Source organism: Agelaius tricolor, unplaced genomic scaffold (assembly GCF_023055355.1).
Source record: "Agelaius tricolor isolate 1412-34295 unplaced genomic scaffold, bAgeTri1.0.p SCAF_2, whole genome shotgun sequence".
Classification (NCBI taxonomy): Eukaryota; Metazoa; Chordata; class Aves; order Passeriformes; family Icteridae; genus Agelaius; species Agelaius tricolor.
The window spans coordinates 25,184,885-25,244,845 of record NW_027269262.1 but is presented as its reverse complement, the minus strand read 5'-3'; the positions used below and the strand labels follow the sequence as shown (position 1 = coordinate 25,244,845).

The 59,961-nt window shown below is 42.1% G+C and overlaps 2 protein-coding genes across 4 annotated transcripts in view; one reads left to right on the top strand and one right to left on the bottom strand.

Moving 5' to 3' along the window:
• Window positions 1–32,741: 32,741 nt before the first annotated feature.
• MED10 (mediator complex subunit 10) lies at window positions 32,742–36,541 on the bottom strand. Of its 3 annotated transcripts, XR_011683791.1 has the most exons (5): window positions 36,343–36,539; window positions 36,076–36,159; window positions 34,632–34,734; window positions 33,866–33,945; window positions 32,742–33,552 (listed from the first exon to the last, which is right to left on the bottom strand). XR_011683791.1 is itself a non-coding variant. In XM_071454625.1 (4 exons), exons 1-4 carry the CDS (start codon window positions 36,462–36,464, stop codon window positions 33,457–33,459), a joined length of 405 nt encoding a protein of 134 aa, XP_071310726.1. In that variant the 5' UTR covers window positions 36,465–36,536; the 3' UTR covers window positions 32,742–33,456. The 3 variants fall into 3 exon arrangements, 2 of the variants coding, with proteins under 2 accessions (XP_071310726.1, XP_071310734.1); XM_071454625.1 differs by lacking the exon at window positions 33,866–33,945 and having other exon boundaries at window positions 36,343–36,536; XM_071454633.1 differs by lacking the exons at window positions 32,742–33,552; window positions 33,866–33,945 and adding an exon at window positions 33,961–34,161 and having other exon boundaries at window positions 36,343–36,541.
• Window positions 36,542–53,592: 17,051 nt separating this feature from the next.
• UBE2QL1 (ubiquitin conjugating enzyme E2 QL1) overlaps window positions 53,593–59,961 on the top strand; it is an 18,054-nt gene continuing 11,685 nt past the window's right edge. The window contains exon 1 of the mRNA XM_071454616.1: window positions 53,593–54,717. Coding sequence (XP_071310717.1) covers window positions 53,929–54,717 — 789 coding nt within the window. The 5' untranslated portion in view covers window positions 53,593–53,928. The remainder of the gene's footprint in view (window positions 54,718–59,961) is intronic.

Genomic DNA, 59,961 nt, shown 5'->3' with positions numbered 1-59,961 from the left:
TGTTTCAGAGCCTTAAGCTGAGTTGAAGATTAGGGCTCTGGGCATCCTGAATTCTGAAAGCATTCCCTGAGATATCACAATCCAGACTTAATGCAATAACATAAAAAATTATATTCAAAAGCAGATTAAACACGACTTTGTAAATATATTTAAACTATATTTAAAACTATATTTAAATATATTGTAAATGTATTGGTTGGCCAAAAAATCCCCACAGGATTTAAAATATCTAGGATTTAAACACTGTGTCTAAATAAGGAACTGTGTCATGTCATACTGTCCTGGACAGATACTCTTCCAATGTTTTAAAATTGATGTTTGGTTTATATAGAAATCAGGAGCATTCAAAGCAATTCCATTCTTTGATACAGCCATATGACTGGTGAATTTAACCTACTGTTTAAAAATTATATATTTCTAAAGAATCTGGCTCTGTTGAGATGAGAAAGGATTTTTTTTTTCTGCAGGCATCAGCAGGATCATAGGATTATAGAACTTTATATGTTGGAAGGGACCCATTAGGATCATTTTGGCTCAATCTCTACTCCTTAACAGACACAACTTAGATCCCATTATTCAGGGCATTGAGCAATTACATTTTAAATAATCCTGAAGCGTGACATTTAATGAAGTCTCTCAGCAATCTCATTTATTTTTTTCCCCTAACAATTAATTAGAATTTCACACTTTGCAACGTCTGTCCATTTCCTCTCACCCTATCATTTTTATCCCTAAAAGGCATCTCTCTCTATCTTTTCTAAACCTTCTCTTTTAGTAGTCAAAGAAAGCAACAGGATCCTTCTCTTATCCTTCCCATAAGTAGTAATGGAGTGGCAAAACTGGGTACAGTTGTCTTGATACAATTTCACCAGTGCTGATCAGAGAGGGGAAAATACTTCTCTACCTTCTGGCTTCACTCCTGCTTACGCAGTTTCAGTATTCTCTGTGCTTTATCACAGGGCTGCAGGGTTGACTCACCATGTTGTGTTCCTGAAAATCCCCAGGTCCTTTCTGACAGCAAATGACATCAATGAAAGGGAACTGTTTAAGGCTGGCATTATCCTGGCCTTATTTCTTTAAAGAAAAGATTTAATAAACAGGAAGAATATGAGATGGGTCCGCATGCTGACAATTCAGTTCGAGTTTATCAAAAACCGTTGCTACACCTTCAGTGTGTCACAACCTATTAATACCTCAGAGCTTCCTCTACCTCCATAATAGGGCTTTTTATGAAATTAACCATAATTTTCTTCTCACTTTTGATACTAATAACCTATAATTGTTGAAGAACATGAAATGTAGTCTGTACCTACTCTGCAAATGAAAACTACCTTTGCTGGCTGCCTTCAGTGACTCTCTCTGGTCAGCCACTGGAAGCTGTCAGGCTGCTCTAGTATTCTGGTGTATGAGCCCCTTCCCTTCACATTTCCTGATGTGAGTGTAGGTTACTTGCCTGTGTGCTGCAATTAGACACAGGAAGTTTGTGGACAAAAATTCCTGCTGGTTTCCCTAACTTCTGGTAGGATTCCATATCTCACATGCTCTTTGCTGGTTGTGATAAGAAGCCATAAGCTGGAATGAAAACACATGTTTTGCATCTTGATTCACAAATGACTGACAGAAACCTGGAAAACGCTTGAAATCTCTAACAATTGGCAAATGGGAACAGCAGTGATTGGACCACAAGGAAGGACATAAGTGAGAAACAGTGGTCCATGCTTTGGAGGTGATATATATACACATATATTTGGTATATAACCTCCATATAGACAGCATCTGGATTTCAGTAGCTTGTAAGAATGCTCCTACTCATTTCAGCACACTGAACCTTTTGGTTCCCAGGAATACTTCAAGGATCTCAGACTTCTGCGAAGAGTGAAAAGTTACTCAGGACTATGAACTTGTGTGGGGTTAACAGGGTAGGAATACAGGGTAGGAATACAGGGTAGGTTAACAGCTTGGAATGATTATGTCCTTAATTTAGTGCTGCAGGTACAGCAAATGCCTTGTTATTCATTCAGTAAATGAAAACTAAACTGGGTAAAGCATATCCACCACAAAACCATCTACTTGGGTACCACCTTCCAAACTCATTTTCTTCTCCCTTACATAGTTTTGCTGATGGAGACATAATGCTTAGACAAAAAAATAGGAAGTTCAGATAACTATAGGTATCCAGAATTATTTTATCAGCATATTAATGGAATACAGTTGTTTACCATAATTGTTATCATCAAGGATGGCATCTACCAGTCTTACTTTTCTATCTTGCTAAGCTTTTCTATTTCTTCCTTTTTTAACATGGAAAGCCAAGCAATTTATCCACCTTTCTATTGCTTTGATCTATTGCAGTAATCATTGCTTTTCTTTTACAATGGATAAATAATGGGTATTTTCCCCTTTTTTCCTGGCCTAACTTATATTCTCAGTCCCTCTCTGCATGACATTCTTTCCAAAACGCTCATATCCTTCCTCTTAGAACTCATTCACCAGCCCCTGGATGCAGATCTAGTCTGGTTTTCTCTGCATGCCCTGAAGTCTCTGAGCTCCTGTTACAAAAAAATTTCCTGTAGTGATGGGGTACCATAACTTGGGGTAGATCTGTTGCACCTTTTTTAAAATAAACCCTACCAAAAATATCCAAAGATCTTTTTAACTCTAAAGTTAGGTCTCATGAGAACACAAACTGGACTGCAAGTATTTTGCTGACAATGAAAATTCATGTATTTGGGGAGAAATAATTCATAACCATATACATAAACAACCATAAACATACCATAAACATAAGGATAACCATAAACAACTTTTGTAAACAACTTTACCTGTCCTGATTGTCCAGGCAAAATTATGTCAGATATTTAGCTATAACAAATACCTCACTGGAAATGTGTGCAAAGCCTAGTGCAGTACTCACTGCTTCTTTCTTCAGGAAAACAACCGAGGGGGAAAAAAAGAGAAAACCACACCAAAACCAACACAAAACTAAACAAACCCAAACCAATCTTCTAAAAGTAGTTTTCTGATTCTAAGCAAAAATAGTCCAAAGTCCTGAGAAAGAGAAATTACTCTGAGCAAGTTTCAGACACGTTTTGGAACCCATGAAATGAGCTGTGTGCATATAAGGATTGTCCTTTTGGAGAAGATATGACAACAATATCTAGATTTTTAGCGTGACCTTGGTTTTTGACTATCATCTTATAGTGCAAGGATCTCCTTGTAGGAACTGGAGATTGTTCCTTCCCTGGGGAAGAACTGGGTGTGCTTATGGTGTGGTATGCAGGAGAAATAAGTGACAGCATGGAGACAGAAGTCTACAGCCAAAGAAAAATCTGAACAGCTTTAGACTTAGTTTGTGCTTTTCTTAATAGATCTGAGGGAGCCTATACTTGACTTGCAGGGCATAGTCTGAGGTTTTCTTCCACATTTTGTATAAAAAGTGGCTGACTTCTTACATGCATTTAAATATTCACTTTGCTGCTTCTCTCTATACATCAGCCATTGAAAGACTGTCAGAAATGACAACTTCTGACATTGGCAAATGTGCTACCCATTGCTCAAAAACTCTGTGCTAAATAGATTTGCTCTATCAGCAAAATTATCAACCACTTTCATGGTGTTTCAGGAATTTCTTTTATTCCTGAATCCAAATCTCTGATCCAGCATATGTCAAATTATGACTCTAGATAATCAAAAATATTATCTGGGTACATCTGTCCTATCAAGTAATTTAAGTTACATGTTCATGCTACATGCCAGTTCCCTGGTTGTTCAAAATACATACACACATGTAGGTTTATTTGTTTCTGAGGACTACCTCAGAGTATGTCCAACTAGTTTACTCTGCAAAAAAATGTAAATGCAGTTCTACTGCATCACCAGTTGAAATGGGAAATATGGGTAAGAGTAAGGCAGAACTGGCTCTTTCTGCCAAACTCAACCACCTTGACACAAGGACCCATGGCCCAGAGCACATTTTACCAATGTTACAGAAACACCCATTCTGGTGGGCTGTGAGAGAGTCCTTCAAGGTGTCCCAAAGGCTTTGAATGACAAACCCACAACACCTAACAGCTATATCCTGGGGCCATGGTTTGGCCTTTGGTCTACAAAGACTGTGTGGCTCAGGCAAACATCCTCTTGCTCTCAGCTGCATGGAGCCAGCCTTACTCAGCTCCACTTACCCAAACCAGGTTGGGCAGTGTAGGGGGATAGAATATAAGAAAATAGTGTAGAAAGTAATCTTACCCTTAAGGAGTTGCAGCTGGGCCAATTATCAAGGATTTGGAACAGGCCTGACTTTAACAGGCCACAGCTGTGACCAATGAGAAGAAGAATGCTATAAAAGAGTGGGGTGGCTGGTTGGGAAGGGAACTGGAGTCAGTTGGCTGCTTTGTGAAGAAGAAAGAGTCAGTGCTCTGAGTAGCTGCCCACAAGAAACACTAGGAAGGTATGAAACTTTTGTTATAAGGAGACAACAGTATGGAACCTTTGTAATAAGATGACAACAGGGCAGGGAGGGGAAATGAGTGGAAATTTGAAGCACACGTGAAGGTCAATGTCATGGATGAAGACCAAGTCATTAAGCAGTTCCAGCTACTGGGAGGCTGCTATAAGTATTCCCTAGAGCCTTCTCTACTCTAGGATGAGCAGCCCCAGCTCTCTCAGCCTTCCCACATGCTGAAGATGTTCCATCATCTCTGTGACCTCGTGCTGGACATTCTCCAATAAGTTTACATCTCTTTTTGTCCTCAGGAGCCTAGAGCTGAACACAGCAGTCCAGATATATCTCACCAGTGCCAAGCAGAGGCAAAGGGTCATCTCTCTTGACTGCTTCTCCTAAAGCAGTCTAAGATACTTGGACTTGTAGGCCCCAGGCCTCGCTCCTCTCCCAGTTCCCCCAGATTTGAGCTCTCCTGAAGTGCATGTGTTTATCAAGCTTTCACATTGTTTAATGCTTTGAAAGCAGAAATTTATCCATTTACAGCAATGCTCCTTCTGCAGCTTGCTTTAGTAATTGAAAATTCCTTACAAGTTTCAGTTTCCATGAGGAGGAGTATTTTTCATAAAAGGGCTGTAAACAACATATAATGTGAACATATTCACAGCAACACATCCCACCTCCCAAGACAGCATTTTAGCTGGCAGCTAAGTTTACTTTACAATTTTAGCTCCTAAAGATGGCAGTTGTAAATCTGTATGTTATTAATTGTTGTGGCATATAAAGCAGTTAACGTACCAATTTGGCAAAAGTAGTCTCATAATGCAGAATATGCATATAGCACGTGGGCTATTAATGAGGAAGTCCCCTGCTGGTGAACAGGATTTTTCTTATTATCATTATTATTGTGATAGTAAAATTACCTTGATCAATGCTCTATTTTACTGGTACATTTCTCTTGAGTGCTCCTAATGGTACAATCAGATGTGTGCAGGTCAACCACTGATTTTTTTTTTTAATGTAACACTTCTTACAATGGAGAGTAGAATCATGGCAAGTTTTTGGAGATAAATTACTATCCTCATTGAAGAGAAAAAAAAAAGTGGAATGAATGCAAGAATAGGTTGGTTTACATAGAGACATATTGACATGCAAAAGTTTCAGTGCACTTTCTGTTCCCGAGTTACAGAAACAAACTGAAGAGTATATTAGCGCACAAGAGGCAAAAGTAAAGTAAAAACTGGGGAGAATCAAAAAGTGCCAGAAACAGACAACACTCATTATTTCCCTCTTTTCCTGCTCTGCCCAAGTACTGCAGTCCATTTAGAGCTTCCCCGAAACAAAGAGTGCTTAAAAGTGGACTCAAATGGCTTTGTCCTTCCCGGTACATCTGCCCTATTGCCAGGAAATACTGACATATGCCTGTTGGCTGTAAACAAAACAAACTTGCCAGCCACACAACAGAGTCAGGTGACTGGATAAATTGGAACCAGAGAAGTCCTGAAGCTTCTGCAGGGACCTGCTGCAGGTACCAGATTCAGCATGTTTATATTTGTGCTTGTTCTGAATGCAGAGGAGAGCTGGGAGAAGGAGAGGCAGGTTTATATTGGGTTATAATATAAGATGGTTTGGACATATTAAGTACAGTTCTGATTCAATGCATACTCATACAAAACAAAAGGTCATAATTTTTAGTCTTTTTCTGGGAATCCTGCACTGCAGTCTGTTCAGAGAGACAAACATTTTCAAGATTAACTAACCTCTGTGTTGTGCCTCCTCATGGGGCTCAGCTCTGTTTGTGAGGTTTTTTTCTGTACTCTATCTACTGCTCTTTTGAAGCTTTCATAGTCATTATTTTATTTCTTCAGGTTGTTGTAAGTGGTCTCTTAAGCCCTTTTTTTCAGGCTAAGTGATAGTGTGGATTCATTTTGACATTTGCTACTGTTGGTAAAGCCTTCAAGTTTCATTTTTACTTGATCACTAAATGGGAGCTTGATCTGACTGACAGATCAGTCCATGAAAATGGCTGTAGTAGATTGCAGTCCTTTCTGCTGTCAAGCTTACTGAGACCCTTTCACAAAGAAAAAAACCTTTGCAGATGCTGAGATTAAAAAAATTGTACCTTTTTTTTTTTAAATATGTTGTGCTCCTGTATAAATGCACTAGGATCCTTCTGTGAAAATAGACCAAGAAAAAAAAATCCTGGAAAGCTTTTGAAGGTCTTACACAGTTTCAGTCTTAGGTGAAGTATTATAGGTATGCTATAAATCCCCAAAATCACACAAGTTATAATGAAAATGTTGGCTCATCCCCAAAAATACAGACAGAGTATGATACTGTGTCCTTTTCTGATTTTGATCTAGTACACTGAGGCACTTCATTTCATGCAGATTGATCAAAATCAGTGTCTAGCTCACAGATTCTTCATTTCATTCTGTTGTTCCAGAATACCTGTCCTCACTGAATCATGGTGCAAGACAATATGTGAAAAAAGAAATAAAAGGACTGTGATCTAGATATTGCTTCAAGTAGCAATAATCTATGTTATTCCCTTTGTCTGAAGAAACTCACTGTGTATTGGGTGATTATCTCTTTCCCTCTGCTTTAGTCGGCCGCCTAATTGAGGTCCTGTTTTACAATACTGAATAATGCATATCGATTCATAGCGTTCAGAAAAACTGCAAGAGTAAGATTGGCATCTGGTGGACTTGACAGATGCACGAGGTGCTCACAATGCTTTTCTGTCAGGCAATTCAGTCCCCAGAAAAGGAGACTGCATGACTAATGAGTTTTGCACCTCCTCTTCATGTGCTCATCTGCTTTCCCATTGATGTAATTTATGAGGCACTTCTGTGAGTCACGGTTAGCACACTGAAGTGGCAGCGCTCGGTGGCAGCCATTATAATAACCATAAAGCAAATAAAACAGGATTCAGAAAAGTGGGAAATGAAGTCTTGGCAGCAGGGAACACCTGTTTTCTGTTTATGCTGTCACTAAATATTTGCAATTCATTAAATAGTCACAATCAGAGTTTAATAATGTATTTACATTCACAACTGCTTTTACAAACCAGAATTCTTGCATAATTGCTGGACTTCTGAAGAGCAGGTTTTCTTCATCTCTACTAAATGAAAACTTTCATGCCAGTTTGCTCTGATGAAGTGAATAGTTTATGTGACATCACTTTAATAAAACTTTTGACACTCACATGACCATCTGCTAAAGAGAACAGAGCAGATATTCCTAAACTGTCACAAGGAGACACTTCTGCAACCCCTACAGACACATCTAACCAAGCAGCAGATGGAGCTCAAAATAAACTTAATGTGTTTGAAATGCAGTTGTGTCACAAAGACACACTTGGAGCCGAGGACAGAAAGTCTTTGGTAACCATCAGAAAACTGCTGCTGTCTACAAGGGTCAATAGGGAGCCATTTAGTTGGTTCTTTGGAAGTGTATCAGTACAGGTACAGTACATGACAGTTTTTTCTGTGTAGCCCACTGGTTTTTGAGATGAACAGAAACACTGTGTTCCATAAGAAAATAAAGCAGGGAAGACTGTGTTCAGTCAGGAACACAGATTTAAGGTAGGTCAAGACAGACAGTGATGTTACTGTACATAGGATTTATTCTGACAGAATATAAAAGTAGGGTTGTCCAGGGTCTTTTAGGTACAAGCCAATAGCACAAGTCATGAATTTCTATTAGCATCCCAAAAGCTGTATTGCTAGAAGTCCAGAAAGCTAAGCAATACTTGTGTGCATGTTATGAAAAAGGGCATAATAAAGTGAATGTGTTCAGCAAGTCATTATTTTTATAAAAGCAGACTTTTGCTGACCGTGACAAATGTCTAGCAATCTGAAGCTGAGCTAATCATTAGGGAGAGCAGAGACAGGAAGTTCAATAAAAAGTGCAAAACACTGAATCAGCATTGAAACTGTCTGCATGAACAGCAGTCCTGCTGAGGAGAACCCGGAGACAACAGGGGATGGCAGGCTGAGTTCAAGCTGCCAGTGTGGCCCTACTGTAAATAGGGCAGGTTATGGACTGCCCCATGTGAGGATCATGGCAAGCTGACTGAGGAAAGTTCTTAGCTTCCTTCTCTCAGTATTACTGATGAATGCCCATGTACATGTAGATAGGGGCTCTTAAGTTTAATAGGGCTGTGGAGAAACTGGAGAGGGTCCAGCAGATAAAAGCTAGGATGGCACACAGAACGTATGTGAGGAACTGGACTTTGGTCTTGGGAAGAGGAGATCAGAGGAGCTTGGCTTTCAGAGGGCTCATCAGCCTAAGTCTCTGCAAATGGCAGCTAAAAGCTGATGGTGCCACTCATCTCTGCAGAAGCTTGAGGTGGACTTGAGTTGCAGTTTGGGAGGCTTAAGGTGGACATTAGGAAAAAATACATTCAACAGGAGGGTAGTGCAGCACTGAAACAGGTTATTCATGGGGCATCCAGAATCTATGATTTTGGAGGTTTTCCAGACATCTTAAGTCTGACTTACTAAATCTGCTGCAGCAACAGCCTTGTTTCAACCAGAAGGTTGGAGTACAGACCCCAAGAAGTCCCTGCCAAACGACATTTTTTACAGTTTTAGGATGGTCTCAGGGTTTAAAACCAGCTGGCAACAAAGTACCACACATCCACTTGCTCGCTTCCCCAGCAAGATCAGAGAAATAATTGGAAGGGCAGAAGTGAGAAAACTCATGGGGTAAAGACTGTTCTAAAGGTAAAGCAAAAGGTACACACAAGCAAAACAAGGAATTAATTCATCCCCTCCTGTGGTCAGCCAGGTGTTCAGCCATCCCCAGAAAAGCAGGGGATGCTTATACTCTGATTTGGAAAGACAAATGCCATCATTCTAAATCTCTCTATTAGTTCTTCTTTCCCCAGCTTAATGTACTGAGCATGATGTCATATGGTCTGCAACATCCCTTTCATCAGCTGTGGTCAGCTATGCTGGCTGTGTCTCCTTCCATCTTCCATGCACCCCCACCCCTCTCACCATCGTGCCAGTATAAGAAGCAGAAAAGGCTCTGTGTGAGGCCTGCTCAGCAATAACAAAAAGATCTCCATATTATCAACCCTGTGCTCACCACAAATCCAAAACACAGCTCCATATCAGCCACTGTGAAGAAAATCAACTCAACCCCAGCCCAAACCAGCACAGATTGTTTTCTTATCCAACCTGCCCCACATGATCTAGTTGTAAGCAGTCTGAAAGCAGGTGGGAAGACTGAAGCCATACCAGCAACACACAAGTTAAAAGGCTTCCTTAAAACTGCAGTAAAGGATTCATAGAGATTGCTTGCAAAGGCATCCAGAGAGAGAGTGGAAAACAAATTAAAACTCTGAGAAAAGGCAATCTGAGATGAACAGAACTCAAGCCAAAAAGAAGTGTTGAGAGGTAAGAGTACTCTAAGCCCATTTTTTTTAAGGTTAGAAAGGTGAGGTAGTATACTGCAGCACTGAAATAAAAAGTTACATTTCTAATGCTATTTGCACAGAGGCATCACTCCTTTATGAAAATAAATATTGGCACTCAAAGAAAAAACAAAGATCCTGCAGAAAAGAAGTAGCTTTCTTCCCCTTCTGCACAGATCTATGGAGCCCCAAATCTTTCCCTGCCTGGGAAAGTCTGGAGAAGAAAGATGAGATGAAAGACTTATTTGAGAGACCCACCTCAACAGGCAGAAACTTAGTGGGGCAGAGCACCCTGATACCCTTACAGGCTGTGGTGAAGCACTTTCTATTTGCTGAAGCAATGAATTAAAAGTAGAGGAATGGCATAGAATTGATGAATCTAAAGGTGTTTAAAAAGTCAATGTAGCCATTGATTCAAAAGCAGTTCTATTTGAAAACTGTTTCAGTAGATTATACCTAGGTCATGGGTGCAGAAACCAGCATTTCTTGAAGGTTAGTGCTAAAAGTGCAGGGCCGTGATGATAAGGACGTGAACAAGATCAGAGGGCTGGAGCACTCTCCTACAGGCTGAGAGAGCAGGGGCTGTTCAGCCTGGAGAAGAGAAGGCTCCAGAGAGCCCTTAGAGCAGTTTCTCAGTACTTAAAGGGGGCCTATAAGATGGGAACAGACTTTGACAAGCACAAGTAGCAGTAGGATGAGAATTAGCGGCTTTAAACTAGAAGAGGGGAGATTTAGACTACCTGTAAGGTGACATTTTTAACAGTGAGGACTGTGAGGCAATGGAACAGATTGCCCAGAGAGATGGTAGATGCTCCATCCCTGGAAACATCCAAGACCAGGTTGGATGGAGCTTTGAGAAACCTGTTATAGTGGAAGGTATCCCTGCTCATTGCAGGAATGTTGAACTAGATGACCTCAAAAGGTCCCTTCCAACCTAAATCATTCCGTGATGCTGCTCTATGATTAAAATAGCTTTATTTCAGAGGTGAGCCACACACTTTTCACAGTAGCACTGCTATTTACTGACATAAGTCAACCAAGACTTTGTGTCTCGGTGCTGAAACAAATCTATCTACAATTACCCAAGGCAAGTCTGCACACTGCAGTCCCTGTGGTTCAGAGGTTGAGTTTACTGCATTTGTATCATTTTCTGTAAACTGAAACTGCTGATTTAAATTTTTACCTGAATTTGTTTATTGTGCTTATTAATGCATTGCCAGTTTAGTAAAATCATAGTAACTTAGCTTAGTGTGTTCTCAGTTAAGTAAATATTGATGTGTCCAATACAAGCAAGTTGTACAGAATGAACATTGAGACCTCAAGTAACCTTAGACAAGAAATTTACGACTCAGCTGTCTCTCTGCAGGTTCATTTCCTCTCAGCAGCAATTCAAAAAAGAATTAATCCACTGCAGAATTAGCTTTCTCCAGAAATGCAAATCTTCTTCAGCAGAGCAGCATTATTTAAGCACTTTTATTGCTCAAGCAATTGGGGGTGACGTCTTCTTGGAAGAGCTTATAGAATTTGTAGAGTGTGAAAGTTACAGCAATGTGCAACCACAGCACAGAGATGGAGATAGATGCAAGAAGACAGGGACCTAACTGTATGGAAAGAAGCCAATTTTATACTTCATTATGATTTTAGATATAACCTTCTCAGCCAATGCCTCTCTTCCACATCTATTATTAAAAATTTGAAGTGGTTCATAATCTTTGTATTTACATTTTTTTCATACTTCTGAATCATTACATTCTCTTGAAATACAAGGTTAAAGATACAGGGTCTCATAGTCCGATTACTCACCCTGTTGCAAACAATCTTATGGCATAATATTTTGAAACCTTAGTTATAAAAAAAAATTGTTTTCTTGCCTTCCAATGTAGAAGCAGATAAATCATAATGACAAAGACATTTCTGAAGAAGCAGCAGAACAGCTTCTTCCACAGCTACATATACACCAGAAAACAACCTAGACATATATAAATTTGATCTATTCACCTCCTTCAATACTAAAAAGCATTTGCAGTTAGAAATTGAATTATTTTGGGGGTGGACAGGGGGAGGAAGCAATAGGGAAAGAGGAGATGGAAGAAAAATTGCTACAGCAGCAAGATGTTACATTTTTCTGGTTGTTAGACAAGAATTACTTTAATTTTACAGGCCAAAGAGTGATTCTCTAGCCTGCTATTTAAAACACAACTGTAGCATTTGAGTTCCTCACAGCCTTGAATATTTTCACACATTCCATCTTCCCAAAGAGAGCACAAGTGACACCAGCCTGATTCCAGAACATGAAACATGGGTAAATTCCCCAAAATAAGTCAAATAAAACTACCTAATTTCCAGAGCAGAGCTGAGGAGCATGTTTTGAGCTGTATGAGTTCCCTGCAGAGAACATGAAGAGAGTTAAGGTGCATCCAAATGCTGACTCTAAAGAGACAACTCAGACAGACAACCCGTTGGGAATATTTGCTTCCAGCTAACATGAACCCATCTCTCTGCTGGTTACACATGGAGCCAGATGGGATCTGCTTGGATGTAAATATGTAAATCCTAAACTTTTTCTTTTAGTCAAATGAATGTTACCTAGAACAGCTACAGTCTGCCTAAAGTAAGCTGATGGAGAATATTCAGTACACATATGACTCCTAAGTCTGAGTTTTCTCTGGAGGCTTCCAGGGCAGATCTTCAGCTGCTGAAAAGTGTTCCATCATCCTTCTGTAATAGTGGGTAGAAAATTTCCCTCATAATTCAGCCCTCAGGCTCATTCTTTCTGCTGCCTTAGAGTGCAAGAAAGGGAACTGTATCTTCTTGTCTCCTCAAAAAGTTTCCTAGTCATTAGGCCATGGGCTGTTTGGGACATAGCAGCTAGGAGACAGGGACAAAGAGAAAAGGTTTGTGTTGGAAGTGCCACATCCTCTCTTTACCTTTTGGCACCATGAGCTGTTTGCAATGGAGCTGCAGACTGCCTGGAAGGCACCTGGAAGGGAGAACACCAACACATGCTCTCACTTGCTCTGGATGTTGCCTGAAGCATGCAGGGGCCCCTGTGACCCCCGGCTGTTCCCCAGCTGCTGCACACAGAACCCCACAAACACACACAGAACAGGGAGCCCCACTACCAGGAAAAGAGGAATGGATTTTCAAGGGAAGACAGGATAGACTGCACTGGTGATGCAATGGTCATGGCTTTTTCACAAAACCTTTGTTAGCTAGCTCAGGTCTCTTGGAGAAAAAAAAAAGTAATTAAAATGCTAGCTGCTGCGTCTGTAGGTTGCCAGAAACAGAGCTAGATGTGGCTGCTGTGCATGAGGCATGATTGCACCAGCCCCATTCCCTTCATAAAAAAGCCTGCCTGCTCCAGTTGGGAGAGAGTGTTTGGATTTTCGTATGCTTTGTTTTCAAATCAGGCATTAGTTATGTTTAAGGTCTACGAATCTGGTCTTGTGGTTTAAAAAATAGTACAACACTCTGTGCAAGCTATGCAGCATGGGGTTGGGGTTTTTGTTCAAGTGGCATTACAAAATGGGAAGATAAGACTTGTGTAACAAGCCAGGAAATTTCAAGAACAAATCTATTTGCTGTAAGTTTCTCTCTTGTTTTTACAGTTTCAAATGATTTTCTTGCAAGTCTTATTCATGGCCAGTCCCACATCCTGGAATCCAAATTAAATTCTTCCCATCTTATTCATTTAGTGAAGAACATAGATGTGTGAAAAGCCCCTAAAAGCAGGTATAACATAGAAAATGAATGCAATAATCCACAAATATTTCAATATGGAGACTATTATGCAGTTAGCATATAGCAGCTAAATTAGAAGCAGGTAAGCAACAAAAATAATCCCCAAGCTTCACAAACTCATTTGAATGGAAAAGTACAGTTGCAAGAGCTTCCAAATTTGAAACATGATCTGCAGTATCCTTAGCATATGGTGTTTACTCACCCTGCAAGTATTCAGAGCCTTGTTACTGAAGGAGATGGTCTGATGGTGTTATCTGGAATAACCCTCCTCCTCCTCCATTTTAATGCCGGAGACAGTAAACTATTCAGGTATACAAGGATTTGCATGCATTTTTGGAAACTATAGACTGACTTCCCTGTTATTATTTAACCAAAGAATCGAGACTGGCCACAAGTAGCAGTGAGGCATTAATGCACGAGCTTAGTCTTTGTGATACGAAATATCAAAGGGAAAGATAATTAAGAAACAATTTTGACTGAATTAAATACAATTGATTTGCCTAACCTGAGTTATGGCATGTGGAAGATGGCTTCTTCTCCACTTTCAGGACAGTTGCAGAAGAGGTTTGGTCACCTGGTAGCAGGACAGAAGCAGAATGTTGTGCCTGTGGAAGCATCCAAGCTGTCCATGCATAAACCACATATTATTGACAGGAGGCAATGGCAGGGGACAGTAGTGGTAGGTTTCCATTTGTGGTGAACAGAAGCCCCCATCTGCCTCCTTGGCTTGCTATCTAGATCAATTCATGGCTTGCCAGGGGCACAGATCCAAGGTGTAGCAGAGGAACTACCACAGATCTTGGGCTATCACTCCCTGCTGCTTATCCACATGGGTGCCAACAACATTGCCAGAGGAGATCAATGGGGTCAGGAGTGCCTACAAGGATCTGAGAGCGAGGATCAGGAATTATAGGCTGGCCAGCCTGCAAAAAATCCTGGACCAAGGCTCCTTGGAGCACATTTCTGGGCCCATGCAGAAGATAGTAATTAGGAAGAAACATCATGGGTTTACCAAGCATCAGTCATGCCTGAACAACCTGATTGCTGTCTATGATAAAATGACTGGACTTGTGGACAAAGAGAGAGCAGTGGATGACTTTGACCTTGTCTTTAGCACTTGTCAGCCCTTTTTAAAACACGCTTTCTTCTCTCAACTTAAAAAATAAAAATTACAACCAACAAAGTTCTGTAGTATTTCTCTACCAGTTAGCACATGGGTCCTTAGTTGCTTCCGACCACAGTGAGTTGGCATGGAAGATGGAAGAAGAACTCACACAAACAGTTATGTGAGTCAACATATGGCTTTGCCCTGCTGCAGATATAGGGAAGATATTCTCATTTTTATTTCCATGAAAAAACAATGCAGATTTCCATTGTATTGACAGATTTTTCTCCCAAATAGAAGTAATGGTCCACACCGAGATCTTTTGGTGGAGGTCTGCAGTCCAGCTGAGCGGATATGGGCTGGCAGAGCACCTGGGGTAATGCCACAAATGAGGAGAGGAAAAACAAATAAAGTATCAACAACAGGACATGAAACTGAAGAGATCAGAGCAGTAGTTGTAGAAGAAACTTTCCGAGCCTCTGTTCACCCGGACAACAACCAGTCTCATTTCTGGGATCACCAGCAACATTGCACCTGCAGGTTTAAAGCATTGTCTGGAGACTGCAGTCTTTCCTTGCTCTTTGGCCGAGAGCACATTCACCTTCCCCTTGTCTTTCCCGTACTTTTCCCATTTGGGTAAGTAAAGGCATTGCATAGAGATCTGCTGACATCTTGAGAACCTTCTCTGTCACATGCCATCAACACTTATGACTCTCCTTGACCTCCACCACTGCTTTTGAGGTCTTCCCTTTCTAGGCAAACTCATCCAAAGACTTCTGCTGCAGATCTTTATAGGTGATGCAACATGCCCATCCCTGAAGGGCACTAAAGCCACTCCACTCTCCCCACAGGCACACTCACATGGGTCTGACCAGACCGTTCCCGTTTCTGTAAGTAGTTTCTTCCAGAAATTGCCCCAAACTTCAGGGTGCTTTTTGACAGCAGTGAGATGCTGGATGTAGGAATAGGACACAGGTACTTGCTTTCTGTGTGAGAAGACCTATACCTTCATCAGCACATGGAAAATATTCCCTCATCTGGGGCAAAAGCTCCACAGCTGTCCAACTCCTGAAGACAACAGCAAGAACACAACCACAGAACAGACTTCTCCCCATGCTGGCAGCCCATCCACACCTTTGCCTTTTAGCTCTACCACCTCTCTATGTTGATGCTGACCTATTTCTCTATCATCTTTTTTCTATAATAATTACATCTAGACCAATAATGATTCCTGAATTAGACTTAAGATTTTACTTTTGCTAACAATAACTCCTTGGCCTTTATATACAAGGTGTGTTTCCTCTTTGCACATAGACTTGAACACAACATCACATGAGTGGGTTTGAATCTGTCTGTATTGAGAGCCTCCACTGATAGCTTTTGATCTGGGATCTTTACCAGTTTCCATTGCAATCGTTGATATTTGTCTATGTGTTGCTTGTTACATGTCTAAATTTTTGCTTGTCTGTACATAATATTTGCTTGTCTGTACATAATATTCCTTGCTTGGATTGTTTTACTGTTTCTATACACATTTAATTACAATGCTTACGATTATAATTCACATTTGGCTTCTATCACAAAGCAGAGACATGCTCCCAGCAAATTATTATTTACAACAAAACTGGTGAATGTCACAAAGGTGAGCTAGGGATTCATAAAGTACATGTATTTAGTAGTACATGTATTTAGTAGTAAAATAAGTTACTGTGTTCCATCCACTGTGTAGTGATTTCTACAGCTACAGCCTATGGTATCTCCTGTGCATACTGACTTACATAGTGAAAGTGTAATTAAATAGGTGATCATTGGAGCTACAGCTGCTCTTTAAGCTTCTTAGTATTCAAGTAAAAGTAAGAATGAGTTATTTCATTAGAAGGAGGGAATCAATTTCCACCTATATTCCGGTTTACAAGGTTAGTAGCACTGCATTTGTGTTAAGCATGAACATATATATCACTTTGGCTTCTCTTTGTTTCAGAAGTGGAACTGGTCTGGGAGTACCCAGATGACCTTCTGAGAAGGTCAAAGTCCAGGAAGGAAGAAGTGGTATTAATAATTCTAGCAAGGCAAGGAGTTATGCACTCAAGTGTTGTCCAGTTATCCCTCCTGGTGCCTAGATTCAAATTTTATATTCTCAGAAGTTCTATTTTGCTTGATGCCTGAGCCATAAAAAATCTGGCTAGAAGTGTCAATGTTTATATGCTAACAATTCCCGTTCTTTCAAGTCCTGTGGGGGATGGTCTCACCCAGTACACAGACAGGAGCCAGGGAGGAAAGAGAACACACTGAGTAGAGAAAGCAGTTCTGTCATCTCTTTTATAAAAGAACCCTGAGGTTGACATCAGAGACAATACTGCAGAGACAGTGTTTCTCTGCCTGTGGAAATCAGAATCTAAAGCTCTTTTTGAACACTCACTCCATGAAACTTCATTCCAGTTTCTCAAGTGGCACTTCACAGGCTAATTTGAACTGCAAGCAACCAACAAGTATCCTGCTGATAGCAGGAGTCTTTCCTTGCACCAAACTTCACAGGATGTGATAAATGTGTCTGAGTGAGGGAAGGGCCAGAGATCACTTTTAGGCTTTTGCAGGAAGACTGGAGTGAGCAGAACTGGCTTACTACTGCTCAATCCTTGCTCCCTCAATCCAACCCTTTGCATGTGCATTTTCACCTTCCTTTAATCTGTCAGACCTTACCTCCACAAATAAAAGGGGTGGAACATTGCTGATACCAGGAAGTCTGAGATGAAAAGCCCTCAGCATCCCAACCTGTCCTACTATGTATGAAATAATTGTTGATTATTGAATCAGAGACTTATGGCAACTATAAATCAACTTTTAGAACACTTGCTTAGAAGCTGCTGAATACCCAATATGACAGTGATATATTCAAAAAAGAAGGACTGTGACCCTTTCAATTAAAGTAATGAAAATCAATACAAAACCCAATGAGAAAGGTGATATTAATTTTAAACAAAACTTATTCTCCACCCATCCTATCATTCTTTCCTCAGTTTTACTCATATAAACATATACACTAGTACTATGGGATGGATCGCTTCTGCTTAACATGAAGAACAAGATGTGCCAGCCGGTGAATCCCTGCTATGTATTCTGAAATCTCTTTGCTGGTAGCTGTATTGGGCCACTTATTTTGCATCCCTCAGGAGTCCCCAGTTACTGAAGCATAATCTTTTGCCTCAGGAATTCACTTACAACAGCCTCCAAAATGTTAGGCAAGGCAGCTGCCCATTTTCTGTTATTTCCTCATTTTGGGTGTCTTGTGGCTGCAGTCTGTCTTCCTGCTGGAATTCCAGGATGAGAGGGGCACAACCCACATGATACAGACATGCAGGCATTCTCTTGTGGCCAGAGTGCCAGTCTTCCACTGCCAAGGCACCTTCCTCAGCTGCTACTGATTTTATTTCTGTCCCATATGCCATTGGCCATTGATGCTGGCCATTCTCCCAACCTGTGCTCTTGTGCTTTTTGGGGTGCTTTCATGTAGATCAGTTTCTGTTCATACTGTCATCTCAGTCTGTGTATTTCTGGTTTTTTCCTTCAGCCTGGGTGAAGGCATGGACAGACTTTGAGAGCAGGGCTTAAAGCACATGCCTTGGCTCAACTCTCTCATGAGCTGGAGAGATTTTTAAGGTGCTGGGCTTTCTTCTGTCTTATCTGTAGGTATCAGAATGCATGGGGAGAATGAGTATACTCCTTTAAGCCTTCCAGAGGCACTAACTTAAACAAGAACAGTGGACTATACATGCATATACACTTCTTCCAGCTATGGAACCAGACCAGAGATGTCAAGTGTAGAAATTCTCCTTCTGGAAGAGTTCCATAGGGAAAGAGGAATCAAATATCAAATTAATGTCAATAGTTTTCCACCATCTCCCCCTTTTTACTCAGCTGCTTAAGCCTTACTGAAATACAAGGAAAAAAAACCACAGAACAAAGCTCATAGAATCAAATAAATTATTATAACAACTCACAGACAAAATTCTTGTTTTTCAAAACTCATTTCAAAACCTCATATATGGAGACACAGTCCTTAGTCTCAAGTCTTTGAGAGACCACAGAAAGACAATACAGTTTGTAGATGTGAGGTTTGGAATTTCTAAAGCCAATCTCTCCTGAAATACTTTAAAGTTTGATAGATGTACACAGAGCTATAGAATTGCATGTGCAAGAATAACAGTACTTCCTGCTGGAACTATGCACTATGCTTATCTTCATGGCAGCCAAGCAATTAAGAAAAGAATAAGCAAACATCTACTGCTGTATACTTCTTTCCCTCAGCCCTCTTCCTGTTTTTTGTTATTTGCCAGCAATATGTACTATGATGTTTGGATCAGAAACATCAAGGTTAAAAGAACAGTTACTGAACAGGGCAAAACATTTTATATCCAGCTTTTCAAAGTTCTGTTCCTGCTGGAGGTATTCAGCCTGATCCTGTCCCACCTGGAACGAGGAGGGACTAAGGAATGAGTGCTGTAACAACTGGGTATCAGCTATCAGCTCTTTCCAGAAGGAGCTCTGCCAAATCTTCCACTTCACATTGGCAACTAATTGGCCCCAGCCCTAACCTCCTTTCCCTCATCACACAGGGGTGTCTACATCTTGTGCTGTCCTACTGTTGGCACTGTGAACCCTTGTGATCCATGGCCCCTTCTCTAGTTGCTGACACAAACTTCTCCACACAAGCAGAGGCTAGAGAGTGAGACTGCACAGGAAAAATATGTAGAGGGATATAGTATGGCTAAATGAAGGTGGTATAGAATGTAATCTTACCCCCTAAAGAGTTGCAGCTGAGCCAATTATTAGAGATTAGGAGCAGGCCTGATTTTAACAGGCCACAGCTGTAGCCAATAACAAGAGTGTTATAAAAGAGCGGACTGGTTGGTTGAGGGGAACTGGAGTCAGTTGGCTGCTGTGAGGATAAGGAAGAGTCAGTGCCTAGAGGAGCTCTCCACAAGGAACACTAAGGAGGTATGAAATTCTATCAATATGGAACCTTTGCAATGTAATGACAATATAACTCTTCCACTATAATGACAACAAAAATAGAATAAAGAATATTTTAGGAAGAAGGTAAGAGAAACTGCAGTTGAAGCAGGACTTGGTTGGACAGCCATATTAACCAGCAACTTGCTTATACATGGCTGTCCTCATCTATCCACACTTTTCTCTGTTTTCCTATGCTTCTAATTCCTGCCCCCACCTTGATCCATCTTTTTTCCCACCCTTGTCTCCAAAATAAACAACTGTAGTTACTTTTTCCCCATTGGTTCTGGTTTTCCTACATCCATAACCACATCTGGCACTTCTGATACCTTTAGCTCTTATATCTCAACCTTACATGATACAAAACCATTAAGGTTGGAAAAGACCTCTAAGATCATCCAATCAAACTGTTAACGCAGCACTGCCAAATCCACATCTAAATCATGTCCCCAGGTGCCACATTTACACATTTTTAAATACCTTCATGGGTAGTGACTCTACCACTTCCCTGGGCAGATGTTCCAATGCTTGACAACCCTTTCTGTGAAGTTTTCCCAAACCTTTACAAGGTTTAATTGATATGGTAACATGAACACTGAGGATTTTTTCCCAAGATTGCACTCCCCAAAAAGACTCCAACGTTGCCTTCCAGTTCTCTTAGAGTTACCTGGGAAGTTTGTCCTTCTCTCACACAGTTCCCTATAACCAGCTGTGAAATCCAGCTGTTTTTCATGGTGTTAAAACAAACTGTAATGTTTGCCAGCTGCTCACTTTGCTGTTTGTTATGTTTGGCAGTTTCTCTTGTTATGTTCCCTATTTTCTCACGTTCTGTTCCATTACCTAAGCCTCACCATGGGGCCTAGTCATCCTCATAATGTATTTCATTGGGGAAAGTAATCCATAATGTGTCCCGGTGCAGAAATCACAGAAAAATACAAATAACTTGTCCCATAGATGGAATCACAAAAAACATGATTGGAAAGGATTTCTGGAAGTCATCCAGGTGAGTCTTGAGAATTGCCAAGGCAGGAAATTCACCACCTCTTTGGTCAACCTGTTTCAGTGCTTAACTGCTCTCACCATGGAAGAATTCCTTCCATACACGTCACTGGCAGTTCCATTGCTCTGCTTTGCTGCTGAAAAATTTTCCTCTTGTCATTTCACTGTGCACATCTGATCCAGGTCTGGTGCAAAGTTCTCTTTAACAGCATGAGAGGAAAGTTTCTTCCCGTATCCTATGAAGTCCACTTTTCTGCTTCTCTGGTTCAGGACAAAGACGAGGTTAAAAAAAATCAATTAAAATTAACAAATTACTTAATGAAAACAAAAGTCAGCTGCCTTTCCTCATAAATGGTTCAAAGGCCATATCACAGTTTTCAATTCTGTGGAATCACTTCCCCTAAATCAAGGCTACCTCTTGTACAGGGAGAAAAGGAAGGGGGAGAGCCTTGGGTTTAGAGCAGAACAGGGAGGGAAGTTATTCCAAAGCTTTAAATTAAAGATACTGTCAGAAAAGGAACTCTATACCTGGCTAAGGATGTTAGTATTGTCTGAGTTGCTAAGCAACTACATAAGTTATTAATTTCAACATTAAGTAAATTCTGTTATTTCAGAATTCAAAAGTCTACTTTGTATTATTTAGAAAAACCAAAATGTACTTTGTAGTGATAGAGTACTTCTCAGTCTTTCGCTTTACAGAAGCCTGCCACTGACATATAAAGCTCATACACTGGTTAAAAAATACAAAATTCTTAATCCAAATGTGGATACCCAGATGGAAGCAGATTTTTTTTTTCCTCAGTTTTTCCTCTTTCCTTGAGATGTTTTAATGTCACCAAGCTTGAAGTTGATCTCTATCACTCAAGTCCTTCTATTTTTTTGTATCTGCATCTCTGTCAGCTTATGGCAGAAAGATGTATTATAGTAATCAGTGTTCTGCTGAAGGTACAGCATCTTTTTTGATGCTTATAAGATTTATGAGCTAAAACAAGCCCTAGTCAGCATAGATGTTAACTACTTCAAAAAATGCTGTTGAAATCATCTGTGAGTACGTTTTTTTTTTTACTTTTTTTTTTTTTATGCTGAAATAGGCACCAAAGCATACTGAGACATTTTGGTTGTTTCCTCATGGTAAAGAAAAAAAAATTAATTGACATGAAAAAAGAGAAAGCCACACAGGATAAGATGTGAAATCATTTAATAGAAGATCAGCTCTTAATACATTTGCAGATGTAAGTATTTACTTATGACCTTTTGTGATTTGTACTGTGTAAGAAATTCATACCACATACTTAAAAGTAACACATAGATCATTGCATAACTTCTCATCAGTTAGAATAATTGTGCTTTTGATTGTACCATGAATACGATAGGCCAAATGATAATTGTCACCTAGTGAAAGCTGGGGAGGTTTTACAGATCTCAACAGACCAATTTATACTGGTCAAGCACCTGATTCATCCTTCTTCCTCCTCTCCTGGCACTTCCTTATTGCTTCTTTGGGGAAGGAAGGTAACTTCACATTTGCAGTCTATCTAGGAATTTGTTTATTTTTAAATAAGGAAAAGTTTCTCCTGGGTGTTATTTGAGGGTGAACAAGAGCCTCAGAACTTAATTCAAAAAGCAGCTCTTAAGCACACAGTTGCATCATGAATATTTATCTGGCTGCGTGCAAAAGCTCTGAATATCTTGGCTACACTGCTCGCCTTCTGCATGAGACCCCCCCCTTTGCTGGGAAAACGCTGCCATCGCAACCAAGGGCAGCAGAAGGCGAGGGGGCTGGCAGGCAGGGAGAGAAAGCAGGTTGGGTTTTCAGGCTAATTACAAGGTTTTGTGTTCTGGGTCACCTTGTAAATGAGATACGATGCTCAGAAAGCTGCAGCCAAAGCTGCTCGGCAGAAAGTGGAGCACACGCACAAAGGTTCTGCTGGTGTTTAGCCTTTCTTGAACACAACCTGCAATTTTCATGGTGAGCAATTACAATGGCTCTAGAAAATTGGTTCCTAGGGCATCTTGCTAAATAGACTAAAGTTGTTTTTATATGCCAGGCTGTAAAACCGTTCACTCTGGGTCTGGTGAGTGATCTGTATCAATAGACTTCTTCCCTCAGAATTCTTTTGACACACTTGCTAAAATGCATTAAAATTAATTTTAACACGGCCTCAACGAAACAGATTTGAGCAGCTTTGCAAGCTAATGCTGCTTCAAAACATTTTGTCATATTGATCAGTTTAGCACTCCTTCAGTTCAAGGCTGGCATGGTTTCTGATTATCTGTACTGCACATGGAAAACATTTCTAGGCTATCTGAGGAACAGATCTGAAGGCAGCTGGAGTCTGATTCCTACATCTCCTCTGCCTGTGGCCTGTGCTTATGTTTTTCATTCACCTTATAATTCTGCAACTTGAACCACATTTGCCAAAGGAATATTGTGAAAATTAGTATTTTCACTGCTCTTTGGTGGTGCCTCACCCTCACTCCTGCTATTTTCTGGATGACAGTGGGCCAGTTGTTTATTTACACAGTAGGGTTCTATTTTCAAATGCTGCTTCACATAAATGAGCACCAAGGGCACTTTCATTCTTAAAACACTGTACAGGCTGTATATAGACTCAGACCATACCAGGGCTGATGCCTGACACAAGGTACGGATGTTGTGGGGACATGAAATTGCAGACAGGACTGTAAGAGCACTTTGGGGGCCCCTCAGGTAATGCAGCCTGCACACCTGCACCTCAGCTTTACCTGTGCAGCTCTGCAAGGAGAGGACTTTGCTGCTGAATATTTGCAGCCCTGGGGGTTTTTAAAAGCTGTGTAGATGTGGCACTTAGAGTACAGTTTAATGTTGGACTTGGCAGTGCTGGGTTAATGGTTGGACTCAGTGGCATTAAAGGCTTTTTTCCAATCTGAACAATTCTAGGATAGTGTTTATCTGAGGTGTTGATGAGGACATTGGGATGGACTTCTGTCCCTCACTTTTCCCCAGTCTGCCCCTCACAGACTATTCCCAGCACACCACTAACAAAACTTACTCTCTTAGGGTTTTGGCTTTGTTCCTGTCTGCCTTGAGCAACACGGATAAGTCACAGAGAAAAAACAGAGAGAAAAACAAGGGATACAATGAGTCATCACTTTGATAGCTCAGATCAGGCACATAACTGCTAGAGCCTGCTCATAAATTTGGGGGTCACAAGGTTTAGTTTACATCAGAGCCATCATGTCTAAAACCTACTTTTGGACTCTGCCTGCTTTTTAATGAAAGATTTTAGCCTAGCTTAACTTTTGTAACTAAGACAAAGAATGCCTGAGTGAAACCTTATGTTCTCCAATAATAAGAATTTCTCAGGAATGTAGTAGGGCTGGTAAGATGATCTTGTCTCTACTAGCCTTATACATAAGCATTTTATTAAGTCCTTTATCTTCTTTTGAATTCTCTGGGTTTAATATTTATGGTCACACTCTGGTTTTGCGCTTTTTTTTTTTAATCTTAATTGCAGTTATACTAAAGGTTGCTGTTGTATAAGAGCTTCAGCTGTATAAAAAATCCAGTCAATTTTGCATATTCTCTCTGCAACAATAGGACAGCATCTTCCTTTAAAATATGTCAGTCCTTTGAAATTAGCAAGCAATTTGTTGGTCAGTGCACCTAAACACTAAAGAAGCAGTAAATCAATCCCTGCCCTTGGGTCCCTTGGTTCCACAGTAATTGCAAAAGATGCAAAATTAAACAAGATTTTCATTCTAGTGAACAGAGACAATTCAGACCAATGGAAGAATGGGACAATATTGTCTATCCCTCAGGCAAACCTAATTTGCTCATCCTGCCCTTACTAGGGCTGCCTCAGGACTGTTGCAAAGACAGCTACTATAAAAATGGACCAGAATAGCCTTTTGCCTCATCATCACATCTCCCCAAATACTGCTGCCTCTGCAATACTTTTTTCTGTTGCTATTCCCAGGAGATAAACCAGCTTCAATAATTTGCAGCAATTTATAATTATTGATGAGTCTTCAGGTTGCCTTCTTTGAAGGGAATATATATCCCATTAACTATGTATTTGATTATTAGGACCCACTTCAACCCCCTCTTATTCTACTGACAACTGGACAAAATTGTGTGGAAATTGTTCTGCAGTTTTCTAGCTCTGCAGTTTACCAGATCACTTAGAGAAAACAGACCAGCAAAATTGCTCTAATTCCTTTCAATTTTTAATAGCTCTCTGTGCTGGGGCTTTAATCTGTATGAAATTGCTAAAGCACTGAGTAAATAAAGCAGCTGTTACAGCTCCTGGAGCTACAATATGTCCATGGCTTCCTGGAGAATGTTCAATCTACACATAGTATATATAGTCACTTATAAAAAATATAAGTTAGTAGAGAATATAGAATTATAGTCAAAAAAAGGACTCCTGGATTCTTACATGAGAACATATCAGTACTGCATGACAGTGTGGTGTGGGACCGTTACAACCTGACAGATGCACAATTCCAGGTTGTGTAGGGCTGGATGACTGCATACCTGTATATTTAAATACCATTTTTATATCTGTTTACACTTAATTGCTAACATGTGTCTGTGGCTGTTTAAATGATTGTACAACTGCAGGCTATGATAGTTTGAACTTTTACATATTCATTTAAATGTGTCTGTGTTTACTTGACCAGCCCCAGAGTGCAGATAAGAAGATAAGAAAAGGAAATGCCAAAGCTGTGAGACAGAAATTCTTTTTTTCTGTACTTTTCAAAATGCATCTGATGTAGTTCCCAGATGGCTTACAGGGGTGAATTAACAGGCTACAATATTAAAACTCAGTCTATTAAGCTGTTTTGAAATTAATGTTATAGCAGTGGCAAGAGGTCTTAGGCACAGCAATATGGTTTTATGCTAGAGGATCTTTGTGCAAAGGAGAATGTCTCCATAACTCCCAGTTTAATATTTACTCTTGAAAAGCACATGTACCTGATCCAGCAAATGCACATGGGGCTAAGGTCCTTTTCCTTTGCCATCATTTAGAAAAGAGGATTTCTAAACATTCTATCAATGTTGACAAATCCTTTGAAAAAATACTGGAGGGTTTTATATGTGAATCAAAATTGACATATACTTTATGCAAATGTTTGCTTAAAAGCTGTGCACATTGTCTTTGCCTTAAATGGCATGGTTCTGGATAAATACAGTGTGTGCAGATACCTTTGTAGGTCAGGAATCTGACTTGCCAAATATATTTGTAATCCTGAAATAAGGAAGAACACTTCAATCATAGAGGAACAGCAAAAGCAAGATTATATATTAAGGAAAGTATGTATTAGAAATAAGCTAACAGAGCTTTTGGTGCAGGGAAGGCTTTACATAGATACATAGGGAGGGCTGTTGAAGCTGCCTAACAGTGTGTGTGAATGTCAGACATCAAAGATGCATAGACAGTCTCTGATTCCTGATGGTCTTCAACAAGTTACCTTATAAAGAATCTCAGAGCATCTCAGGTTTTATAAAGACTGAAGCGAATATTGGAAACAGTTCTGAGAAGAGTGGCAAGTATGATCTGAAGCACACAAAAGTTTCTGTATACACAACAGCTAAACAGTAGCCTGAAACCTGGAAAAAATGATTGGGAAGGGAATATTGCAGTATTCTATACAACCACAAGGGAAGAGAAGGAAATGTGTTCTCCATACATCTTCCAATGCAAACACTCAGAATTAAATTGGTGGATTACTGAATCAAAACAAGTGAAAGTAGACTTCTTCACATAGTGCAAATATGAACCGTGGAATGCCTTACTCTGAGATTTTGTAGATGTTGCAGTTTAAAGGCATTCAGAGGGCAGCCCGAAAAATTCATGGAGGAAAAAATTGAGACTTATAAAGCTGAAAGGTAATATACATCAAGATGATGATGTCACAGAATCATAGAATTGTTAAGATTGGAAAAGACCCTCAAGATCATTGATCCCAACCATTAACCCAGCACTGCTAAGTTCACCAGAAAACCACATCCCCAAGTGCTGCATCTACGCATCCTAAATCAGCGCGGACTAGGGAAGCATAGCCAGTCAGTCAGCTGTGCACTGCTACATTGTTCCGAGGCACAATTTTCTCTGCCTGCAAATCCTCTCTTCACATGCCTGTGATGTTTCCTTAGGCTGTTTGTGCTCCTCAGATAATGATATAAGGTAACAGCAACACCAATATTTGCATGACAAGCTTTGTAACTGATCCTATGATAAATTTTGACGCCAAAAAGATGAGACAAAAAAGAGGAAATTACTTCCTTTCTTTTGCTTTCACCATGCTCTCAGTGAGTTACAACATGTACTCCTAAGGGTTCTTTCCCCTCCACTCAAATCTAAGTAGAGCATCTAAGCTGAGCAGCAAGTTAGACTTTTCTTGGAATCATAACGCTCTGCAACCATGAGTATCAACCTCTAGAGATGACGGAGATTACATGTCATCTCCAGAGCAGAGCAACTTTAGGAAGTCCATTTATATAAAAGCAGAGAGTCTGTCCAATGAAACAGTGTACCTGTGAAGCGATGTGCCTTCTGCAGTGTGCTGCATAAGAGGAGAAATTCCCAAGCTGGGTAAAAAGCAATGTCACGTCGTTTATGCCTAAGGTCTCTGAAAGAAGAAATATTGTTGGGTTTCTTTCACACACTTCTCTTAAACAGGATGTGCTGTATCACTGAATCCATCTTTTGTTTTATCGAGTAGCAGATGCCTATTCAATTATTCATTTAAGTATTGTAACCTACTAAGTGATGACTGCAAATTATATTAAATAATCTTAGACTGAGTGACATCTGGTGTTTGATCAGAGATCTATTCAAAGCCATTTTTATCTGCTGGAACTTCTTGGGTCTTATGCTTTGACCAAATCAGAGAATGTCTCAAAAAAGTATAGGTCAAATGTAATAAAATAGTAGGTAATAGTCTATTATTGAAAATGTAGTAATACTTTAAAACAAATAAGCTTGAAAATTGAATTTCTCATATATTTAAATGAAAATCTCTTCCTTTAGCAGTGTGTTTCTAAGGTGACTCAGAATAAAATATTTTCTCTACAAAAATGGGACCTACCAGTGATTTCAGAGACAATTACAAGCTTCTGTTTGTTTACTGACAGGGACTGAAAATTTCCATGATGGTACAGAAGTGGCTTGGTATATGCCATTACATTTATATAGACACAAGAATTTTTCATCCCTAGTAACACTCCAAATAAAAGTTTATGAATATCAACCATTAGCATGGGTGTTTGTTTTTTTTGGTTTTTTTTTTTTTGCTGCAGAAATGATATAAATATTACCCAAGTAACTTATTAAATAATGCAGCATGATACTAATTTGAATTACCTTTTCCCAGATTTTATATAAAAGTAGCTTTGTCTTCCTTTGAGGAATGTTTGGAAAAATTTGTCTAATGTTATGAAATTGCAAACAGCAAGTGAAGTAGATTCAGGTCAGGTCTGTAGGAAAAGAAATTTTAAGTGCCATTCCTTAGCAAATGAAGGGACTGTTCTTCCAAGAGAGGAGAAAGAATTGTTTTGGAAAATTTCATACTGTGCAGAAAGATGTTTCATTTTTACTGTCTGCATTACATCTTGTTGAGACTAAATACAATCTAGTTCTCAGTATGAAATATGTCACAATATAGAAAATACAGACTTAAGATAATTGCAAGAGCTGTTACAGAAGTATCCTTTATTGTGTGCTCACTTCTCCATTACTTTAATTAAGAAAATATACAGAAGGATCTTAAGCATATGGAAGTAATTGAAATACATGCAGCAAGCAGAGTTTTCTCAGAGCAGGGCAGATATTCATGTCACCTTGGCTCTCTGCTCTGCAGAGCTGGAAGGACATCTGGCACCTGCCCAGAAATGCTGCAGCTATTAATCATGGTAGAGTAAGAAATGACTTTGTGTTGAAACATGAGTATCCAGAAATATTCTTGGCAGGGATATTTATTATGAATTTGCTGTTAAGCTGAGTGTTTGGAACACTTCTTACACATTTTTTAAGTCTTTGTTTATAGAATTCACCTTTTAAATACATTTGTTTAGCAAGGTTTCAGTAAAACTACAAGGTTTCAGTAAAACTACAAGGTTTCAGTAAAACTACAAGTTCAGTAAAACTACAAGTTCAGTGAGTAGTTTCTAACTGATCTAGTTAAAATCTCAAAGATCACTTAGGGCAAAAAGAAGTGGATTGCAGGGTTTATCTGCTCTATTTCTGTGATCAGAGGAGAGTCAAAGATGAGATTATGGAGTACCTGGGGAACTGCTAGAATCACACAATAAGCACCTTCAATCACTTGGGAACTGCACTGTCGCAGACATCTTTTTGTGAAAATCTTTTCTTAGGATTTTTTTCCCTTCTGAGAAGCTAAGGCCTCAGAAACAGAATGTAAACAATGGTTATCTGCTGCTGTGGAATGTGTCAGGTGGATCTTTGATTGGGCCATCTTGAATGTTTACAATTAATGGCCAACCACAGATCAGATAGCTTGGACTCTCTGTCCGAGCCACAGATCTTTGTTATTCACTCTTTTCTATTCTTAGCTAGCTTCTGAGGAAACCTTTCCTTCTATTTCTTTTTAGTATAGTTATAATGTAATATATATATATATATCATAAAATAATAAATCAAGCCTTCTGAACATGGAGTCAACATTCTCATCTCTTGCCTCATCCAAGAATCCCTGTGAACACTGTCACACTGCACTCATCAAGAAAGCAATTTTTAAAAACATCACAATATGAAATATCTGGGAAATTGTCAAACCATTCCCACCACTTAGCAGCTCATCCAACCAAATTAGAAAGGTCAGTCACTGAAACCCAAACTGCTCTGCCTAGGATGACTTTTTTGCCATCAAGAGACTCTTTTCTGAGTGGTATGAGGGAAACAGATTGTCTCAGGCACACTGGTGATTCATCTTACACTGAGAACTGGCTAACAATGACAGTGCCTTGATCTGCATGAAAAAAAAGCCAAATTAACAAGAGCTATAGGTTGGATAAACCAACAGCTGAGCAGCATCCAACTCCTGTAGCACCTATGTCTGTCTCTGTCAGACTGCACAGCTCTTCATTACTTGTTCTTCACAAGGATGTTTAAGCAAAAAATGCTTCAAGGACAGGGGAAGGCTGGGCACCCAGCTGTTTCTCCTTCCAGTAAAAAAAGGGACAGAGACGATGCTGAGCCTTAACAGGTTGCAGCAAAATCCTTAGCATCCTCTTGATCCATTTCTTTCTCTGCCTAAGCAAAAGAATTTTACACTGACTTTATCCTAAATGGAGTAGAGGAGCACACACTCCATTTTAAAGAACTGTATACTGAGCAGCATTATCCAGCATCTCCTCATCTCACAATGTATGTTATGAAGATAATTGTCAAAAAAATAATTACCTGTAATTACATATTCAGTTTTATTTCCAAAATCTTATTAATCTTACTAAAAATTCAAGGATCCACTTGAAACCGGAATGGCTTCTAACTTTCCTTTGAGATAATTAAAGGCCAACAAAAATCTATTTTAGAAGCTTTGCTGCCTGGCTGATGTTGTTTTAATGTTACCCTTAAAAAAATTCCATCTCACCTCCTACCATGCAGGTAAGAGAGTGGGAAAGAGGAGAGATCTAACAATCTCCTTCACCAAATGCCTTGAAGGTTATCATCAAACAAAGCAGACATCAGGATAATTCAGATATGTGCTCCTTTGCAGAGAACCAATTGACAAAAGAGAAAAATTAGGCTTTTTCTGTTCCATATGCAACTGGAAATGGAAAGCACCATTGTTTCTAGCAATTCTCATTCTACATTATAAACTCATATACACTCCTTCTGGCCACCTTTTCTTGTCTGAGACAAACATAATTTACAAGAGTTACCTCTCTTCAATATTATGCTAAATATGAACAGTTGCAGCAATAGCAATATTTTGAATTGCTAGCCCAGAAATCGTACAAGAAGCAAGAATAAAATAATGGAATAAGAAAGTATCAAAAAGGTAGAACAGAAGCTGAGCAGAACACGAAACCTGATGATTTAACTGAGAGTTTTTTCTGGGTTTGTTTTCTGGTTTTTGGTGCTTTTTAAATTTATTTTTATTCCTAATGTATATATCCACCGCCCAAAAAAGTTTTCTTAGATTCCTCACAAAACACAGGCAGCTGAGATTTGGTGATGATGTTATACCCTAATCCTCCATCTCCAGCAACTAGCTCAGTCATCATGTTTACCACAACTACCTAGATATCCAGGGAAAGCATGTGATCCATGCTTTGGCTGTAAATGACCTCTCTGAGCTGGGAAAGCCTGAAACCTTCTTCTCATCAGCAGGCAAGGGTGTCAGTGTTATGGGGGTAGCCATTGTCACTGTGGCCAGCCTCGGGCACTCAATTCATTAACTAATGACAACAATAAATCAATACACTTACAGAGCAGACATTTCACACATTTTGAGGGCCTCTGGGCTGTGGAGCTGCTTATTCCTCATGGCCCTCTAACTCCAAGCTAATCCCAGGACAATGGCTGATGGCTTCAAACTGAAAGTAGGCAGGTTTAGGTGAGGTATTAGGAAGAAATTCTTCACAGTGGGGGTGGTAAAACACTAGAATGGGTTGTCCTTAGAAGCTGTAAATGCCCATGTCTGGAAGTGCTCAAGGCCAGGTTGGAGAGGGCTTTGAGCAACTCCTCCATGGCAGAGGAGTTGAAACTAGATAACCTTTAAGATCCCTTCCAGTGCAAACTATTCTGTGCTTCTATGAATCCATGAGATATCCCATAGATATAAGTAAGACTTCTTGGAAGCACCAGTCTTAAGAGTCCTACTCAACCAAATCTGACACACAAGCTGGTGTCAGTGCTAGGTGACAGAATACTCCAGCACCCAGACCAGTATCTACAGGCCTCTTACCTCCTAAATGTTCTCTCGACTATCATTTAAATACCGTTTCCCCTGCCTGCTGTCAACAATTTTGCTCTTAAGCTCCTTTTCCAACAGCTCCAACACACAAAAAAAACCCTTTGCCTGTGTCCTATATACATCCCACTTGGCAGTCACAGACCTTGCTCCAACAGCTCCTAGGGACCCAGGGCATCCAGGCTGAGCCAAACACAAACATGGAGCACCTTCTCTTTGTCACTTCTCCAAGTTCATACAGTAAAATTGTGAAGGTGAAAGTGATTAGAGGTGGAACAAATACAAGAAAAAGCAAGTGTGCAGGGCAGGGTAACATCAGGCAGCAACTCGATTAACCTAGACTGGTAGGTAACAAATTTTAAAAGGAACACCTAGTTTTGGTTTTGTTTTTCCTCTTGTTATGTCCAAGTCTGGTGGCACCTGGCATCACGGATGGGCTGTGCCTCAGGCAGGTAACTGAGCACAGAGTGCTTCGGGTGTGCAAACTATGCCACCAGTAACTTCAAACATGCCTAAATCCCTGTTAAGTCTTAGCCAAGTAGGCAGGCCTGCTATGAAGCATATACAGTGCTATCTTGGAGCTCCTGCCCAAAACCACTCCATTTAGCAACCAGAAGAAAGCTAAAGCAATAAAATAATTTGCTGACACAAAAAGTCAAGATAGATCTGGGAGAACAAACATAAACACAAAGGGCTCCAGCTTCACAAATACCCAAGACTAAAAGGGCTCCTCTTGCTCCCACTGCAAACCCAATCTATCCCACAAACCTCTGATCCCTGGGTGAGGAGCCACCATCCTGTTCCAAACTAGGGCTCCCTTATGTATGAACAGTTACAGATCCCATAGATGAGCTCACAGCTAACCAGGACTTCGAGTGACAATTGCTGATGCCCAAAATCTCCTGTTTCAGGTACTAAAATGGAGGTTTTCATCATAAAACCAAATAAGCCAAGCTGACACCACCTTCAGATGTAAAATTTTAAGAGCCAAGTTTTGATACACATTTCTATCAGTGTGGAACTCAGGAAGATGCTATTTTTTCCACAGCTTTCAGTTCACACTCCAAAGAGAAGCATACAAAAGAAAAATGTCAGGATTTAGGTTTTTTCAAATTTTTATTCAACAACCTGCTTGCAGAAAACAAATAAACAAAAGCTTACATTAAATACTGTACAAAATATTGAAGTTGTAGAGGAGCTAGTCCCCAGGTATGCTCACGTTTTATATCCTTAGCCATCTGCACTGCAGCTCCCAGAACAAAAGATCTGAAGGTTTTCCTGGCTGCAACTAATTATGACACATGAGAACTGCAGCCCTTGACAGGCTCCTGCTCAGTAAAATTTGGCAAGACAAAAGCAGTCAACTGTTCGTACTGCAGTAAAAAAACCCTGAAGTTTACAAATGAAAAATAATCAAGTGTAATAAATGTATTAAGAAACAGATGAGCCCACAATCCTGAGGCACACTTTCCAGAAAAAAAAAACAAAAAACCCTGTTTTTCTGCTATGGAAATGCACTTTGTGGGAAATGCTCTGCATTGATGACCTGTAACCAATTACATTTCTCAAACCCTCCAAGAAAGAAAAGCAGATTACCATAGGAAGTTTCAACCACAATCACTGAGAAGAAGTCTTCAGAAAGATGCAGCAGCTTCAGACCAGAACTACGAACAACCATGAAGCTCCTTTACAGTCACCACTGCCATTTTTAGTACAGTTGTTAGGAGGGCTTAGATTCTCTCTCTCTCCAATCAATGTTTTTATAGCATGGTGTCAGTTTATGAGACCTTTTTAGAGCTATCAAAGGCCAACTTAAGGAGGAGGATCTTCTCCTCTAATAGCTTTGTACTTTGCCATATCTTCTGGGAACACCTTTGTCAGTTCTTGAATTAACAGGCTTTTAAATTTCTAGAAAAGAAAAAAATAAATGTATGTACATCATCTGGACAATTTATTTAGATTTCATCAAGCAATATTACCTAATGAACAGACATGTTTGTACCCAACACACCTCTCAGTGAAGTACCCAAAAAGCCCCAAAACCACACAAAGAAAATGATATTTACAAAATCCACATAAAATGCCAAGTGAAATCCACGAGGAATGCATAAGGCAAACATACATGTCTGTGAATTCCCAGAAATTCACCTGCATTTTCTCCAAAAAATACAAAGCAGTTGGACCTCTCTAGTGAACTCTGGTGCACCCATATCTGCCTGACCTTGTTAAGGAAAGCTGATTAAGGACATGTCCTCTTGATTTGATATGGAATCCACTCCACCTTCAAAAAGCAACTCACACCTGCCTTTCAAGTACACAATTTCACAAGCACAGAGAAAAGAAAAAGAAGCTCAGGACTTATCTCCTTAAGTCCACATGGGGCAGTACAACTTATCATCCTCCACACTAAGTTCAGCCAAAGAACATTCTCAGAACTCACTAAACTTCCTTTTCTGACTGTGTTTTTTTGCAGTAGTTCCAGGAGTTAAACAGCATCACGGAATGCTTAGGTTCACACTAAATGAAAGTACAAATTCAGAAACCCCTAAGCACTGGCATGCATTTTCACAAATTTTATAAAGACTGACTGATGATTATAGAGCATATTTGACATTTTAAACCTCTACTATCCATTCCAGACTGGAAAAATACCCCTTCTGTTTTGCTTATTTGTAAACTGTCACACAGCAAATTCCACACCTGCAAAAAACCCAAGTAAAATATCTCTACTGCTACATATAGCTTTAATCAATATAAAATCACAGTGAAAGCTGCATCCCCAACTGTGGGACAAACTACAGGTTTCCTTTCCTGAACAGGCTGTATCAGCATCAATTAAGATACAGGGATGCAGAACAATTTCTAAGACAAATGACATAATAACAGAAGTTAATAACTGCACAAGTGAAAAATACCCACATATTTACAGAAAAGTAAAAATTTATCAAACACATTATTGCATTATACTTCCATTAATTCTGGTTTACCTTCATAGTGTCAATTTTTCCTTTCACTTGCTCATTTTTAGCCAAAGCTCGCTCCAGACACTCTTTAGTGTAAAGCTGAGGGTTGCGGCCTTGATCGATGTATCTGGAAACAGAAAAGACACTGCTAAATGATCATATTCCAACTAGGATGCTCTCCAAGGTACAGAATTACTCATCTTGCTGCCTTTTTCTTTCCACTATTATCTGAAATGTGCATTTTAAAAACCACCACAGTTAAACTCAGCCATTTCCAAAAGGCATGGCCTTCCAAAAGGACAAGGCCATGGCCAGCAAACCTGTGTTTCCAGAAAGCCTCAAGAGCTTTGAATGAAGTATTAAAGGCACACCAAAAAAAAATATGTATCTACCAGTTCCTCACAGGTTATAAGCACAGATGATCAGAGGAAGATGGTCCTTTTCCAATGAACTGGATGGGCACTAACCAGGAAGTGGGTTAGTTAGGACATGGTGAGCATTAAGCACACGGGAATATGGCACCCAGCAAATCAAGGATGAGGAGGAACTGCACATACCACAGTGAAGAGTAAAAAATTAACACTACTGTATCAGCAAACTCATCTGCAATTTTGTTTTGCAATACAATTCCTGGCAAAGGGAAACTCGCTAGAGAGAACATTGAAAAGAGTCATCACAAATTTACAGCTGGAGTAAAAGCCCAATTGAAAAAAGCAATGTACAGCCAGTAGCACACTGGAGTACAGCAGACCAGCAGCATCTGGACCTAGAAGAAACACCAGTAAATTAACATATCAGCTATATCACAAAAGTTCTCTAGTATAGCTCTTCCTCTAAGTTGCTTTTTCTTTTAATGTTGCAATTTTCTGAAACTAAACACCTGAGTACTGACTTAATTTATTTTCCCTTGGAACTTTAAATCCTGATCCTAATCTAGTGTAAAAGCCTATTTTTACAAATGAAAGCTGACTTACTAAAGGGGTGTCCCTGCCCATGGCAGGGGTGTTAGAAACACACATTCCTGAAGGTCCCTTCTAACCTGACTCATTCTGTGATGTTATGAAATCACTAAATTCGGCAGAATTCGTGTTACTGCCTACATATGCAGACGTCAAAAAAAGTCGGAAAGGCCAGGCTGGGCAGGGCTCTGAGCAAATTATCTAGTAGGTGGCATCCCTGCCCACGGTGGGGGAGCTGGAACTAGATGAGCTTTAAGGTCCTTTCCAACTCAAAGCATCCCGTGGTTCTACGAAGACAGGTATATATTTTATGACCTCTCCTACCTTTCTGCCTTCTCACAGGCAGAAGGTACTTCTGACCTCCTTCTGCCTGCCCACATTCTCACGACGCTTTCAGAAGGACCGGGTTTGAGACAAGCAGCCCTCAGCTAAAATATCCACGCTGCGAAGCCAGGCTACCTCCAGTCACCGACTGCAGCACCCCCGCTTCCAGGCACACACAGACTTACTCAAAAACCTCCAAGGGCACGCTGATATCGTGAAGCTGCTGTCGGCATTTGTCGATATCCTGCAAGCCCGTCACCATGAAATTCCTGTCGGGAAGAAAACGGGTCGGGTTTAGCCGGTTTCGGGGTCGCTGCGCCGCCCCTGAGGGTGGCTGCGAGGCCACCGATAGCCAGGCAGAGAGCGAGACAGCCCTGAGGCAGCACCCCGGGCCTGGAGGGGGAAAAGGCCCCGCAGCCCGACCCGGCCCGCCCCCGACAACGGCCCCTCACAGTTTCTGATTGAGCCCCGTCTGGCTGCTGGGCTGGAAGTCGCTGACGATGATGCCGAGCTGCCTGATGTTCTCCACGAACTTCTCCAGGTGCTCCTCCAGGGAGTCGAACTTCTCCGCCATCGCCGCCACCGCCTCCCCCGCCCAGCGCCACTTCCGCTCAGCGGCGCCTGCGCGGAAGGGCGGGAGGTGCGAGGCGGGGCGGCCGCGCCCTCAGCCCAAGCCGCGCCCCCGAACAAGCCACGCCCCCTCCCTCACGGGCGGCGCCGTCCCGGCTCCCGCCGCCGCCGCTGAGGGGAATCTGGGACAGCGCCGGATCGGCGGCCGCACCCCGGCATTGTGTGTTCGAACGTGTCCTGTGCCTGCCAGCTCTGAGCTGTGTTCGGGCTTGGGGAAGAAATAGAAGCGGTGACAGGCAGAGGTTCTGCTTCATAATAAACCCCACACTAGAAGCATCTGGGGAATAGCAAAACGTAGAAACACGGAATAGCAGAGTGGTTTGGGATGTAAGGGACCATCTGGTTCTAGTTCTCTGCCATAGGCAGAGAAACCTCCCACTAGACCCAGGTGGCTCAGAGCCCCTTCCAACCTGGGCTTGAACATGTGTGGAGATGGGGCATCCACAGCTTCTTTGGGCAGCCTGTTCCAGGGCCTCACCACCCTCACAGTGAAGAATTTATTCCTGTATCCAATCTAAACGCACCCTCTCTCAGCTTGAGCCCATTGCTTCTTGTTCTGTTATGAATCGGTCTAATATTAAATAATCCAGCTATCAGTCATCCCTGTGGGAAGGTTGCCTGTCATGCTTAGACCCCCACGGCACATCACAGTAACTATGTTTTACAAATAGCTTGTTTTCAGTCTGTCTGTTTTGGGTTGAACCTGAGCAGATCAGTCCAGTAATGTCAGGAGATAATGTCATCCAGCTCTGGGGTCCCCAACATGGGAAGGACATGGATCCTTGGAGAGAGTCCAGAGGAGGCCACCACATTGATCAGAGGAATGGAGCACCTCTTCTATGAGGAAAGGCTAGGAGACTTTGGATTTTTCAGCCTAGAAAAGAGAAGGGGAGACCTAATTACTTCTTAGAAAAGGGAAGACCTTCTCTCTTCTTAGAAAAGAGAAGGGGAGACCTAATTACAGCCTTCCGGTACTTGTTGGGAGTCTGCAAAAAAGATAGAGAGGGACTTTTTACAAGACCATGCAGTGGCTTCAAACTGAAAGACAGTAGGATTAGATTAAATATTAGAAATAAATTCTTTACTGTGGTGTAGTGAGATACTGGGAGAGGTTACCCAGAGAAGCTGTGGATGTCCCATCCCTGCAAGTGTTCAAGACCAGGCTGGTTAGGGCTCTGAGCAGAAGTCATCCCTGCCCATGACAGGGGCTTGTAACTGGATTATACCTTCCATCCAAAACTGGGAGTTAATGTATTTTATGCATTTTGTAGCTATAACTTACAGTGATTTCTGCTGCACAATGAGAACCATCAAAATCTGCAATTCTTAATTTCCCGGATGTATCTTATTTTTCCATTTCCTTTTCATGACAATAACACAATCAAATGGTCGGTTTCTGTTCTGGGTTACCATGCTAGACCAGTAGCAAGAAGTTAGGTTTTTGCAAAATGTAAAGCAGTTTGGGAGTTCATAGGATTAAGTATGCTAACCTAAAATTAAAAAGCAAGTAACTGTAAAGAGCACTGAATATTAAGGAAGATATAGGACAGTGCAGATGTGAAATTAAAAAATAATCCTAGGATGCAGAAAACAATTTACCTGTTCTAGGCCTTGACAAGTATTGTCATCCTATGATAAAGTAATCCCACTGCCTATTGACCAGCAGTTGCTGTCCATCCTGTATCTATCATTGGCAGAATGTTGTCTGGACAACAGAAGTCCCAGGATTGTGAGATTTTAAGACAAGTACTTCGTAAAATGAGAGATCTTGGCCTGAGAAAAAGAATAACCGTTTCTAATATTTGGAAGGAAGGATGTAGAATAGGGTGCACTTACCAAGTTAGATATGAACATGAGGAATGGGGGTGTCAAGTTTTGAAAGAACAGTGTAAATGCAAATGATTGTGTCAGGCATGGCTCTGCAGGCACAAGGGACTGGGATTCAAACAGAAGAGTTGATTTATGTCCATTTTTCCATATGGGCAGCCACATCCAGTGGAAGTACGGAGCAGAACCACTTACACTAAATTCAGTAACAAACAAGGGCTTTGAGGTACTGTTAAAACTTCTTCTCCTTCCAGTTTGGGGAAAGCCTTTGATTCTTCAAACTGAGCAAATATGACTTCTAGCTTGCTTGGGATAAATGCTAGAGATGTGCATGATCACATCTAACTCAGGGAAAGTATTCAACAGAAAAAATAATGAAAGTTTAACATCAAATATTGAGATATCCAGCTCACTGTAAATCTGTATTTACTAGCCTGTTTAGGTTAGATTAATGAATTATGTAAGATAAATGTATTCAGTGGTATTAAGGTTAAAATTTGCTATAAATATATTACCAGTTGTTAAATTTTTCTCATGATCACTAGCTTGGGCATTGTTTTTATGTTCAGGGATAAAATGTAAAGATTAGAAACTTGTGTTCCAGTGAGAGAGAGAAACAGAAAGAAAGTCAGTCTGACAAATAACTGAATTGATCAATAGGTATGTAGAGACAAAAAGATTTAGAAAGAAAATGTCATGGCTCATGATGTAAGTAACTGTATTGCACTTGTACCCTGATTTTCATACAGGGAGTGGGCAATTATACAGACGTGTAAGCTGGACATCTGCACTGGCAGTTAAGTAGGGTTTGTAATAAAGGATGGAATGAGAGGCCATATGGATCAATATGACCCATTTGGGAAGAGCAGCACAGATTACATGAAAGAAAATCCTGTTTTGCAAACCCCTAATGAATTTTTCAAGGGGTCAGCAAGCATATAGGCAAAAGTGATCTAAATGGTACAATCTACTTGATTTCCCATCAGCTCTAAGAAAAATCCTTAAAATAAATCTTTTAAGGAAATAAAGGAATGGAATGAAGAGAGAAATCCTAAACTGAATAAAGAACTGAATCCCAGATAGGAAATTCAGGACAGGGGCAAACATTTAATTCTTGCAAGGGGAGAAATGATCCCAGAAGAGTTCAACGGGGAACTAAGCTGAAAATTCTGCCATTGAGTATGTTCATAGATGACCCAGAAAAGAGATCAGATGGTACAATGAGTAAATTGGCTTATGAGAAAATTACTTGGCAGACTAAAGATGAATGCAGTTTGTAGGAAACTGTAGGAGGACCTGAAAAGACTTTAAGATGGATCATGTAAAGCGATGCGCATAGCAAGCAAAAATCCCCTAGTTTCACACGAAGATTCATGACCTCTTGACCATTACCACACAGGAGCAAGACCTGAGGATCAGAATAGAAAGTTCTTTGAAAACATCAGGTCAGCACTCAGCAGTGTTCAGAAGTCATGTGGAGAGTTAGGAATTGTCAGGAAAGGAATGTGAGAACAAAACAGAAAATGTCGTGCTACTGCATAAATCCACAATTTGCCCCAACCTTGAATACTGTGTGCAGTTCTCATTCCCTGGAGTGGGTCTGGAAAGGAGTCAGAGCAGGGCTGCCAAGATAACTGTAGATATGAAATGGCTTCTGTAATAGGAAAACAGGAACAGACAGGGACACTTCAGCTCGAGAGAGAGAGCCCGCTAATGAGACTTATGGCCAACACTTCACTGTGTTTACAGAGCCATGAGTGGTCTGCAGCCTAGACTGTCTTTCAGCACAAAAACCAGGGGCCATCAAAGTAAAGCCAAGAAGTGACAACTTCAGGACATGCAAAAAGCAGTGATTTTTGTCATACAAAGTTCAAAAGCCCTGTGGGACTATTTGCCAATGGATGTTATGGACAGAAAATGTTTAGCTGTGTTGAAGGGAAAATGGGACAAATGCTTGGCAGACAGCCAGGGAGATGTAGGTAAACCACTCGTGGCTCAGGAAATCCCATGGACTGAAGGTAGCCCCAGGCCAGGAGGGTAGTCAGGAGAGGTCTCATAGATGCTTTTCCCGTCTGCTCTTCAGCATTTACTTCTGATTAGTGCTGAGCACAGGATACTGGCCCAGATGGAGCTTTCATCTGTATCTGGAGGGTTACTGCTATGAGGCCCTCCCTGCTTGTCAAATGATGACCTGTGCTGTGAAGGATGCAGACAGATTGCATAATGGTTTCTTACCCAGCAGAACATAAAAAGATTGATTTGAGACTGCTTATACAGCCTTCGGGTCTGGAAAAAAGCTCAGCTCGCTGTTTTCTTATTTAGTCTTACATATACTCCAGATAAATGACTTGTCCAATATAATAAGACACAACGTGGTGTTTAAGATTCATAACTGAAAGTGCTGAGACAGTAAACTTCTCATGAATACAAAAAGCAACAAATAATTCATCTGTTCGTCTATCTCTAGAACTATAACTCTCCTCCCAGCTCATGTTTTCTGCTGCTAGCCAGTAAAGTGGAAGAAAATTATTAAAGAAAGTAAAATAGATCATGTTTCTCTCCTGTCTTTCTCTCTTTTCTTCTGCATGATTATATCACTCCTTCTTCATTCTGCAGACAAAGAAATGGAGGTTGAAATTTCAGGTCATTAGCTGGGAGCATCACCTGCTAAGAATTCCATTGTGTGAGCCATCTACCCTTCATTGTTTTAATTACAACAGGTAATAAATAAGCAGAAGAGAAGCAGGGGAGGTAGATGTGAACAGCACATTGGATACCATTCACCTGCTCCTGATAGGTCAGGCTGATGGCAATTTTGTTTAGTATGTTTTTCAGCTGACTCAGAAGCATGTGGTACTGTCACATTTTACTGCATAAAAATAATGTGATACAATAAAATAAAATAAACAATTTTTAAAAATCAATTATGCAGCTGAATAAGAGCTGTAATTATAATTTCCATACAGATTTTGTGTTTAGTAATGTGTTCATTAATGACTTGAAATAATAAATGCCTTACCACAAATTAGCAGGATGATGCATTTATGTATCACGGCTGGATCTCAGTCTGAGATCATCTAAATTTATTTATCTAAGAAATAGCAGGATCAGGATATTGTTCTTAAGTTAATTTTGTGGTCTTCCAAGTCCTGCAGATCTGGGAATGTTCTGGGACCTGATCCAAAGATAACTGAGACCCATGAGGTTCTTTCTATTGATGGTAAAGGACATGGATGACAGTCTGTTCTCACAACACTGCCTCCAAGGAGGTCAGCAAGACACAGCAAAGGACTTACATATATGCTTCAGGACAGGAATATTATTTTCACAGTGTGGTGATAACTCACCTAGATCTGCAATACTGAAACCTTTTATTTCATAGAGCCTTTATTATCCCATAAAGAATTAATTCTTAATTTTGTTTTTCAAAAATATGCTGAGAAATCAGTGGAATTATCTGTGGTTTTTCCCCCTGGAATATTAAAGTTATTCATCAGACTCAGTTTATGTTACATTCATATTGCTGCCATATGTCATTTAAAGCAAAATTAAAGTCTACTCTTCTGAAATGCAGAGTTGCTTTCAACAGTTGAGTAGGGATTTTTTTACCACATGTGTGAGAAAGACGTGTATATAAATATTTATATGTGTATACTTATACATATATGTATATATAATCATACTCCTAGAAAAATGCTCCTCTCGTTATACAATACTAACAAGTAAGGTTGATTTGCCTATTGCTGATTTTTATTTTTCCCCCTGAAAACTCAGAATAAGTAGCATCCTGTATTTAAAACTGATACTTTTTTTATTACCTAGGATACGGGAAAGCAGGTATAGGAATATCCTGGGCAGAGACAATTTCTAAGACTCCCAGACAACATGTGTGCTAACAAATGAAAAAGACCTAGGACCTTTTTCCAGCACTGAGTCCAGCTGACATGGAGAAGCCCTTATTTGTATTCAAAATCCTGAAATGGACCTCAGAGCAGTTCTGGAAGCATATGGGTGGTCTAGATGAAAAAGCTGACTGTGTACATTTGTCACTATTCTACAGTGTGGGTGCCTGTGCTCCTGTGCTTGTGTCCTTCCCTGTCACTTCTCATTTTTCTAAGGTAGAGCTGTTAGTCACAGTGTACAGAGAAATGGAAGCAATGGCCACATGGGTTCAAACCAGGGGACAAATCAACAAATCAGAAAAATTACTTAGCATTCAGGGTTATGCCCCTGAAAGAGGTTTAGATAAGCAAGGGGAGCACAGCCATGGTCAAGCTGGTATGGAGCTACTGGCACCACTTACTTGGGGCTAGAGTATCATAGAAGGGTAGAATATAAAAGGATAGAATGGTTTGGAAGGGACCTTAAAGATCATCTAGTTCCAACTTCCCTTCCATGGGCATGACACCTTTTACTAGATCAGGTTTCTCAAAGCCCCATCCAACTTGGCTTTGAACACTTCCAGGGATGGGGCACCCACAATTTCTCTAAGCAACCTGTTCCAGTGTATCACCATCCTCACAGCGAAGAATTTCTTCCTAACATCTAATCTAAATCTCTCCTCTTTAGTCTAAAAGTGTTTCCCCTTGTTCTATCATTATCTGCCTGGATAAAAAAGTTGCTCTCCCTCTTTTTTATAATCCTGGGCCTTATGGGGATGTCCCGTAGTAGAGGCTGGAATCGGTGAACATTACAGGGCTCAGCCTGATCAATACAAAGTATCTCATGTTCATAGAAATCCCCACAAGCTGCCCCCAGAACTGGGACTACCAGTTCTTCTTCTGAAGTGCACAGGTTTAAACCAATAGTGGTGTATGAATGCATGGCAGAATGCATGGTAGGCTCTGGGGGACTTCAGGATGTGATGAGGCAAAAGGTTTGAATAGATGGCTCCTCCAGTCCATCCTGTCCTGTGGACTCCTGGGACATAGTCCTAGCCTGTTGGCTCTGTGGTATACTTTATCATGTCAGTAGGAATTCCTTCCTGGAAGGCACAAGAAGACAGGCAGGCAGTGCACCAAAGAAATCTCTTTGTACTATTATTTGGGAGGGGCCTTCAAGTGCCTCCTCAGTTTTAAACTTGTTCTTCACACTCTTGCATGTTGATATCCCACTCTCTCCACAATCTGCCTGCATCACTGTGAAAGATACTTTACTATTCATACCCAGCATACAGTCTTCAAATAGGTTTTATTTACAGAAGTTGCCTGAGGAAGACTCTAATTTATAGCTATTGATTCTTTCCACACCTCTGTCTAACTGATGAAGAAATGCTTTATTGCCCAGTTAGTTTAGATACAGATAGTATATATATCTATTCTGTGCTTTAATCAAGTAATTGAATCATCTCTCAGACTTCTATATGATAAACACACTGAATTCTTCACACTTTTTTCTTTAATGAATTTCAGGTTTTTTGGTGTTTCAATTTTTTTCAATATCAGCAGGAAAGGGAAGGTGACCTGCACATTTCGGTCTTGTATTGGTCCCCACAATGGTGTTGGTCCCTGTTCCCCTATGCCTTGTGCCTCTTCCCTATCCCTTCCTATTTATGCACTGCAGGGCTGCAGAATTCCTCTATTCAACAAGGTCCCTCTATGCCACCAGATTGTGATGATCTGGTACAGACTGACCCCTAATTTCCTTTAATGTTTCCTTTTACAGGGAACATGGTCTGCAGTTACATAAGCTTCATTATTTGCTCCTAGTAGGATGACTTCACAAATGATTTTTATTAAAACACATTTATTTCACAAACACAGCTATTCAATTCAGTCTGCCTCCACACTCTATCACTTTGCTGGCCTTTCTGTATGCTTTTCTTTTATTTGCAAGTCTTATTTACCTCCAGACCATCAATACAACTATTAAATTAGGGCAGCAGCAGTCCCCTGGAAATTCTGCCGGCAATGTTGCCAGATAATGTCCCACTTGTAAACAGATCACCTGGTCTGTCATATTGCTTCCAAAACTGAATTTGGAATGATTAGAACAGCCTGATGTGAGGCAATTCCAGGATAAGTCTGGCATAAGGGACTGCCCGAGAGGCCTCTTTTTACAAACTGTATGGATGAGTTTTCTCAGATTTGCCTTGCTCAGGCCATTAGTCCAATGCTATTCCAATGGGCATCATGTCCCTGCATGTCTCCACAAGCCCTGGCTCAGGCTGTGCCACATAATATCATCATATAATAAAACCACTATTTTCACGGTCCTTCAGTGTCCCTGACTTTCCAAAACAGTTAGGAGCACAGGCTGTCAGACTGCTTTCTGTACTGTGAAGGATGAAAAGCTAGAGCAGGAAAAGCCCATTCTCACAATGATCCCCTCACAGACCCCATAGTTTGTGTCTTTTCCATGCCTCCTGCCTCCGCAGCACAGGTCTTCAGACACAACCTCAGAGCACATGTCCAGTGGAATGGGACATCACTTGACTAGATATGGAGGTAAAAAAATCCATATGAACACAGTTCACCATGGTGTTGGGGGCCTCACGTATCTTCCCTGATGTTCACCTTAGCAGGCATCTACTGAAGGAACAGAAGACACTGTGCATCCTAGGGACCATGGCAGAGAAGACTGATCATGGATAGGTAGGGAATAGCATGCCCTGATGCCAGAGAAAGGCTGTTGGAAGAGGAATGGGAGGAAACAAACTATTCTCAGAACAGGAGGAAATCAAATAAGTTAAACTGATTCAAGAGGTGTTTGCTCCCTGCCTGCTACTGGGTTGACAGCAGCCCTTCCACTCTCTGTCTTCCCTTTGCCACCAGAACCATAATGTCAGACCTGGTTACAGCCTCCTTGGATGAGTACCACAGGTAGAGGGGTGAGTCCTTCTGAAAACAAACACGCCCTACCTAGAAGCTTGGATGGATCCTCCTTTTCCACTTTTCACGTATCTTTCTACTTTTGCATTTCATATACCACCAAAAGCCACCAAATGCATTTCAAATGCCACCACTGGCTAAGAGTTCAAGCATATGTATGAATTTTGTTGCATGGGATTCTGCTGCAGTGGCCAGCTATGGCTGAGAGGTTGTGTTTAGCTCTGTCCATCACCACTGCTGTAGTTGTGGTCTAGGTCTACAACAGACCTAATGTAATTTAACCTACTTTGAATGCATGTCTTAGAACCAAGCAGATTTTTTGTTCCTATTTCCCATATTTCAGTCTAGAAACAAGGATGTCCAGGGTCATCTTCTGTCTCATCAATCCAGATACAGCAGTACTCTTTAGAAACAAAATATGTTACTTATTTCTTCTAATTTAGTTAATTGTAACAAATTAGTTTTCATAGGAACAACCAGATATGAAGCAGCCAGCTGAGGTCTGCTCCTTAGTACGACCATCCCAACCCTGATAACCCCCCCTCTAAAGTGCACAGCAAGCCAGCAGCTGGGGTACCTTCCAGTGCTTCCTGATTCAAGCACAGGTTTGCTCCTACCATTCTTTTGTAGATGATATTGCAGGAGGAAGTGTCTGTTGTTCCTAAATCTAACAGAGAAAAGACTCCATCTTTTTGGCTTGCTAATGATAAACCCAGCAGCTGATCTACAACTGTGTGCAGATTCTGATAATCCACCATCTCATTCTCATGTGCCTCTTTCAATGTGTACAAAGAACCACTGACTTGCACTGATCCCACATGGCAAAATCCCTTCTTTTACATCTATGACTGCAGCCACAGGGTGACAAACCATTTGTTCTTCACATGGTATACAACTCAGTGCTCAGTATATTCCTTCTTTTATGTGACTCATGCAAGGAACTGTCATTTCTACTTCAAATGGAGCTGCCACCCAAAAAATTTATTTCTTGAACCTAAGTGGTGAAGCACATGATGTCATTTAATCACAGAAAGAACCAGTGTTGCATGCCTGATGCTGTGAATTCAGCAGGCTTGCTGTTGTAGCCATGCCTGTGGATAACTGCTGACTGGGAGTGTTGTCATCTGTTTGCCCTGTTAACCTAGAACCATAGAATCAGGTTGGAAAAAATCTCTAAGATTATTGAGTTCAATCATTAACCCAGCATTGCCAAGTCCACCACAAAACTATGTCCCTAAGTGCCACATCTACACATAATACAGGTCTTTTGTTATATTCCAAAATGTATTTCGGACTGGATCAATGTTTCTATAACATTCTGTAGATGTGACCCTCTGCAGGGTCCACCTGTCTCCCTGGCAGTTCTTTGTGTAAGCTATGTATGCATCTCTCCAGCCAAGGACCAGGGAACTACCAGCTGGTGGCAGCAGCAGCTTCTCCAAGATCAGAATGTGAGGACTTCATCTCAGGTCCTGGTGACACTGCATGAAAGTAAGCAAATACACTCTCCTCATTTTAAAGAAACTGAGCCATTATCAGTAACCTTGCAACTAATCTAACTATTTTAAAAAGAACTTTGCTTCTCTAATCCTTTGATGCCTTTTGAATTTTTTGCTTAGTAGTTTGGGTGTTGTAAGTGGCACTGAGAAACAAGAAGCTAAAACATGTCTCTCACTGTTGTGATGACCAGGCTGATGTTAAGGTCTTAGGATAAAGGAGGATAAGTTCATTGCCCATAAATGCGTTGCAAGTGACCTTTCTTATGGCTGTGTGCTGTAAAGTGGAAAATTAGATAATATGGTGAGATTAAAGGGAATATGAAGGTAAAGGATTGACTGGGGTCAAAGAAAAACTGTTGAGCTGGCATCAAAGAGGAGTGTGTGTTGTTCTGAGATCCAAATGTGATCTTATATAATCTTATACAAATGGTCTAATACTTCCCCATCTTTACTCAAAATACATCACTGAGTGCCATCTTCAGTCACATCAACCTGTTCTTTTAAAGCTGCATCACTCTGGCAGCACATCTTTTTAATCCCTTCTACCAACACATCCTTCTTTTTTTATCTTCTTTTTTCCTTCTTTGTCTGCTTCTGTGGATTTATGTAAAAACTCCTTATCATTGGCCCCTCAGCACTTTGTACATTTTACTATGGAACTTTATTGTGTTGTCACTTCAGGAGAGCAAAAGGTCTGTGATGCCATAAAAACTTCAGGATCCAAAAGTTATTTCATGGCACCATAAGGTCTTTGAGACTAAATTCCAGAAATTCTGCCTTTAAAGTTTAACTAAAGTTGGTGTCTCTGTGTTAATTTTGTGTGGTTTACACCAACATCCATCTGTTGATTAGATGATCTACAGTGCTTTTGCTGATCCAGAGGTTAACCTGGTGCTCTGATCAGGTAATAGACATTTTGTGCATCCTTTTGGTGCTGTGAACCAGAGTACTGGAACACCTGGCATGCTGCTTTCAGGCTCAGCTGCTGGGCACTGACAAGTGAGACAGCCCTCAGCTTCATGAGGGATGGACTGCATCTGAGGAGGAGACCCTCAGACTCTTCTTGGGGTAAAGAGCCATCCATGAACTGGATACTCTGCAGAAAAGGGGCTACCTAGGGCTCAGATTCATATTGTTTGCCCCCAGTTAAAAGCAGGATTGTTGCAAGGCCTCACCCATGGCCCTGGCTCTTGGGTTATATGTAGGAGCTTAGAAAAGTTCATGATCTCAGGCCTTTAAAAATTCTAGTAATAACTGACAGAGTCACACAAACAACAATTTTTGTATCCAAAGTAGAGGGACCATCAAATAGTTGCCACTCCTCCAACCATTTCATGGAATACAGCTTCCTCACTGAGCAGCTACAGATTTACTGCAAAGATGACATCCTAGGATAAAAATGTGGCCAGATGTGGCTGAAAGTGGAACAAGGTAAAGCATGAATTGTACCTTTATCTGGGGAGAAATTTGTAAATTACTTCTGCCCTGTACTGGCCACATCTTGAATTTGTGTATGAGTGCAAGAATTTAAAAATACTTGTGTGTGTATGTGAGAAGGTCACCTCTGACACAGAGTTCTGTGATTCAGAACTGCAGGATGCAAATGTATTTTAGTCAGTAAGTAGCAATACATGGACATGAACACCCTGAACATAAAAAGCTTCTTCTGAGCATTTCCAGTGCTGTGCAGACTTAAAAATCAGACAGCCAACCATATTCTCCATGGATATTGTTTACCTCACTCATTCTCAAAACCTATCACTGTGATACAATGGCTATTCATTTACCCAGGTATCCTTTGCATTTAGCTGGGCTTATCTTGTCTGTTGAGTAGAGGTCACCTCAAGACTGTTGTTTACCTAAGTCAGTAAAAGAGATTAGCATTGCCAGATGGACTTCCAACACCAAGGAGAAGGTAATTTCAAAGGATATGTTAACAGGAACATAGGAATCACAAATATACCTTTATAAGTTTTAATATTTCAGGACTGAACAATTTTATGCCTTTCTTCATTCTTGCTGTTTGTTGCTGAAAATGCCTTTCTTCTGAATATCCTTCTAAAAATAAATGGCGTTGTGACTTTGGAGGATGAAAGGAGGCAAACAGAAAATGAACAGTCAAAGGTGCCCAGTGTGATACTAGTAAGCATCAGGATAACTCAGGCAAAAAAAGGAGAGATTAATAAATAGCTTGCCTGCTGAAAATGTGTGTGTTTGCAAGTTGGCAAACAATTAGCTAAATATAAGTCCATTTGATTCTAGGAAGGAGAGTGTGTCCCGTGCTGTAAATTAAATCAATGGAGCCTACCAAGCCAACCTAGGTAAATAACTCCTCCAAAAGAATTCCAGGCCTAGAGGCTGACCTAATCCTGAGTATAACAGCAGGATAAATGAACCCTAAGATTCTAGTGCCACCTATAACAATTTATCTTCAGACCTGCAGAGGAAGGCAAAAAAAAGAGCAGTAGAGGACAAATCATGCATCAGGAAGAATAAAATAAAATCTTTCCCAACTCCAGTGGAAGCCCTGAGGCATGGAATTATTATAATGCAAATTGACAGTGATCTAATCTATTTTCTCACACACTTGGGGATACTGACACACCAGATGCCCAGGGACTCATAATATAAGCTTAATTTTCTCTCTTCAGGCATTTTCCTATTCTATTGTGTTGTACAATTATGCCCATAAACTTCTCAGGCTCCTTGCTACAAGACTGCAAGCTACTCCTTCCAGTGCTCAGGAGAGTATTCAAATGCTTCCTTCATCATATCTGGAAGCCTTTAGATTTCCAGTGCAGATGTATTCAGGATTACTCACTGTACTGCCATTTGATCATGTGATGAAGTCAATATCCCACTCTGACATTTACTTCTCAAATATATTTATTAAGTGTTATCACAGCCCTATTCAGTCTTTGCTGAGCTATACTAAACAAGAAAAAAAGTCTTTAAATTTTCCTACAAAGATAGGACTTTTGTTCCCCTAATCATTCTAGAAATGCTTCTGTGCACTTGTTCAATTTAACATTTTCTATCACTTGGCATTAAAATTCTGCTGCATTTAAATTGAAGTAAACAATACACATATGAACTTTTTGCTGAACCACAGGTAACTCGTTTTTTGCAAACTCAGCAAAAACAAGAAAACCACTGGCCAATATTATCCTACTAGAAAACAAAAACAAAAAACCAACAAACTCAAACAAACAAAAAAAACCTTCCTGCCAGCCCCAATATCAAACTGGTACTGGAATGGGAGTTCAATCTCCAGCTCTCCAGCTAGCGGCAGATGCTTCTCCACCACAAGAAGAATCTGAGATGCCCTTCATCAGCTGCACCCTGCTCTGCATGGAGCTGAGGGCTGCTGCCAGACCTGAGCTTTGAATGCTGTCCTGTGCCACTAATAAATGGCTAAGCCTGAAAGCAGCTCTCCAGCTGAATATATAGGAGAAATATCTCCCAGAGGTCAGTCGGTTTTGCATACCCAGATGCCTCTCTGATTTGAAAGTCATTGCATCAGTCTAGGATGTCTTTATGCACTGTGAGTGGATCAACCAGTCCTGCTCCAAGGCAAGGACAGCAGAGCCTTGTCTGGGAGATAGCAGATGAGTTCAGTTTGACTCTTGCACTTGGCAAACTGGTGAGAAGGTATAATAATGAACAAAGTTAATAGATATGTTCTTACTGTTTAAGATACTAAGGAACAGAAATTTATTAGGAATGTGTAAAGAGAGATCATGGACCAAATTTGATCTTTTTTTTTGTCATTCAGGGAATATGTGGATAAGGACAGTCTAGATACAGGGGAAGTCTCCCCTGCAAGATGTTTTACCACCTGTTTTCCCTCAAGACTTTGTCACAGACAGGTAGAGAAATTATAAAAGAAAGGCCTCATAAAATCAGGCCTGCTCTGCTAAATTAATAACTGGCCTGCCCTTTCTTCTAAGTGGAGCTAAGTACTTTGCAAGTTGCCATGCAAAACCAATCTTGGAATGAGAATCATTAACACGACAATCTATTCCTTCAGTGAAAAACAAGTGCACCTATATAAACAATAAGATCTGTCCCAGGAGAATCTGTAGAAAAAGTATGTAAACTATAGATGTGCAAAATGTCATGTTCCAACCAATGTGAATGTATTGTTAACCAATTAGATCTGACACAGAGCCTTCTGATAATCTTATAAAATATGACCCATACAATAAGGATTCGGCTGTTTCCTGCATGACGAAAATGGAGTCTTGGCTGATTTATTACAACAGACTTGACTTTAAGGCATCCAGAGTCCATACTGGACTAACCAAATAACTTGCTTGCTGAGGAAGCCTGGGTATAAAAAAGAAGAGTTCACTCCATCACTTCAGCTTTTTGGCCCTGCAGACAGTATGGGCACAGACTGTGATGAATTTCACTACTTTCAGCACTACCAGAGCAGCTCCCTGTGGCAGCAGAACCCTGTTTGTCCAGGCACACCTATTACACCTTCCTCATTGCTGAAACTTGCTCATCACTTCTTCATTAATCTTCTACCATTTCAGAGAGCAGTGGTGGAAGGCCACAGAGGGGATGCTTGCCTCTGGCACACCTTTGCAGAGACCTTGCTCTTTTCTTTTGGCTTCACCAATAAGTAGATATCTCAGTTATGTAAGACAGGTAAATAACTTCCTTAATGTTAAATTAATGATCACAGCTCCTGCTGCCACCTGGAACACCATGCAGAGACCTTTCAGTTACTTTTCAGTAAAACATTAATGTAGCCAGCACAAAGGCTCACGTTGCTGGTTGGCAGTGTGCTTCAGTTCCATGTCTGTGCCGCATCACCCTTCCTGACCCTAGGTATTCATCCAGAGGTGACCACTGAGCACCTTGTTCCACCTGACTGCCTGTGGGGATTGAAGCTGCAGGTGAGGATTCTGTGACTGCCAGTTTTGGCACCAGAGCAGGAACAGTCTTCCAAACTGTCCCATCAGGTTTCTCAGTACCCTGCTCCATATGCTGATAAGAATTTTCCATGTCTGCCTTAGCTTCTCCCCCTCGCAAGTCCTGCTGGAGTCATTTTCCTGATGAAGCACAGATTACTTTGTTTCCTGGAAGCGTCACACACCACGAGATGTCTGGGTGCAGTTTGTCTGCATTTCAGAAATTTCCCAGCTCCATAGATGGGTCATCAATGGTTCAGGGGAGTGGCATTTCTGCCACACCAGAAGGCTACTAAGGGAAGGCTTGGATACAGCTTCCTATGACCTATAAACTGGAGGTTCTTCAACTGCTTGGACAAATGTAGGAGGTAGGAGATGAATATGGGATGAACAGATCAATCTTTGACACTTCAGCCTCCATCCACTTCACTTTCGCCAGGATGTCTGACCTCCAGGGAAACACTCTGTCAACAGTACTTCTCAATACAGATCTCAGGGGTAGGGGATTTAGCAAACACCTCTCCTGCAACAGACCCAGCTGGGTATCTGCACAAAGGAAGAGATCAGAGCAACTCGGAGGGTTATCGCACTGTTAGATTGGCAAGGTCAACAGGACAGAGGGCAGGAGCAAACAAGGACAGTGTTGTGGCACCTGGGCCTCCCAGCACATCACTGACAGCTTGCTCACAGCCCTTCACCTTCTCTCTGTTCAAAGCAGGCTGATGGAGAAGCACTGGCTATCACACACAGGTCAACTCTGCCAGTATCTCCTGACATTGCTCTACAGAGTCTTCAGGGAGCAAGAGGAGATCCACCTCCAGATCCTCCACTGGGAAATGCGTTATGGAATAAATGCTGCTATGTGCACACACTGCTTATTGCTTTACATCCTCTGCACAACTGATGTAATCACACTTTGGGCCCTGCCTTCACTATTCCTCAATTCAAAGCATTTCTTGTAATTTTTTTGCTTTTCCAGTCTCTGAAGGTAAAGAAGATGATGGGAACAGAGATTTTGAGAATCAGCTGCTCCTTCCTGTGTTACACAGACTCCCAGGAGGACAGACCTACTTGGTCTGGAGGGGAGGGATGGGATATGTATATCTGCTGTACTGAAGAAAGCAAGATTGTCCCACCATTCCCAACACAACAAGTACCAAAATGTGCGTGCACGCACACACACACACACACACAGGCACACATGCACACACATATATACGTTATGCACTTACAAGTGTTTTTAACAATGTTTATATATCGGTTTTCATAGACATTACGTATGTGATTATAACTGTTTAGGCAGGTAGGTGTAACTATATACGCACATGCACTTATATGCCATAGTCCAAGCATGTGTCCTTACACATGACCACAGAGCTGTTGTGTCCCTGCGGTAGCTGCGGGCTCTGTCCGTGCGCACACACGTGCGCGGAGCTGCCGCGGTGTCGTTTCCTGGCCCTGTGGGCGCCGACACTCGCGCACACACACACGTAAGTGTGCAACACCTGCCCCCGCACCCGCGGGTCTGTCCCGGCGCCCCTCCCCGCCGTCACCGCCCCCGGCCCGCCCGGCCGGCGGGGCCGCTGCCGCAGCGCAGGGCGGGGCGGAGCGGGACGGTCCCCGCGCTGCCCGTCGGCCCGCCGAGCCCCACAGCGGCAGTGCCGCCAGGCGGGCGGGGGGCGCGGCGGGGCCGTGACGGCGCTGCCCGGGCGGGCGGCCCCTCTCCCGAACAAAGGGCCGAGCGCGCCGCGGGCCGGCGCGGGCACGGCGGGGGCTGCGCGGGCGGGCTCCGACCCCCCCGCCCGCCTCTGGGGGAGGCGCCCGGAGCGGCGCGGGGCCCGGCCCGCCGGGAGCCGCCGGGGATTGGCTCGGCCGAGCGCGATCCGAAGGTGCCGGGGAAGCCATCTGCAGCGCAGGCGGTTTCGCCGCCGCTGTGCGGGGGGAGGGAGGGGGCTCTCCCGTGCGGGAGGCTGGGGGATTTTTTTTTTTTTCCTTCCTACCTTTCCCCCCCACCACCACCCTCCTCCTCCTTCCTTTTCACGGGATCATGGCCACGGCGGCGGGGCCGTGATGTCCGCGGGAGCAGCCCCGCTGCGGCAATGCTCCCCGCCGCAGCTCTAGGCAGGAGAGGTGTTTGAGCGGCGGCCGCACATCCTCCGGCACAGCGGCGGCACCGCCGCCTCTCCGCGCCCCGGACCAGCGGAGAGGCGCTTCGCCGCCCGCCCGCCCGCCAACAGCACACCCGCCGAGCCGGGCTTTAAATTGATAACAACCACACTAGAGCCCCACCGGTGCTCAGAGGCGGCAGGGATCGCAGAGCCGTGCACAACATGGCCACTCTGCTGCGGAAAATCGGGCTGATTCGGCTGCACAGCCGGGACACGGAGGACCCCAAGCACCACCACCACCGCAGCAGCAGCCAGCAGGGCTCCTCGCTCCGCGGCAGAGGCAACCAGAAGAACAGCAGCAACAAGCCGCAGCCGCAGGGCCCCCCCGGGGGCGGCTGCAGCAGCAGCAGCAGCGAGGGCAGCCCCGGGGGCCACAAGAACAAGAAGGCGCCGGAGCCGGCCAAGCAGCCCCCGCAGCAGGCGCGCTCGGGAGTCGGCCGGGAGAAGCCCCGGGAGCCGGGCAGGGAGCCCGGCGCCGGCAAAGAGGCGGCGCAGCGGCCCGGCCCCGGCTCCGGCCCCGGGTGCGGGTCGGGGCCGGCGGCGCTGGTGCCCGCGGGCCGGCAGCAGCACTGCACGCAGGTGCGGACCCGGCGGCTGATGAAGGAGCTGCAGGACATCGCGCGGCTCAGCGACCGCTTCATCTCAGTGGAGCTGGTGGACGAGAGCCTCTTCGACTGGAATGTGAAGCTGCACCAGGTGGACAAGGACTCGGTGCTGTGGCAGGACATGAAGGAGACCAACACGGAGTACATCCTGCTCAACCTCACCTTCCCCGACAACTTCCCCTTCTCGCCGCCCTTCATGAGGGTGCTTAGCCCCCGCCTGGAGAACGGCTACGTCCTGGATGGCGGGGCCATCTGCATGGAGCTGCTCACCCCCCGCGGCTGGTCCAGCGCCTACACCGTGGAGGCCGTCATGAGGCAGTTCGCCGCCAGCCTGGTCAAGGGGCAGGTAGGGCTCCCTGCTGGGCGAGGAGCACACGCCTCCATCCCTCGGGGTGCGGGGCTGAGCGGGGTTCGGGTGGGAACCCCAAAGGTGGCCAGTCCACGGCTGTCCGCCACCGGGCCCGCTCCTCCCCGAGTACCTGGTGTCGCCGGTGGGGCGAAGGCAGGGACACACGTGTTTGGCTCCGGGGTATCTTCTTCGGCAGGTGCGGCAGAGGTGCGGGGCAGCTTTGAGGGACGAGGAGCACATGCATCCGTCGTGTCCTCCCGCCCGGCTTTTGTCCCTGTGCCTGGCTCTGCCGCCGGTGGCACACCAAGATACCGTGCTCGTTACCCCTGATGGGCACCTCACAGCAAAAAGGGGGCTCTCCGGGCTCCAGTGGGGTTTGGCATTGGTGCCTCCTGCCCTTCACCAAGTAGTCGGCCATGCTCGCTGGTCCCTTGCGTGCAGTGCTGCCGCTGGCGGAGGGCGCGACGCTGGAGCTGCTGCCCCCGGGTCTTTGTCTGTGCTGTCCCGCACAGCTTCCCTCCGGGGACGAGGGGCCACCCCGGCCCTGGGGCTTGGCACACTGCGCTGAGTGTGCCGCGTGGTCACGCCGGGAGTCGTGCCCGAGCTGCTGGCAAACTTGTACAGGTTTGTACAAATCGTCCGGCCCGAAAGGAACAAGTAATTTGGGCTAGGTGTTGCAGCTGCAGCAGCCAGACGGTTCCTGCCAGCTCTCCCCTTCAAAGGAGGTGATCGGTTCTCCCGGCAGAGGATCTCGTCTGACCTGAATCGCTGTATTTTATGCTGCTTTTTTCCCCCCTTTTTCTCCTGCAGAATACCCGTAGAAGAGAAATATTTCATAAGCCGTTTTTAATAAATGGGCGAATATTGCTGGTAGGCAGTAGTTCTTCTTTATGCCTTATATTACCCTTTGTATTATAGTGGGCAGTGCACGCATGGCTGTGACAGGGTGGTTTTCCTGTTCGTGAATGCCCTTGAACTCGGAGGACCTGCACAGCTCCGTGTCTGTCAGTAAATTATACTAAGTAACTTAAATTTATATCTCGGCAAGGAGGTGGGGAAAGAATAAATAATAACATACTTTTTATTTGCTTAAAAAAGAGGTTACTCCTGTTGCTTCTGTGGAATTACTTGCCTGAGCAGAAGTAAAGGTTTGTTTCTTCTTAAGACTGAAATGAATTTTGATTTTTCAACAGGCTCTTTTGTAAGTGGCATGTCCTCCCTTTAACCTATTTGATTTGGGCCTACTGCTCCTTTTTTTTAAATCAGATAGTATTTTTCTCTGCACTTCATTTCAAGAGGTCAAGTTTCCTAGGTCACCTTGGGATATAAAAAAAAGTCTACCAAGAAGAAAAAAAAAAGTTTTAATTAACACACAGGCTGAGGTACGTTGAAATTCTGTAGCTGCTCTTACTGCATTACACTGTTTGTTAACCTGTCACTCTTTAGAGAGGTCATAGTTCTTGTTATTTGTGACAATAATTTAGAAGGACAATGCTAAATTCTCTCATTTTGTAACAATTCAACCTCTTCCTGAGGTGTTGAATGTTAAAGGGGTTCAGTGAATATTTACTGGGATCATAAAATGGCTCAGTGGAGAGAAGCACTGTATTGTTTTATTAGTAATAAATTCTCAGATATATAATCTGACAATTTTCTTCCCTAAACCACTTAGGAGATTTCCAGAAAGTAGAAGTAATTTTTGACTACCAGGGAATGTTTATGTGTGCATCATTAATAAACACATTTAAAAAGCAAGAGTTTCAATAACATTCTTCCAGAAGTTTGCAAAGTCAATTATGACAGAAAGAGAATTTTAAAAAAAAGGCAGAAATAAACTGCTGACAGTAACTTAGTAGTTAAATTGATATAACATGGCACGTGTCAACCTCTCAGATTGTTCAATTCAAGTGGAAAGGTTATTAGGCAGTACAGTCAATACATTTATTTTCTGGGTTATAGAGATGTTGCCTGTGATGGGTTTGCCAGCCTGTCACCGTAGCTGGGCTCTGTGTCATGGGAGCCACGTTTCTGTAATTGCACTCCCCTCGTTATGTAATCCCCACTCCATTGCATAATAGGGCTCAAAATACGGCTGGCGCTCCCCTATCCCTGTTTCATTTTACAGGTGATCCACTTTAGACTGGTTACTTTTTAAAAATAAAGATGGAGCTGACAGAGGGTCAAGAGCTGAGGTGCTGCATTCCCCAGCGCCGTGTGGCTGGGTTTGGGTGACTCCTGCCGTGCCGTGGGCAGTCTTGGTGTCTGCAAGGAGCCGTCCCAAACAAATAGCTGTGGCTGTCACCAGGTTAATTGTGTAATTTCTGTAAGCTGCCTGCAACCTGCAATAGCATGAAATATTCAAGATGCAGTTCATCAGCAAGGCTGGAAGGGTGAGGGCCGTTCTCCATCGCCTCAGAATGAACTTGCCTGAACAAATGGCAGCAGCCATTGGGCTGAGGGTGAAGATGGGGCACTGCTGCCACCAGTGAGTCAAAGGGACCTTCCAGAGAAATGTCACTGGTTCCCATCAGTGATTTAGCATGAAATCACCATGAATGCTCCAGCCTGTGACGCATCCAAGAGTGCGCCTGGCTGGCACGGGTGCCAGTGTGAGTGGGCAGGGCTGAGTGTTCTGCTGGCACACCTTCCTCCTTGGGGCAGTCCAGGGGATCCAACCAAGGTGGCTCATTTTGTTGGACATTTCTCGTCAGTCCCATTTTGCTGAGCCAGCTGTGGCACTGTCATTCTCTGCTGGTTCTTCAAAGAGAAACAGCATTTCATGGTCTCTTGGTAGAGCTAGTAGTGGCTGTGAGCATGTATGACCTTCTGTTTTTTGACAGAGCAATCCAAAAGCAGATAAAAGTAACATTGAAACTACATTTTCAGACAGTTAAGATTCTTGACAAACTCAAAAGTTTTTTCATGGATTTCACAGACTTTTTCACAGAGTAGAAGAGAAATTGCGATAATTCATTCTGACATCTCACGGGATGTCACTCAGCAGTTGTGTCTGTATAGAAACTTAAATGTGTAACAGAGAAATTAAGCACTTTTCTGTTGCTTTTCAGCATTGCACTTGTAAGTGGTGAAACCTGTGTCCACCTTCCCAGACCTGAGCATATCTCCCAGGGCCTGGATTTTAAAGCAGGGTGGCTATTTCTCTAGATTTCACCAAGCAGGAACCATATGTCTCAGGTGACCTTGCTTGAGAGATGCCCTACCTTTTTGGGATGCCATCATGAATCTAGCATTGTATTTTTTGACTTTTTTGTCTGTAAATAAAAATGTTCAAAGTGAAAGAGAGGTGACTTTTGTTTGAATATAACAATTCAACAGCCCCAAATTTAACTTTTTTTTTCCCCCTCAGTTTTCAAGGAAAAAATGTTAATTAACAAACAAGTTGGGGTTTGTTTGGTTGGTTGCTCCAGCTATTCAGCTGAGAAAATCAATTATTCACACAGCTCTAGTCAGTATCTTGAGGGGAATTCTCAGTACATCAAAGGCCAAAGACTGTTTATCTGTCTGGGATCCAGGATCCTATTTTAAAAAACTTGGTGTTGTCCTTAACTCAACTGTAGCCTTGCTTTTAAAGGGATGACTTTGTACTTGCTTCCTGCACAGTCAGCTGCTCGCTGGCTCCTGTCATCACAGGCAAGAGCTTGGCCCTGCTGAACCAGCGAAACAGTCGCTGTGAGCTGCTTTGGAGCTGGGGTGCCAGCCAGGGAGGTGGGGTGATGCTAATGAAATAATTTAAATACCAGTTGTTTATCGTCCTGGAGGCAACTGTTCGACCTGTCTGTCTAGGCAGAGCTTCCCTTGCCTGCCTCTCTGTGCCTGTCCAGGCCTTGGAGGTAGGCCATGGAGTGTTACTCCTTCTTAGCCCTTTAGAATGATTTATTGGTCATTTCAGAGAGAGGTTTAACAATTGGTCAGTTGCTCTCCACTTCCAGTTAATGATGTCATTGTCACAATAATATCAATAATGGAAGGAAGGAAGGAAGGAGGAATGGTACTGGGTCACAGCAGGAGGTTCATCATGCTCTCCTTGGGTGACAATGCACACAGATGAGACCAATGCCCATGTTTTGGGGAGGAGTCATCTCTCTCCTTTGAAAGCATGGTAGATAATATGGTCCCAAAGGAAAAGGAGCCGACTTTGACCAAAAGTAAGAGAGGGTTTTGTGTCTTCTAATAGATATGTTGTTTCTCACTGGACAGAATGGTTTGGTGGATGCTTAAAAGAGAACAAAGCTGTATATACCAGTGTCCAAGTAATACATCAGGGCTTTGGTTTTTTTTCTTTTTTTGAGAGCAACAAACAGAGCTGCAACTGATCCCTTGGGGACTTCAGATGTAAACTTGCAGTAGTTTACAAGGCTGACCAGTAGATGCCTTGTCCTCTTTTTTGCAAGTCCCTTGTTCTGTCCATGGAGGCTGGGGACCAGACTGCCAGACAAAGGCAGCTGTCAGGTAACTGTCAGCTCTGCAGATTGTCATGAAAAAGGTCTTCGTTTGAGGGAAGTACTCCCTTGTTCTTCCAGTGAATAGGAGGAACATAAAAAAAATTTCCAGGATTCTTGCAGGGAATGGAAGAAACATATAAATTTTGCCGGGACATATTACAATAGGAACAGGGTACCCCTAATTCTGAGTATTGTTGCTGTTGTGGGCTTTTATATAATAATTTAGATAAAAATCAAAAGATAGTTTATAGTTAAGCTTTAATTTTGTAAAAGAAAAGTTCCTGAATTCAAATAAAAGTTGTTGATGTCTTTGATCCCTCACATTGCAGCATTAGAAATACCTCAGTGGGGCCCTGTTCATTTGCTTCAAATGCTGTGTGCCTCGTATGACTATTGAACGGATTTATCTTTCCATTTTAAAGATTCTAATATCTCAGCTGAGTTTTACCAGGTTGAAACAGCAGAAATGGGCTTGTTTTATGACAAACAGCTACAGAAGGTAGCTGTTAATCATAGTCTAAATTACTCCCTCTTCATCCTTTCAAACAAAAGTGTGAGCGAGCAGATAGCAGATGGGACTTGCACAGTGTCCAGGAGGTCAGCAGACTCCAGGTCTTTCAAATATGTATAGCAGAAATTAATTGCAGATCCATGGGTTTTCATACTCCAGATGCTGGGTTTGAGAAGTGTAGCCATGAATAAATCAGCTAATCTCAAAGGCTGCAGAAATGTACAGAGAGCACAGTGGTCTCTGAATTATTTGGAGCCATTGTATCCT

What these genes read in the sequence shown, in the direction of transcription:
- MED10 (XM_071454625.1), bottom strand. Translation starts at nt 36,464, where the DNA reads ATGGCGGAGAAGTTCGACTCCCTGGAGGAGCACCTGGAGAAGTTCGTG. An exon ending in ACGGGGCTCAATCAGAAACT is followed by an intron (nt 36,160 to 36,342) that starts GTGAGGGGCCGT and finishes TCTTCCCGACAG; the next exon opens with GAATTTCATGGTGACGGGCT. An exon ending in GAAAAATTGACACTATGAAG is followed by an intron (nt 33,553 to 34,631) that starts GTAAACCAGAAT and finishes TTTCTTTTCTAG; the next exon opens with AAATTTAAAAGCCTGTTAAT.